The 64379-nt window shown below is 45.1% G+C and overlaps 14 protein-coding genes across 23 annotated transcripts; 7 read left to right on the forward strand and 7 right to left on the reverse strand.

The window, feature by feature from the left end:
• Nucleotides 1-3285: 3285 nt before the first annotated feature.
• On the reverse strand, nucleotides 3286-6530 carry LOC115763855 (protein unc-45 homolog B). 2 transcript variants are annotated; one of them, XM_030706629.1, is made up of 3 exons: nucleotides 6448-6530; nucleotides 5092-6379; nucleotides 3286-5028 (listed from the first exon to the last, which is right to left on the reverse strand). In XM_030706629.1, the coding sequence occupies exons 2-3, from the start codon at nucleotides 6365-6367 to the stop codon at nucleotides 3461-3463; spliced, it is 2844 nt and encodes a 947-aa protein (XP_030562489.1). In that variant the 5' UTR covers nucleotides 6368-6379; nucleotides 6448-6530; the 3' UTR covers nucleotides 3286-3460. The 2 variants fall into 2 exon arrangements, with proteins under 2 accessions (XP_030562489.1, XP_030562490.1); XM_030706630.1 differs by having other exon boundaries at nucleotides 5092-6391; nucleotides 6448-6513.
• Nucleotides 6531-6797: 267 nt separating this feature from the next.
• Nucleotides 6798-7595, forward strand: LOC115763862 (dnaJ homolog subfamily C member 30, mitochondrial). Its single transcript, XM_030706637.1, has one exon. It carries the CDS (start codon nucleotides 6820-6822, stop codon nucleotides 7513-7515), a length of 696 nt encoding a protein of 231 aa, XP_030562497.1. The 5' UTR covers nucleotides 6798-6819; the 3' UTR covers nucleotides 7516-7595.
• LOC115763861 (probable 18S rRNA (guanine-N(7))-methyltransferase) lies at nucleotides 7563-8703 on the reverse strand. Its single transcript, XM_030706635.1, has 4 exons — nucleotides 8576-8703; nucleotides 8482-8519; nucleotides 7858-8423; nucleotides 7563-7800 (listed from the first exon to the last, which is right to left on the reverse strand). Exons 1-4 carry the CDS (start codon nucleotides 8612-8614, stop codon nucleotides 7613-7615), a joined length of 831 nt encoding a protein of 276 aa, XP_030562495.1. The 5' UTR covers nucleotides 8615-8703; the 3' UTR covers nucleotides 7563-7612.
• A 140-nt stretch (nucleotides 8704-8843) lies between these two features.
• Nucleotides 8844-23210, forward strand: LOC115763853 (HEAT repeat-containing protein 5B). Of its 5 annotated transcripts, none has more exons than XM_030706627.1 (8): nucleotides 8844-8965; nucleotides 14573-14983; nucleotides 15043-16695; nucleotides 16759-17032; nucleotides 17161-17193; nucleotides 17874-21675; nucleotides 22303-22317; nucleotides 22603-23210. In XM_030706627.1, the coding sequence occupies exons 2-8, from the start codon at nucleotides 14610-14612 to the stop codon at nucleotides 22929-22931; spliced, it is 6480 nt and encodes a 2159-aa protein (XP_030562487.1). In that variant the 5' UTR covers nucleotides 8844-8965; nucleotides 14573-14609; the 3' UTR covers nucleotides 22932-23210. The 5 variants fall into 5 exon arrangements, with proteins under 5 accessions (XP_030562487.1, XP_030562482.1, XP_030562485.1 ...); XM_030706622.1 differs by lacking the exon at nucleotides 8844-8965 and adding an exon at nucleotides 12665-13004; XM_030706625.1 differs by lacking the exons at nucleotides 8844-8965; nucleotides 17161-17193 and adding an exon at nucleotides 12666-13004.
• On the forward strand, nucleotides 10238-11421 carry LOC115763860. The gene has a single exon (XM_030706634.1). The coding sequence runs from the start codon at nucleotides 10415-10417 to the stop codon at nucleotides 11405-11407; it is 993 nt and encodes a 330-aa protein (XP_030562494.1). The 5' UTR covers nucleotides 10238-10414; the 3' UTR covers nucleotides 11408-11421.
• Nucleotides 23210-25803, reverse strand: LOC115763856 (snRNA-activating protein complex subunit 4). Its single transcript, XM_030706631.1, has 3 exons — nucleotides 25140-25803; nucleotides 24510-25074; nucleotides 23210-24453 (listed from the first exon to the last, which is right to left on the reverse strand). Exons 1-3 carry the CDS (start codon nucleotides 25599-25601, stop codon nucleotides 23231-23233), a joined length of 2250 nt encoding a protein of 749 aa, XP_030562491.1. The 5' UTR covers nucleotides 25602-25803; the 3' UTR covers nucleotides 23210-23230.
• Nucleotides 25804-26043: 240 nt separating this feature from the next.
• On the forward strand, nucleotides 26044-27813 carry LOC115763857 (ubiquitin-associated protein 1). The gene is made up of 2 exons (XM_030706632.1): nucleotides 26044-27521; nucleotides 27672-27813. Exons 1-2 carry the CDS (start codon nucleotides 26169-26171, stop codon nucleotides 27795-27797), a joined length of 1479 nt encoding a protein of 492 aa, XP_030562492.1. The 5' UTR covers nucleotides 26044-26168; the 3' UTR covers nucleotides 27798-27813.
• A 289-nt stretch (nucleotides 27814-28102) lies between these two features.
• LOC115763859 lies at nucleotides 28103-29670 on the reverse strand. The gene is made up of 3 exons (XM_030706633.1): nucleotides 29420-29670; nucleotides 28917-29333; nucleotides 28103-28799 (listed from the first exon to the last, which is right to left on the reverse strand). The coding sequence occupies exons 1-3, from the start codon at nucleotides 29571-29573 to the stop codon at nucleotides 28120-28122; spliced, it is 1251 nt and encodes a 416-aa protein (XP_030562493.1). The 5' UTR covers nucleotides 29574-29670; the 3' UTR covers nucleotides 28103-28119.
• Nucleotides 29671-29786: 116 nt separating this feature from the next.
• LOC115763863 (acylphosphatase-1) lies at nucleotides 29787-30917 on the forward strand. 2 transcript variants are annotated; one of them, XM_030706638.1, is made up of 4 exons: nucleotides 29787-29998; nucleotides 30061-30077; nucleotides 30136-30245; nucleotides 30306-30917. In XM_030706638.1, exons 1-4 carry the CDS (start codon nucleotides 29827-29829, stop codon nucleotides 30427-30429), a joined length of 423 nt encoding a protein of 140 aa, XP_030562498.1. In that variant the 5' UTR covers nucleotides 29787-29826; the 3' UTR covers nucleotides 30430-30917. The 2 variants fall into 2 exon arrangements, with proteins under 2 accessions (XP_030562498.1, XP_030562499.1); XM_030706639.1 differs by having other exon boundaries at nucleotides 30136-30249; nucleotides 30306-30388.
• A 132-nt stretch (nucleotides 30918-31049) lies between these two features.
• Nucleotides 31050-36746, forward strand: LOC115763854 (dipeptidyl peptidase 9). 2 transcript variants are annotated; one of them, XR_004017960.1, is made up of 9 exons: nucleotides 31050-32313; nucleotides 32382-32613; nucleotides 32684-33240; nucleotides 33302-33917; nucleotides 34063-34374; nucleotides 34440-34662; nucleotides 35639-35831; nucleotides 35894-36277; nucleotides 36378-36746. XR_004017960.1 is itself a non-coding variant. In XM_030706628.1 (8 exons), exons 1-8 carry the CDS (start codon nucleotides 31262-31264, stop codon nucleotides 36093-36095), a joined length of 3387 nt encoding a protein of 1128 aa, XP_030562488.1. In that variant the 5' UTR covers nucleotides 31050-31261; the 3' UTR covers nucleotides 36096-36746. The 2 variants fall into 2 exon arrangements, 1 of the variants encoding a protein (XP_030562488.1); XM_030706628.1 differs by having other exon boundaries at nucleotides 35894-36746.
• A 149-nt stretch (nucleotides 36747-36895) lies between these two features.
• On the reverse strand, nucleotides 36896-46017 carry LOC115763733 (major heat shock 70 kDa protein Ba). Of its 3 annotated transcripts, none has more exons than XM_030706432.1 (2): nucleotides 43569-46011; nucleotides 36896-37110 (listed from the first exon to the last, which is right to left on the reverse strand). In XM_030706432.1, the coding sequence occupies exons 1-2, from the start codon at nucleotides 45445-45447 to the stop codon at nucleotides 37028-37030; spliced, it is 1962 nt and encodes a 653-aa protein (XP_030562292.1). In that variant the 5' UTR covers nucleotides 45448-46011; the 3' UTR covers nucleotides 36896-37027. The 3 variants fall into 3 exon arrangements, with proteins under 3 accessions (XP_030562292.1, XP_030562291.1, XP_030562290.1); XM_030706431.1 differs by lacking the exon at nucleotides 43569-46011 and adding an exon at nucleotides 39455-39527 and having other exon boundaries at nucleotides 36897-39369; XM_030706430.1 differs by lacking the exon at nucleotides 36896-37110 and having other exon boundaries at nucleotides 43391-45859; nucleotides 45945-46017.
• A 3699-nt stretch (nucleotides 46018-49716) lies between these two features.
• Nucleotides 49717-52356, reverse strand: LOC115763707 (major heat shock 70 kDa protein Ba). Its single transcript, XM_030706398.1, has 2 exons — nucleotides 52284-52356; nucleotides 49717-52198 (listed from the first exon to the last, which is right to left on the reverse strand). The coding sequence occupies exon 2, from the start codon at nucleotides 51784-51786 to the stop codon at nucleotides 49861-49863; it is 1926 nt and encodes a 641-aa protein (XP_030562258.1). The 5' UTR covers nucleotides 51787-52198; nucleotides 52284-52356; the 3' UTR covers nucleotides 49717-49860.
• A 3699-nt stretch (nucleotides 52357-56055) lies between these two features.
• LOC115763708 (major heat shock 70 kDa protein Ba-like) lies at nucleotides 56056-58549 on the reverse strand. Its single transcript, XM_030706400.1, has one exon. The coding sequence runs from the start codon at nucleotides 58123-58125 to the stop codon at nucleotides 56200-56202; it is 1926 nt and encodes a 641-aa protein (XP_030562260.1). The 5' UTR covers nucleotides 58126-58549; the 3' UTR covers nucleotides 56056-56199.
• A 316-nt stretch (nucleotides 58550-58865) lies between these two features.
• On the forward strand, nucleotides 58866-61508 carry LOC115763909 (major heat shock 70 kDa protein Ba). Its single transcript, XM_030706715.1, has 2 exons — nucleotides 58866-58940; nucleotides 59026-61508. The coding sequence occupies exon 2, from the start codon at nucleotides 59439-59441 to the stop codon at nucleotides 61362-61364; it is 1926 nt and encodes a 641-aa protein (XP_030562575.1). The 5' UTR covers nucleotides 58866-58940; nucleotides 59026-59438; the 3' UTR covers nucleotides 61365-61508.
• Nucleotides 61509-64379: the final 2871 nt, after the last annotated feature.

Consider the following 64379-nt stretch of genomic DNA (forward strand, 5'->3'; position numbering starts at 1 on the left):
TGCTTTTCCAGCGCTCACATGGGCTGAAAGTGCAAGTGGTCCGGTCCAATCGATCGCCGCCGGAACTCTCAATTGATATAAGATCGTTATGGAACTGGGCGCTGATATTACCAGCACATCTTCATGGGTTTCACTCTTCTTCATTTGCGTTCACCGTCCATGCTAATTATCGGGGAATGCGACCGGTTGACACCCAGTCGCCGACGAGAATGCATAGTAGCATGGGTGCACTGACACCTGACCGAGAGATGGACAGCACGCAAGAGATGTGGCCAAAGATCTAAATAGTATCTGTAAGCACAAGAAAAGAGATCTGTATAATTAATATAGTGTATGTTTGTCAGTTTAGTTACAATTGCATTTTTGAAAGATCTTTAAAAATAGGTTTCATACACGCATTTCCACCAACTTTCCACAGTTGCGGGTGGAATTTTCAATATCGCTTAAACACGAATCTATTAAGGCTTTATTTAAGCTTTCGAAAGTTTGAGTTTGAAATCGATCGAAAGAAACTATTTTTCATCATTGCGACGTGGATTTTGCGAAACGTGTGAATTATAGTTGAAATTTATTTTCACAAGGATCCGAAACTTCACCCGCATATTCTCTAACCCTCGATTTTCACCTTGGAGGCGTGATATTTGCGAGAGGCGTGGAATCTCCTAAGTGAATTTGAATAAAGATCATTGAAAATATGCTCATCTTTTTCTACTCAACGTCCGCGTCATTTCCACACACGCGGGCGGAAATTGAACTTTATTTAATATGGCTGAGTTAAGTCTAGAATCTGATGCTCTGCAATTTAGTGCTTTTCCGACCCAACCCATATCTATTGTATCTCACATAGCCTAGATATGACAGTCTGTCCATCAAAGTACGTACTCTTTGTGATTTACTTAAACGGGTTGCGGTTTCTTTGCTGCACTTTCATTTGCATTGTGCGGCACGCTTAGAGGAGCATATCAAGCGTTCATCAGTTGTCACATGGCGGGCCAGGGCTCAGAGCCAAACAAAAGGTCCAATTGGGTTAATGCGACACCTGTCTGCCAATCTCTTTTAATACCCTGCACCCATTGCATATGTTTATAATGGCTTTATTGATTTTGTGCAAATTTATGTAACAGGCGAAAGACCTTGTAGTGTATGAGTATATATGTATTATTGCTCTAGCTATGTCTGTACGTCTGTTCGGCTCAGAGACTATAATTCCAGGAGACTGAAATATAAAAATTAAATTAAGTTCTTGTCAAAATACCGATTGCTTTTCCCATTTCCCATGGACTCGAGCAGATTATACAAATTTATGGAGATATATTCTTGAGCTTTGGTATTTACACACTCATTGATGAAACTTTTATGCCCTGAAAATGTCATAAAGATCGAGCTACAAAAACCGCAGTTAAGGAAGGACTCTAGTTGCAGGGTATCGCCTAGTCATTCATTCAGCACTAGAGCCATCAACTTGCTTGACACGGACTCATCCCATTGACAGGCGCTGTGTGGCCAAGTGCCAAGTCATATTTGGACCTATATATATATATATATACAATGGCTAAGTGCCGTTAAGCTCAAGTTGAGTTAACAACTTAATGCCCAGATTGGGGATTTGGGATTGGGATTGGGAATGCAGCTAGAACTACAGCTATTTTCTTTTGAAAAGCAAAATGAATGAACGCTACATTAAGTTACTTAATAATATTTCATTGAAATTGAGCAATTTTGAAAAGAACCACAGACAAAAGTACTGAATGTGCCTGTTGGCTGGAGGATGCAGCTACTGGCGGCAGCCAGTGCAATTATTTCTGCATTAGAACTTCTTCCGAGTCTGGCTAATGTCAGTTTAAGTGTTGGAATGAATACAGTCAGTCAGTCAGATAGTCAGCTAGACTGTCAGCCAGACAGTCAGCTGCAATGTGGGAAAATATCTGAAGAGCTCTTAACTCAATTCAAACTGAACTCACATGGATCGCTATTGCTCCAAGACTTAAAGCCATTAACAATGCATGAAATGCGCCCCAAGTCCTTAAGTGCATTTAATATATGTACGTTGGCGGCGTGGTGGGGCTTTTGGGGATATTAAATCAAATTAAAACAGCCGCCTGCCCCAAAATGGCAGCCCACGCAGCGCCAGTTGCTCAATGGAGCCAAAAAAAACAAAACCAAAATGTGTGCAGCAAGTGCTCGGCAGCTTGTGGGGGGTTCCCCCCAGTATTTATAAAGTGCCTGACCAAAAATTGTGTCCAACCAAATTGTGATTAACATTTATGGCAAGTAAATTAAATATGAATTTCAAGTATGCACGAAACAAAACTACATTTTGATCATGTAGAAACAATAATAATATTAAGATATAACTATTACTGGCAGTGTATGCTATATTGTGTGTTTGGAATCACAAGAATCTATATTTTTCGATCCCAGCTTTTATAGTCTCTGAGATCGTTGGGACTGTCAACGTATAGAAATAAACTAAACCTTTTTTCTTAGTTTTAGCAATTCGTTTAAACTTGCCTGAGCTTGGAAAGCGTTCTAGATAAATATAAATTATTAGAAATTACTTTAAATATTTAATATTTCTATTTATCTTTATTTAATATTTTATACATTTTTGAATATATTATAAATTCGTAGAGAATTATATTATTATAATAATTTTATATTTATTTAAAATGTTTCTAAAATCAAATAATTGTTGTTTCTTACTCGAACCGGTTCAAATTTTTTTAAATTTTAATTAGAAAGTCGTTTAGACTTGTCCCAGCTTCAAAAGAGGTCCTACTTGAAAATATATATAAATTATAAGAAATTACTTTAAATATTTTATATTTCTATTTTATGATTAATTATTATTTTATATTTAAATAAAATGTTTTTATATTCTAATATTTGTAGTTCTAAACTCGAACCGATTCAGTACAGAGCCTGTTTGCAGTCCAAAAAAAAACCAGTAAGAGATTCTAATCGGGAGCTCTCAACTAGGGGATACCCTGAATTCTCTTATTCCAACACCAAATGCAGCTCGCGCTATGCGCTCGTTTATAGTAAGCAAACTCTACAGCTAACATCTCAAGTCTCTAGCTCTTAGAGGTTCTGATATCCTTGCGTTCATATATACGGACAGATAGGTCAGACGGACATGGCTAGATCGACTCGGATATTGATGCTGATCAAAAACTTTATAGGGTCGGAGATGCTTCCTTCTGCCTGTTACATACATTTACATTTTGCAATATACCCTTTTAACCCATTTTTAATGGGTTCAGGGCATAAAAAGCAGTTCTTTTAAACGAAACATTTTTTTGAATTTATTATAAATTCGTACAGAATTAAAAACACATTAAGCTTAAGTACACTTTAAGAAAGTGATTCGAAAATAAATTAAATGACACAGTGAAAGACTCGCTGTTGAATTGTTAGATGAAATAGTGGATGAAATTTAAAAGCTACTGTAGAAGGCAACTCAATCATCATCGACGATTTCGGTGATTTTGGCACTTTCGGCAAATACGTCTGGGATTTCGGCATCATCGGATCGCTCGATGATGCGTTGGCGTTCGGCAGCCGCCAGGCATTGGGTGGCCACCTCACGCGCCTTGGCACGCGCCTCGTCGGGCAGCTGGCTGAGACCGCTGAGCAGCTCCATGATGTCCGTTTCGAAGAGTTTGGCGGCAATCTCGGCACCCGCATTGATCATGTTGAGTATAATAACAACGCCGCGATGCTGCACGGACGGACTGGGATTGGCAATTAGCGTATGAAGAATATTTAGCCAGCTGGCAATGTTCAGTATCTTGGCACAGCACTTGGTGGAGACGGAGGTGAGCATGGCCAGAGCGCCGGCGCAGGCCATGGCCGTTTCCTCGTCCTCATCCTCGCAGAGCAGTGCCAGAAATTTGACACGGTCGTTCTCGCCCTCAAACATTTTCACCACATCATCGGACATGACCAGATTGCATATGCACTGGGCAGCGGCCCGTGTCAGATACAAATGATCCTCCATTAAATAGAACTCAATCTTGGAGACGCCCTGCTCCTTGATTATGCGCTGACGCACGCTCTCATTCATGCTGGCCAAATTGGTGAGCGCCATCAGTGCCTCAAAGTTCTCCAATGCCGTGAAATCCTGATACAGTAGATTCAACAGCGGCCGTATGACATCAAGCGAACGCTGTCCGCTAAATGCCACCTCCGGATTAATGGTGATGCCGATGCGTGCCAGCGCTTGGCTGGCATGCCGTTTGCCCTTCTCCGTGCCCTCCAGCGCCATGCGCAGAAGTGCCTTAACACCGCCATCCTGCACCACCTTGCCGCGCAGCTCCTGCAGACCGCAGACGGCGTTCAGCACACGGGCAATCAGCTCCTGTGAATTGTGGCTCTCGGTCTTGGCCAGAGCACAGAGCGCTGTGGTAATGCCCTCATTGGCCAGCACGGTTATGCGCTTGTTCACAAAATCCACATCGTCCAGCTCATGCTCCTCGGGTATGTGATGTTTGGCAAACTTGGCCAGCTCCACCATTTCGGGCACCAGCTCCTGCTTCTCGTAGGCATTGCACAGATTCACAAATGTGGTAACAACGCCGTACAGGCACGACTGATCCCCAGCGCGAGCCAAGTCCATGAGCGCGTGTATGGATGCATTGTCCTCGATCAGCTTCTCCTTGCACTCCGCATCGAGCGTGAGATAAGCCAAGCCATCGGCAGCCCAGCGTCGAATGTCCTTGTCCTTGCCCGGTTTTATGAGAAAGCGGCGACAAGCCTCGGCCAGCTTCAAAGCGGCGCCATCGCCAAATGGTCTTATGGCCGCATCCTGTCCGCCATAGCTGCCCAGCTTGCACAGACCGACCAAGGCGCGCACGCGAATGGCATCGTTCTTGGAGTGATACAGTCCCTTAAGTATATCCACGCCCTGTTCGCACAGAGCCTTCGCCTTGTCCTTTTTCGAGGAGGCTGCTATTAGGCATTCGCAGGCCACGCGCTGCTGCAGCAAATCATCCGTGGTAGCCATGGCCAGGATCATTTGCAGAATTCCTAAAAGAAAACAAAAACAGTTAATAAATAAAAATAAGGAGTAGTAAGAAGTAGGATACGCACCTTCCCTGGCCACAATTTGATTGCCCACATCGAGTGGACCATTGAGCAGCGCCGTAATGGCCACGGTCACGCGCACTTTGGACTCCATGTCGGGCGAGAGCAGTTTGTCCTTGACAAACTCATCAATTTGTTCCGTGAAGCGCAGCTTGGCCTCGTCATAGTACATGTTCTCGTAGATTCGGGCCAGACACACCGAGGCAATTGTGCTTGACGAGGCGGTAATATCCATGGCGCTCTCGTATTTGTAGTCCTGTAGCTCGGAACACACCTCCAGCAAGCGACACAGACCGCGTATCTCCACCAAACGCTCTGCCCATTCCAGGGCCGTATAGTGGACATTTCGTGTGAGCAGCTCAATGACTGCATCGCGCGCCTTGCCCGAAATGGTGCGATCCGTAATACTGTAAACCAGGCACGTGAGCAACGTATCAATCTCACGGTTATGCTTTTGACACAGCTCCTTGTTTGGCTTGGCGTCCGGCTTGTTCTTGAGACCGGACAGTGAATTGATGATGGTCTGCAAACAGAACTGTGCGGTACTGACGCAATCCTCGTGCTTCTGGTCGAGCACACGCATAAACCATGGTATGCCCAGTTCTGTTAGCACGCCCTTGGTGCGCTCCACGCTGTTCTCGCACAGCGAGGCCACCACGCGCACCATATTCAAGTAGATCTCCTCGTCCTTCTCCACTTTGGCCAGCGTGGCTATCTTCGTGACACACTGCTCCTTGTACAGCAAATCGGCGCCTGCGGGCTCTTTGGCCAGCACCACCAAATTATTAGCGCCCGACCGCCGCTTCTCGATGGGCGCAGCAAAATCAAAAGCCAACTCTATCATTTGCTTCACCTTAGTTGCGGTTTGTGCATTGCGCGCCGCGTTCTCCTGTACAATCAGATGCAGGCGCTGCAGCATGGGCTGCACAGATTTGTTGCCTGGATCGGCTTTAAACAGCGCCGTAGCATCCTTGTACGCCTCCTCGGGTTTGTTCAATGCCTCGTACGCCTGTGCGCGCCGGAACAACGCTTTGGGATCATTGGGTCCCAGACGCAGCGACTCGTTGCAATCGTCTACAGCCTCCGTATACTTCTCTAGCTTTAAATATGCAGCCGCACGATTCTTATAAAATACGGGCAGTTCCTTATGCTTGGCGCCCAGCTTGATCGCGGCGCTGTACTCCTGCACGGCATCCGTCCATTTGGCGGCTTTGAAAGCCTCATTTCCTTTATCTTTGTGACTGATGGCTTCGGCGGCAGCGGTGGTATCGTCAGTGGTCATTATACAATATTTCTTAATGAAAAACTATTATTTTAGCTATGCACAGTGCAGATGCTTTATAAGCAATGCGAGTGACTCACAATTTTCGGTTGTTTTTTGCTTCTTTTATACCGTTTGGCCTCAAATCAATTGCTGCAGAAACTTCTCGATCACACATACACACACATGTGAAAAATAAGCACGCTGTATTGAAAATTTCAAGCAACCTCTCCAACGTTCTATATATAAATAACGTCCAAAAGGAAAAACCAAAAAAAAAATAGCCGAGCGGCAGCAACAGTTTTCAAATTGCCATTCGCATGTTCGCTGCCAAAACAGCTGTAATCGTGATTTATCGTTAATCGATAAAGCCTATCGAGTGCAGGTGCAAGCAGCTGTGTATTTGTTTGGCTGACCAAAATAATGTGATATAACAAGTAATTACAATTTATTATCGTGCGTCCCTACAAGTCATGCTGTATCATGGCCAACTGCTGTGCCGCCTGCTAACGCGCTGCCTGCACACAACACACGCTCAATGGCAGCTCAACCATTACGATGCCCTGGGCATTGGCAAACGCTCCACACAGAACGAAATCAAGGCGGCTTACTATAAGCTCTCCATGATCTACCATCCGGATCGCAACAAGGGCAGCGAAAGCGCAGCCAAAAAGTTTCGCGAGATCAGCCAGGCCTATGAGGTACTTGGCAATTTTCGGCTGCGACGCCTCTACGACAAAGGCATTGTGCACACAGCCGGTGCCCAATACGCGCAGGATATACCCGATGTGGAAGTGAAAGTCGAAGATGACGCAGAGACCAAATTCTATAAGTCTCGCTTTAAGAAGTCCAAGGTGGCCGATGCTGAAGGACGCACGCCCATCTACGATTTCGATGAATGGAGTAGGGCACACTATGGCAAAAGCTTTGAACGACGCCAGGCGACGCAGGCCAAGCACGAGCGATTGCGTATGCAAAAGGAGCAGAGTAGAGTATCTATTGAAAATGATCTAGTTATGTTTGCCTTTATATTTGCGGGCATAGCCATGTACCTGATGTTTATGGCTGAGACATCATACGATACGCCCAAGCGCAGGGCGGAGGATCGTTACAAGCAAGACCAGGATCAGAAGGCAGTACCAGTTGCCACATCAACTGACGAGGTGTAGCCAAAAAGCAGAGTCTAGTTCACTTTAGTATAGGTTTAAGCTTAACTGTTTAAAATAAATACGCAAATTGTACATTAAACTGTATATTTAAAAATCCTCAGAATCGCCCGCTGCGCTTACGCGCCGTGTACTTGGTGTCTGGACGCGTCTCCAGGCCCTGGCGACGGCGACGCTCCTTTTTAGCCAGTATCCAATCGCGTGATTTCTTGGGCGCCTTGCCGCGTGCATCGCGGCAAGCATCGCGCTTCTTAATGTAGTTAATGCGGCGCTCCTCCTCCGGCGAGCCTGACAATAAAATTACAAATGAAACAAATGATTCATTCTGATGGAATATCGATTTACCTAAAGCTTTCGGCAGTTCCGCTGAGCCGCCCGTCATCAGCACCAAATAGTATTTCTTGGCCTTAGCCGAGTTTGGATAATCAACCACTAGGCCGCCATAGAAGCCCGCCTTCATGGCCTGCGCCGTCACCATTTCAATTTGATCCGAATTCTCGGGATAAAACTGAAAGACAGCGCGTGCCGTACGCGTCAGGCAGGAGAATAATGTGCTAAAGAATTTCAATAGGCGCTTGTGTGGATTGTGATAAGATTTGTCCGCATTGCAAAGCCACTGCAGCGCCGATATAGATATGGCGCCATCGAAGGTGCCTGGCCTAAAGGGCATGCCCTCGCCCATGTCACCCAATATAACATCGCCGGCTACCTCGCGCTCGACGGCAATATCCAGCATAGATTTAGATATATCAATGCCAATCCAGATGTGTTCACTATCCTCGAGCACGCTGCCCGAGAGTCCAGAGCCACAGCCTATGTCTAAAATAAGACGTGGCTCGTCGTCATCCGGCAGCGCCAGCAGCTCCAGAGCACGTTCTGCCATTTCCACCTGAATTTCAATAATGCGTGTGCTAATAAGGAAACAAATAAACAAATGACGTGCAGACAAACAAAGCGCCGAAAACTCACTTTGTGGAATACTTCTTGGCTTCATCGTCATTGTAGAACTGTAAAACAGAGTAGAAGTAATTTTAAATGTTGATTTTGTAAACGTTTGACTTACGATCTCTGGCGGTGCCGAGTGCTCTGGTCTGCGTGCCATTATTTTTGTTTTAGCTTGTTTTCTAATATATCTATCTGATCGTAATAGAAATAAATTAAAATCAAACTATCAAACAAAACCAAACACTGCAACACGTGCAATCAAATGTTATCGATATGCATATAGTTCAAAACAGCTGTTCGCTTTCGATATGTCGTGCCTACTATCGTTGTGCCTAGCAACGACTCATAGGCCCAGTTATCGATTTGACGCATACACAAACACATATCAACGCGTAGTGGTATCTTCATAAAATTCAGTGAAAAATCAACTTATTTGTTTCAAATAAAAGCAATAAACATGTGATAGTGGCCATTTAAGTGTACTAAAGTTCACGCAAACTGTTCAGCGGTAAGTTTGCAATACGATTCGCTAATTAATTAAGTGCAATGCAAACATTTGTGCATGCACGCAACGTGTGTATGCGTGTGTTGCGACTGCGGGTGTGGGTGCTGCGCTGTCATTTGAGACTGCGACAACACGACACGACAGCATTAATTATAGGTTTTTTATAAACACACGAGTGTTAAGAACCATATAACAGTAGTGTGCTAAAATACTCTGCTTAATTATATATAATTCGTTATCAGCTTGTTTAACCGTTATGTTCTGCCGGGTTATTGACTGATGTTGGCCTGTTTACCTTGTCCCAGTATAAGTTGTTGTTGTTGCTTGAGAAAGCGAAAACACAGCCTAGACAAGACAAAAACATCAACAGGAGAGTGCGACGGCCGCCTCAACAGGTTTGCGCTGTCTCGCTCTCACTCTCTCTCTCTCTCGCCCTCTTTTTGCCAGCCAACAGCTGCTTATGCTGCAGCTCCTGCTCTCGATTAAATTGATCGATAACGGATGCGCATTTGTCAATTGCTTCACAACCATGCAGTTCAGTTCAAACTGCACTTTGAAGTAGTGTGAATCTCGTGATTAACCAAAAAAAAATATATATATATATATATATATATATATATATATATATATGGATATTCAGGTTTATATGTTTGCGGCTTATGAATATTTAACAGCTGCCTTCGCCCATGCCAAAACTGGTTTATGGCGCACACTCAAAAATCTTTCACTCTTTCCAAGAACAAAGCGTGAGGACAACGACGATTACCAAAAAAAAAATACATATTTTTGACGCAACACAAATGCGGTCGCTGGCCTCTGTTTAACAAGTTTGCCACACAAAAAAAAAGTATTAAAATACATAGTAAACGACAGCAAGATACCCTGTAAATGTCTACTTCGAAGATATATCCAAAGAGTTGCAATATAATTTTTAAGATTTTCGTTCAAAAAATTCCCAAATTTTCCAGTTTCCAAATTTTCTACTGCCATATAATTTTTATGTGACGGCAGCAAATTCCTTAGCAACAAAGGATTAAGAAAACGCCCAAGAAAACTGTCCATTAGAATAGTTTCATTGTGTTGTTCAGTTCATCAGAAAAAGGCTGTTCTATTCAAACTGTAGCTTCTGGATTATTTCCCCACCTTTGGATATATATATTTTGATATGATCATAAATAGCGTCCTAAATATATCGAAAGCCTTTGTATTTTACGTTATTACGTCTACAAGAATCTTGCATCAAACTCGTTTTGGTCATTTATTTGGCAACAGGGTATTAGAAAAAAAAAACTTAAACTGAGCATCCAATTCGTGAAACCAGCTTTAGTTCTCTTGAAGATTCTTGCTGTCGTTTGCCAACTTTCAGTTACCAAACTGTCTCTCTGCCGCGCAAATCGCTTGAAAAACCCCTGACTAAAAAACTCAAATAAAGCATAAAAAACTTTCGTAAAAATGCGCCGTTATTTTTCGGGAAAATGTCTGCGGCTAGAGCTTGGGCTGCTGCTGCTGCTTGGTCTGCTGTCGCCCGGCCAGCCGGCGAATCTGCTGAACAGCTATCTGCCCGCTTCCATGCAGGCACTGGCCTATTACATCGATCTGCTGCAATACGAGCCGCTGTCCAGCACCACGGCTGAGCCGCCGTTCAGTGCTGAGGGTCAGCAGGATGCGAGCACCAGCCCGCTGCCGCCGACCAGCCCAAAGCCAGCTACTGCTGCTGCGGCTGCTAGACCCAGCAGCACAACGCGACGTCCCATGGGCAGCACCACCGGCTGGTGGCAGCCGCCCAGCTGGTGGGAGATGCCGCAACGGACCTCAACCACGGCAAAACCGACAGCAGCGCCAACGCCGCAACATGGACCAGCGCTGTATGCACCAGCTGGAGGCAGGCGGTCACCTGCGCCGCTGGAGGGTCAGGCGCTGTTCGATGAGATTCACGATGATGCGGACTTTGATAGGCTGCCGCTCTCGTTGATCCGTGATATACAGACGGAGACGCTGCACGATGACTTCACCAACGATGTGGAATCCTTGGATAACTTCTTGCGTCTATATGATGATAATTATGGGCGTGCCGCTTTTGATTTTGAGTCGGCCATGGATCGCTGGAGTAGCACATCGACGGCGGGCAAGAAACGTGTGCCGCCCACCAAGCCGTATGTGGACTTTCTGCTTGTCTACGATCTGCTCAAGCGTGATGCCAAAGCGGCGAATTTGAGCAAATACGAGGGCTACTCGGAGGAGTTGCTACAGCAGCTGTTCGAGCTGTCGAATGCCTCGTCCACGCGGCAGTTGCACACCCTGTTCCAGCGCATGCTGGACCGTGGCGATATACAGCGCAGCGATGTGGTGGCCCGTGTGCAGGGCATTCTTAAAGATCTGGGCAATCCGAATAGCCCCACGTCCAAGGCACTCGTTCACATACCCAGCATGCAGTTTTTGCCCTAGTTCTTAAGTGTTTTTGTACATTCATCGAGCACATAATAAATTCTTAATTCATAATATATTCATTTAAAATCGAGCATTTGACACATTGACACAGTTTGGACAGCCCGCCCACCAACTTCAATATGTTCTCGAGTGTATGTAAGTTATCGATAACGACTGACCAATTTGTTGCACGAACGTCGGCTGCCAACAGCTGTGACGACGTCATCAATAAATCTTTCCCACACTCACACACTCGCGCATGTACACAAGCCACTCTAAAAGAGAAGCACGTAGGCGCGCTCTTCGCTCTCTTGTTTTCTCTTATTTTTGTTAGCAGTCCGCGCGTCGCCCATGCCCTGAACTAGTCGCAATTAAAAGGTTACGCACGCTTATGGCGTCTTAAATTTCTGAACATGAATTGACAAATGTCAAACATAAAGCAGTCTGGATTTATATTATTTAACATAATACTAAATGTATGATAGTACTCAAGACTACTAAATATATATTCCATTAAAAAATTCGCCAAGAATTTATATAAAGTAAAATTCAATATTCAAAGCCCCCTGAATTTAAAGCGTTGCAACTTCCCTGTTAGTGTTTACTTGTACCAACAAATTTGTAACAATAAACAAGAGGTTCTAGTCGGGAGCTCCTGACTAAGGGATACTCTAGCTCTTATTATTTACCAAAATTGCCCAAAAAACAGGAATCGATATCGATTTTTATCGGTTGCTTAGAAACGGAGTAAGTTATCGATTATCGGAAACAAACTCGATCTGCCCAGGAGTTAGGAGCATCTAAATCTAATTTCAAGTCTCTAGCTCTTATAGGTTCTGAGATCCTTGCGTTCATACATACGGACAGACGGACGGACATGGCGAGATCGACTCTGCTATTGGTGCTGATTAAGAATATATATGTATATACTTTATGGTGTCGGAGATGCTTCCTTCGGCCTGTTACATACATTTGGATTATGCACAAATACAATATACCCTTATACCCATTTTTAATGGGTTCAGGGTATTAAAAACGGCATTTTATTCTATAAATATATTCGCCAAGATCTATAAAAATTTTAGAAAATGCATATTCAAAATAACGCATGTGACGTCACACACTTGTTCTCACCACATAACATTTCGCAAATATGTCTCTATCTCTCTCTCTCGCTGTGATGCCTAAGCGGCGTTGGCTATGCCGCTCTCTGCTGCCGCTGTTTGGCTCCAGTTGCTGTTTGTATTTGGAGCGCGAAGCAAGTACCGTTGCGTTGTTGTTTCCAATTAATTTGCATTAAGTATTCAAATAAATTTGCAATTATCTTACAGTCAATAAAAGACAACCAATTATCATTAACCACTTGCAATCTGTGTAGTAAAGAAAAAAAAGCAAGTTAAAATAAATGCATGCACAAGTTTTGTACTCAAATAGTTGTGGCATGAACAAAATTTATCGATCTGTGTGAAAGTTGCAAGCGGTGACGGCGCCGCTGCTGAAAATAATTGGCCAAAAGAAAGTTTTTTTAAATCAAAGTTGTAAATTGCACAATGGAAAACTTAAACTTTGCACGCACGCCGCAGTTTCTGCGCAAAGTCATCAACGAGGCGCGCAGGTAAATAAATTTGCCCGCAACCGACAACAATAAAAACAAAACCCACCACCAACAACAATAACACACACACAAGTCTGCAGTCTGTACGGGACATGCTGAAACGGGATAAATTTGGGGTGGGCTGTGTGTGTGGGGAGTTTGTAATTGTCTGTGCTGCAGTTCTAAGTTTTTTTTCTTCTCAGTATTTATTTTTTCCTGCTGCACCTTACAGGTTTTACTTGTTTCCTTTTACGCTCAACTGACGCCAGCCGCATGACCTCAAACCTTGTGGCGGCACTTACAGTTGCAAGGCGTCTTATGTAACTCGAGCCTGGCGTCGCCAATTGTTCTGCATGGCTTTGATTTCTGATTTTTTTGCGAACAAAAGCAGTCCTTAAACCGTTAGCCCCATTGTGTTGCAACTTCAAGCAGCAGCGGCAGCAGCCATATCTATAGCCATAACCATTGCCACACAACCGGCGAGCACATAATTTTGTGCAGAACAAGACAAAGGGGTTGCCGTTTCATGTCTTTGTTTAGGGCCGACACCCTCTTTAGAATTTGGCTCCTCTTGACTTTTCACATTTACACTGCATATGTGTGAGTTTGAGTAGGATGTGCGCTATGTATGTCAACGGTTGCTTTTATCGCCCAAGGCGATAGCGCACACTTATCCATTCATTGTTGTGTACATACATATGTATATACATATATTGCTATAGTTGTGATTGTATGCGTTTCTCTACAGCTTCCCTTTATGTGTTCGTATAATATAATATTTAACAAGAGTCATCGCATTTATTTAGCTTAAGTGATGCATAACATATTCAATTGTCGACTAGTCCGCCAGTGTGACCTTCTTCTTAGATTTTTTTATATGACAGTTGGCAAGCCCAAGGTCAATGGCAATCGAAGGCTGCAATTTATGGATAAGCAGCCAATGAAAATTGATCGCACAGATTTCAAAATTTTTGAGTGAGTGGGAAGTTTATATGAGCAATATTGTGATTGCAACTTCTAAATGTCATTGACTGCGAATGAGTTTAGTATTGTATTTTGAGTTTATCACAAATATGTTGGACGATAATGTACAAAATCACAAACACATAACTACATAGAATAATGTAAAATATTATTATAGATCTTCAAAAAATGTTAAAAACCGCTGCGTTCAATTTTGGTCTTCTATTTTATTCTCAATGTAGTGGATGAAACGCGATTATAATTAACACACACAAGATATAAGAAAATCAAAATAAAACGTAGCTAAATTTCACAAGGAATATTTCGTGATCTCATGTTATCGTGAACTTAGCATACATAAGCTGGCTACTGACAAAATATTAGATTTCTAGCTCTATCGATGTGAATCGATGAGAAACTATCGATATCGATATAAGTCACAATATATTTGTCAGTCACTGTTACGCCAATGTTGCTTAACTCTTGTTGAATTTGAGAAGCACGCATTTGAAATGAGATCAACGGCTGCTAATCATCATCATTTCCACACCATGTGTGCACACTCACAATTTTATATGCGTCTATGTGTATTTTAATTAATTAAAAACATTCCATTCGCATTGCAGATCATTTATACACAGTGACGACACCGCAGCAGCCGGCATGCCATCAGAAGACTCGACATCGGCACGCGACGAAATGGAGCTCGCCCACAATTTGACGCTCAACGAGGAGGCAGTGAAGCAGTTGCCGGAACATAAGCGCGCAGTTTTTGAGCTGGAATGGTTACGTTATCTGGAGAAGTCGCTGCCACACATGCCCAAGCATGAGATCAAGACGGGACAGAAGAAGCTTGTCCAACAGCTCTTGGAGCGCATACAGGGCGCACCGGGTCCGCCCATGCGCAAGTTGATAGCCAGCGCACTCGCGACACTCTTCTCTGTGGGCGATACCTTTATGCTTTTTGATACGGTCAACGCTTGTAACGATATACTGAAGAACAAGGATGATTCCCCCAGCTATTTGCCCACAAAGCTGTAAGTAGCTGTGATAAATATTCAATCCCAAGCCGGTCATCCAATTGTTTCAATTGCAGTGCCGCGATTTGCGTGCTGGGGTCCATGTACGAGAAGCTCGGACGCATGATGGGTCGCACCTACGAGGACACCGTGCAAATCCTTATACGTACGTTGCGCAACGCCGAATCGCAGGCACGGATCGAAATCATGCACACGCTGGAGAAGGTCAGCGCTGGTATGGGCACCGCCATTGCCAATGTGCACAAGGATATCTACAAGGCGGCCAAGCATTGCCTGTTGGATCGCGTAATGGCGGTGCGCGTGGCCGCCGCCCGTTGCATACTCAAGATGATCTACAGTGCATCGTTTCTGTACCAGACGGAACTGGAGAACCTGGGCACATTGTGCTTTCGCGCCTTTGACGGCAGCAACTACGAGGTGCGCTGCGCCGTTGCCCAGCTGCTGGGCACACTGCTCGCCTACACACAGCAGCTGGCCGAGCTGGCGGCGAGTAACAAGAAGTCCGCTCAAGCCCAGGCTGCGGCCGCCGCACTGCAAGCAGCTAAAGGTGGCGCCTTGCGTCTGGTCTCCCTTGACGAGGCACTGGGCATACTTATGTCTGGCTTTTTACGTGGTGGCGCCTCCTTTCTGAAGGGCACCGGCGAGATAATCAAGGGCAGCTCCGGCGTCAATCGTGAGGTGCGCGTTGGCGTAACCCACGCCTATGTGGTATTCGTGCAGTTCATGGGCAGCGTTTGGCTGGAGCGACAGCTGGGCACATTCCTTGCCCATGTGCTGGATTTGGTGGCTAATCCGAAGGTGGCTTGTTCGCATGTGGATGCCGTCTATTCGCGCAAGTGCATCAACTTTATACTGCGCTCCACCATTGGCAAGATGCTGGGTGAGAAGGCGCAAAGCGCCGCCTGCAAGGAGCTCATCCATTTGGTGGCCAAACAAATGAACTCAATTGACTTTAATCCGGAGAATGCCAAGGACTCGAACCAGGAGACACTGTTCAGTCAGCACCTGCTGGTATGCGCCCTGCAGGAGCTTAGCTCTCTGTTTATTGGACTGGGCACAACGGCCCAGAATTTGCTAACAGATCAATCCCTAAACGCCATCGATGCCACTTGCGCGGTGCTTGTGCATCCGTGTGCCGCGGCGCGTCTGGCCGCCTCCTGGTGTCTGCGCAGCTTCTGCATTGCGGTGCCCAGCCAAATAACGCCGCTCATCGATCGCTTTATCGATGCCATTGAGCAGATGCGCTCCTCACCGGAGGCCGTTGCGGGCTATAGCTGCGCATTGGCGGCCATTTTGGGTAGCGCTCGCCACTCGCCCCTGGGCATACCGCACACCAAGGGCAAGGTGGTGTTCAATTGTGCCGAGGAGCTGTTACGCTCCGCTTCCCAGAATAGCCGCATGTCGCTGCATCGCACCCAGGCCGGCTGGCTGTTAATTGGCGCCATCATGACGCTTGGATCGCCGGTGGTCAAGGGTCTGTTGCCACGCATGCTTCTGCTTTGGCGCAACTCCTTTCCGCGCTCCAACAAGGAGCTCGAATCGGAGAAGGCGCGCGGCGATGCTTTCACCTGGCAGGTGACTCTTGAGGGACGCGCCGGTGCCCTCTCGGTTATGCATAGTTTTCTGCTCAATTGCCCGGATCTGGTCAGCGAGGACATTACGCGGCGTCTGCTCACGCCCATCGAAAGCGCACTCGCCATGTTGGTCAAGTGAGTCAACTGTTATTCTTACTCAATCTCAATGTTATGTGTTTTTTTATTTTTCACTGCCAGCTTGGCCACTGTACTCAAGAGTTATGGCACCCAACTGAAGGCACCTGCCGCCATGGTGCGTTTGCGTCTCTTTGAGACGCTGACCCTGCTGCCGCCCACTGCTCTGGAGGCTTCCTATACGCATCTGTTGCGCATGCTCGTCTCGGAATTTACCTTGTCGGATAATGCGGCCAATACGACGAATTCTCTACTGCGTACGCTTTGCCATGGTGATGATTCCATTATTTTGGGCACTTGGCTTCAGGAGACCAACCATCGCACCATCGAGGATCAGGTATGCTGCGAACCCAATACTTTAATAAGCTAGGGTTAGGCTAGGGTAATTTCCAATAGCTTTCTAAATGTGTAACCGAATCTATCTTCTACCTCCCCCACTCTGTATATGCAAAATCGTTTAACCAGATGGAGCCCAATCGCAAAGTCGATGGCGAGCATGTAAGTGTTGGCCCTGTGCCCCTGAACAGATGACGATTTAGGTTTGCATGCTGAATAACTCGTTACTTTACCCTCTCGCTGCTAAACAAGCGAGTAGATCTACAATTCGTTGTTCTGCTATTATTTTTCGTTACCATTTCCTACAAATATTAACATGTTGTTTGCTATTGATTTCATTGGCTTACTGGCTACATTATACCTTACTTGTTCGATTTAAATCAGATAAATAGATGATCGTTGATAATTTCAATCATTAGCGAGTAGCTGTTTTCATGTGGAACCTCTATACTTTTTACTCGTTACTTTTTAACCTACTCGTTGTGGTTTAAATTTTACTCGTTACTTTTGATCTTAGATTTAAAGCAGATATATGAAAGACGGCTGTTTATTTCTGTTTTTTTATTGTATTAGCAAGTAGTTTTTTTTACATTGTTAACAGACTACCAGCGAGCATGTGTTTTACTCATTACTATTCAGCGATTTATCTGCTAGTTGTTTGTTATTCGTTACTCTTATTTAACTTTTTACTCGTTGTCTGCTTTTACTTATTACAAAGGCAGCCCTAATTCGACTCTTGACTTCTTATTCGTTACTTTAATTATTTAATTTGTACTCGTTAGTTTCTTATATTTCATTATAGCTTTTAAAATTTACTAACTTGTATTCCACTCTCCGTTCAGCTTCAGCCGAATAGCGCTGCGGGCTCCGGCGCCCTGGAGCACGATCCCTGCTGCCTGTATCGGCCCAACTGGTCGGCCCAGTACGGCAGCAATGCCAGCTCAAACGCGAGCACTTCAAGCAACAACAACAACATACAGCTGATTAACAAGGCGCAACAATGCCCGGGACCTTTGCCCCTGGGTGTGGCCGTGATTGACATGTCCGTGACGTTGTACGGCACCATTTTCCCCAAGGTGGCCAACAAGCATCGGTTGCAAATGCTCGACCATTTCGCCGAGTGCATAAAGCAGGCGAAGAGCAATCGCCAGGAGGCAATCCAAATGAATATATTTACCGCGCTGCTCTACGCGCTGAAGCATCTGACGGATAGCAAGACGACCATTGGCCAGGAGGATGTCAAGAAGAGCGCTACCAGCCTGATAGTCGCTTCGCTGACCAGCACCAATTCAACGATACGCTGCGCCGCCGGCGAAGCACTCGGCCGTTTGGCCCAGGTCGTTGCCGATTCCCACTTTACGGCCGAGCTGGCACAGAACAGTTTCGACAAGCTGAAGTCGGCCCGGGATGTGGTAACACGCACCGGACACTCGCATGCCCTGGGCTGTTTGCATCGCTATGTGGGCGGCATGAGCAGCTCACAGCATCTTAACACTAGTGTCTCGATATTGCTTGCTCTTGGCCAGGACAGCGCCTCGCCGGTGGTGCAGGTCTGGTCGCTCTATGCGCTGGCCCAGATTGCTGATTCCGGCGGTCCCATGTTCCGCGGCTACGTGGAGGCCACGTTGACGCTCTCGCTGAAGCTACTGCTGAGCGTGCCGCATGCCCATGTGGATGTGCATCAGTGTGTGGGCCGTGTGGTCAACGCACTGATCACCACCGTCGGACCGGAACTGCAAGGCAACAACATAGCCGTTATTGCCATGCGCAGCTCTTTTCTATGCGCTGCGGCACTGCTGCAAGCGCACGCCGATCCTCTGGTGCAAGCCGAGGCCATTGGCTGCCTACAGCAGCTGCATCTGTTTGCCTGCAAATCTCTGCAGCTGGATACACTCGTCCCGACCCTTGTCAAAATGCTGGCCAGTAATTATTTTATTTTACGCAAAGCGGCCGTCGCCTGTCTGCGTCAGCTGGCGCATCGCGAGGCGCGTGAGGTATGCGAATTGGCGCTGGCCATAACGCCGGAGCAGTGTCCGGATTTGGTTATAACGGAGTATGGGCTGCCCGGACTGCTCTATTCCATGCTGGACACGGAAACAGACGCGGAGATGCTTAAGAACATACACGATACGCTGACTTCTATGCTGCAAATGCTGGCAGCCGATAATCTGAGCAACTGGCTCAGTCTCTGCAAGAAGGTGCTGACCGTCGCCGTGGAGACTGGCTCCCCCAGCGAGGAGCAAACTGGAGCACTGGCTGGCGGCTCTGGGGATGCCGGCTGCAAATCCGGCACAGGCGAGTCCACGCAAACCGACGACGATGACGATGAGGAAGAGGAGTATGCCGACGATGTAACCGAATATCGTGCCGAGGAGAACACCTCCACGCATCCGGCCGTCCAGCCGCGTTGGCCCACCCGTGTCTTTGCTGCCCAATGTGTGCGCCGCATCATCGCCAGCTGCGAGGCGGCCAATGCGTTACATTTCGATCTGTTGCAGGCTAAGGAGCAGCAGCTCATCAAGTCGCGCAGCGGCGATTATCTCATTCTGCATCTGGCGGAGCTAATACGCATGTCCTTTATGGCCGCCACTTCGGACTCGGATCAGCTGCGGCTGGAGGGTTTGCGCACGCTGCAAGAGATCATAGATCGATTTGCCAATGTGCCGGAGCCCGAGTTTCCGGGTCATTTGCTGCTCGAACAGTATCAGGCACAGGTGGGCGCTGCCCTACGACCGGCTTTTGCGCCCGACACGCCCTCCCATGTGACTGCCGCCGCCTGTGAGGTGTGCTCCGCCTGGATTGGCTCCGGTGTGGCGCGCGACATTAGCGACTTACGGCGAGTCCATCAGCTGCTGGTCAGCTCGCTGAACAAGCTCTATACGAAGACGAACTGCAGCACTCAGCTGTATAACGAGTCGATGGCAACGCTGGAAAAGCTCAGCATACTCAAGGCCTGGGCGGAGGTCTACATTGTGGCCATGCTGGGCAACGGCAAGGCGCCCGCTTCGCTGCTGACCATTTCGCCAGCGGGCGCGGCCACAGAACTGGTCACCGGCCTTGAATTGGATACGGATAATCGAGGCGAGAGCCTGTTGGGTCTGGTGCAGCCGGAGCTGCATAATCTATCCAATCACTGGCTGGCCGCCATGAAGGATCATGCGCTGCTGCTGCTGCCTGTCGAGTTTCAATCGCAATTGCCCCGCGATGGCGGCTCCTTCTACACCACAGACACCATCAACTCGTCCAAGCCGCACTACATGACCAGCTGGCCGCCCATACTATATGCAGCTGCGCTCTGGCTGCGCGACGAAGGCTTCGCCAAGCATGTGGACACTCAAAGCCAAGTGGAACCGTGCACCACGCAGCCCGAGTCCGCGCACGAGTCGAATAATAATAATAATCACATCACCCATGGCTCGCTTTCGGCAGATCGCTTCCACATGATCTTCGGCATTTGCATGGAGGCGCTGTGCAGCATGCGCAGCTCGGATAAGCCCCGGAACATTGTTAGCTGCCTGCGGGCGCTGCATAGCATCTTTGATTCGGATTGGGCGCGCCGGCAGCTGATCAAGGATCGTGCCTTGACCATTGAGCTATGTCACGTTCTGCATCGCCAGATACTCACACGCGATGAGCTGCTCGTCCAGCTGCTCTGCGTGGAGATACTCAAGCAAACCATACAGGCGGCACGCGAAGATTTAGAAAGAAGACGCGACACCCAACACCAACAACAGTCCGCAGACAATGCCAATGAAAATCAGAATGAAGGCGAAAAACTGGAACTGGACCTGGGCGAGGGTAGCGTCATGCAGCCGGGCAGCTCGCATGTGTATGCCGTGCTGGAGGTCTGTCTGTGTCTCTTCGTGCGTCAAATACCTAGCCTGAATCCCAGCAAGCAGAGCAGCCTACAGCTGGACTATGCGTATGCCCGGAATGCCGCCTCCTTCTTCTCAGTGCTTGGCGATGACAATGGCCGCCTGGTCGCCAGCGGGCTGCAGTGCGTCGAACAGCTGCTGGAGCTGTGCACGCCCAGTGGCGCCCTGACCATACTGCCCACCATACTCTACATGACGACGAGCATTATGCGGGAGATAGCCAACAAGTCGGCCATCGACAGCAGCATACTGGCCAACACCTGTGCCGTGCAGGCGGCACTTAAGTGTCTGCGCTCTGTCTGTGTGCATCGCTGGGCACACCAGGCTGCCACCCAGGAGGATTGGCAGCAGTTGCTCCAAAGCGCTCTGGCCACCATTATTGACATGACCAAGACCGCTGGCGATAATGAGGAGCGCAAGGTGGACGAGGTCACCATGTTGCTGGCGATTGCTGTATTCATACTGCATACGCCCGCCTCCGTGGTAGCGACGCCCTCGCTGCAATATCCGTGCATCAATCACTTCCGGCAGTGCCTGCAATCGGAGCACTTATCTGTGAAACTGAAATGCATCGAGACGACGCGTTCCATTTTCACACAGGCGGACCTAAAGACGGCCACTCCCTACATCCATGCGCTGGCGCCGCGCATCATTGAATCCCTTTATGCCGACTCAAGCAAGACGCCGGCCAGCGAACTGGAGCTACAGGTGACCCTCGAGAGCATTGTGACCGTGGAACAGCTTATTGAGCTAGCAGAGCCGCAACATCGTAAGTGGCAATTATATACAGTTATTCGAAATGTCAGGTCTGTTCCGAATTGGTCTACAAACGGTTTTAGGTTAGGTTGACGGTTCCACTCCAGAAAGTAGGAAGAAAAATCGTTTTAGTAGCCCATTCAAAGCATTTTTGAAAACTATTTACATTTAAGAATGTCGGAGATAAGCTAACAAATTAGGAAAGTTAAGAAGAATGTTTCTTTCCAGATGTTCATAAATAGGTTAAAAATATTCAGCCCAACTAGCTGAAATTCAAAACTGGTTCCTCCGAGTTTCAAAAAACTACAAAATAATTTAAAAAAATATTTATTTAAGCAGGTCATCATCATAAGGTTTCATTTTAAATGTATAGTAATTATATATACATATATTATATGAAATTAACATTGTTCAATATTCGGGACAGACCTGTAAAAAGCGCAACTAGTGCGTTCCTCTATTCAGCTACACACACAGTCCGTTCCCAAATATTGTATAGAGCTACCAAACATGGCGTCGTCAAATAGTACCATTTTTTTATTATTATATTCTGCTCTTTTTCTCTACGTCTCTTCTCTTTCAATTGCTTAACTCATTCATTACACACACATAATTAAAAAAATATATTGTATATCGTTAGGAAACTTGCTACAAGGTAAATAGATGCGCCCATTCACCTGTTTCTTGTTTGCACTCTCGTTGCTTGAGCACCTAAATATGCATTTGTTAAATATATTAAAGCGTTGTAGTTCATAGCTGTAGCTGCCAATTTGCATAATTGCGCTTTAAATGTCGTTGCACACTGCATGCAATTACTGTTGCTGTTATCGATATCGATAACAAACACGCAACAGCGTTTACACACCCTAATACAACGTTAATTGTCTTGTCTGCAAATTTTGAACCTACTTATGTCTGTATTTCTTTGCACATTTCACAGATATACAAATGCTAACGCTACTGGTGCCGGTGCTCATTGGGTACCTGGCCGAGCCAAGCAAGTTGCGCACATTGCCCAAATACCAGCGCCAGCTGCATGAGCAATCCCTTAACTGGCTGCTCAAAATCGGACCCAAATACCCGCAAGAGTTCAAGGCGTTGATGTGCCAAAAGCCGGAGCTGCGCCAGAAACTGGAGGCAGCCATTCGTAACCAGCAGCAGTCAATTAATCTCGCCCAGAAGGCCAGCGAGGCGCAGCGCAGCGGTTTGCTGGCCAAGCCGCAGAAGCCGACGATCAAGCTGAAAACGGACTTTAGCAACTTCCAATAAATAAATAAACACCATCACACACACATGTGTATATATATATTACGTATATATATATATATATATAATGCTGCTAATAGCGTGATTTATTAGAAATTGCTTTTATTGCTATAAACGTAAGAAGTACCTAAAGACCCTAATCTAAAATACGTACGTATATAAATTATAAGGGATACTCCCATACACGATTATCGGTTTTGTTGGGAATGCAACATATTGTTAGTTATTATTATGATATATATACACAAGAACGATATAAGTTATAAAAGCTATTTAAAAAGATGTTAATATTTTTGTCTTATCTAATCGAAATTCAGCTCTTGTTTAACGTTCAGCTCATCTTTAAACACAGTTTTCAAACGCTGCCTCGACAGCTTTATGCCATCCAATTCCTCAATCTGTCTGCGCGCCAATTCCTGAATGCTCACGCCGCTCAAATCTTTGTCTGGCTGCGGCGCCGGCGGCGGTGGCGGCACTGAGCTCTTTGAGCAGCTATAATTTATAATTGGACGCGGCATTGACGTTAATGCCGCTGGCAGCTGCTCAAACGATGGCGGCTCCAGGCGACTGAGAAGCGTTGTGTAATAAAAGAGAGTGCGTAAACGTTGCCGAAACAGCTGCACCGCCGGCTGAGATTCGTCATAGCTGATGGCTGGCTTCAGGTCGGTCGCAATCTTGGCATGATTGCGACAATGCACGGATAGGATGCATATGGCACGAAAGCCCATCATTGTGGACCAGTTAGGTGGCAGCAGCATCAATGGTTGCCCAGCCGATTGACTTGCCTCCAATGCCGGCAATTGACGAAACATTTTGCTATAGCATCGATTCATCTGCTTGGTCAGTGCAATGCTCTGGACGAACAGGACAGCATCCGCTGGTGGCTTAAAGCGCAGCGCATTGGCCACCACAAACAGATTACGTTCGTTGCGTGGCAACGGCATTGGCGCCTGCGGCGCATCCAGTTGCAGATTATAGGAATACTTAAAGTACTCGTAGACGTGTAAATCCATGCCGTGCAATGGCACCAAACAATTGCCATTGACGTTCGAGTCCAGTTTGGGTTTCTTTGGCTTTGGCTTCTGGGTGGGATTGATGAGGAGTGAATCTGGATCCGCTTGCCATTCCTGCAAACGTTGTGCCCAATTCTCGGCGGTTACTTGAGTCTTTTTGTGGGTTTTTCGACGTGGTATGTCAGCCACCGTCGCCTGCGGATTCTGCTCGAGAAACCGCTTGATGACCAGAAAGCGTGTGCGGCAGCTGGTGCGCGTATGATTGCCCAAATGGCTGGCGCACTTAACCCACTGTGAGGTGCCGTGCTCGGTAACGAAGCTCATCAATTTGGTGTCATCCTCCATGGACCAAGGATCCGTTTTATTGCGCTGTGCCAACACGTTGTTATAGCGTGTGCGCAGTTGGGCCAGCGAACGATTGGGAAACAGTGTCCGCGGAAAGCAATTAAATTTGCCATTGTATTCCTCAACGGCTGCGAATAGCATCAGATCCTCACTGGGCGTAAAGGGCGCTGGAAAGGATGTAAATATGAATTGGATGAACTTGCAATTGTGTTTGTGAGCGTACCGTGACTGATGCTGGGATGCAGCACATACATATAGCGTCCAATTAATGTGGATCGTGATCTACCCGGAAAATGTTCAACCACCTGGGACCAGTCGGTCAATCCGTTCACCGTATTCTGTGCGACAACGGCGCGCAAACGTGCATTATCCTCATGCCCCCATCGGAGAGCATTCGTTGGTTCCATATGAAAGCGCAGAGTTGTCTGCATGCGCACAAAGCACTGATAGTCGGAACGTTGATGCACTGCAGCCGCGATGGCTTGCCAGTTTTGCAGTTTATGGGCTTTGGCCGCCGAAAGCAGAGCATTGTCCTCCTCGGTCGTCCATTCGTCGCGTTTAAGCTGTGGCTGCAAGTAAACCAACCACATGGCCTCACAGCTGTATGACGAGTGACGATGCTCTAGATCCAGTGTACTAATCTGATTCCAATCAATGCTGAAGCTGCTATCGGCGGCATCTAACAAACTGGCTACCGTTTGTACGTGTAGATCGATGCCCCTGCGTTTGCGCTCGTGGCTGGACGCGGCTTTTGCTGCCTTGGTCTGGTAATTAGCATGGTCCACCAGCTGTTAGTTGGGGAAATGGGAAATACTTAAACTTTCTGCCAACTCCAAGAAGCGCATTTACTTACCTGCTGCTTAATACCCATGACCACGTTTTTCTTGTCCAGCACCGTCCAGACGTGCTTGGAGCGCATATCGAAATCGGTGGGAAACATTTCGCTGCCGCAACGGCTCTCATAGTCCTCATTGTTGGGACAACTCCGTCCGTCCACATCCCGAAAATATAGATTGCCCTTGAACCGAAACGTTCCGCCGCGCAGAACTGCGCCGCTCTGGCCAACGCTTTCGCCGCCGTTCGCTGAGCGCGGTTTCTGACGGCGTATTAGTATCTGCTCGTTGCGTTTGTAGCGAGCACGTACTAGCTCCAAAAGTTCCAGCATACGTCGGCGCACCTGCTCCAGCTGCCGCTGCAGCTCCTGGTTCAGTCTCAAGGCATTTGTATCGCATGGCTCGGCGCCGGCTGCCAGCAGCGTTTTGATTTCCTGCAGCAGTTGTTGGTGGCTCAGCTTTAAGTTATCGGCATCGCACATTTTGCTGCTGATCAAGCAAAATTATTCATTGACCTCGCATATGCAAAATGCCTTCAAGAATTTTGCAAATGCCTTTTCCACAAAAATAACAAAACGAAACGCGTTTGTCGAAATTTAGGCACTATCCAAGCGATTTATTTACTTATCGCCTTTGGTATCGAAGTAGTTGACTTTTGCAATGTGATTTATCGACAGTTACCGTCATTCTTTAGGCTACGATTGTTTTCCCCCGTTTTAGCAGTATCTTGCAGTTTTATCAAAAGCTAAACTAATTTCATAGTCAATAAATCTCAAGTTTATTATTCAAAATCTCCTTATATTACGGTTCTCCTAACGGAAATAGTCGATAGGCTTGATCAGTGTGCACACATATTTTAAACGGACAATATGTCCCAACAAAGAAGCTTTTATCGATTGCTGCTTGCTGAATATCGTTTTGCAAAAACAAAAGAGAAGTGAGAACAGCAAAATCAACTAAAACACGGATAGTCACAAATAAAAAGTGCGTAGGTTATAATTAATAAAATTCACCGTGTATGCGCATATGTCTAGTGCTGGCCAAATAATATGGATGATGTCCCCGTCAAAATAGTCGAACGATATAAACCACCACCGTTAGTTTACCAATTGCCCCCGACTATTGCGAACCGTTTGGCCCAATATAGACGCAACTACTATGCGGAAGAGCAGGCATATCACTATGACTACCAACTGGAGCGCAGTGTGCTCAGCAAATGCCAGCACTGGCGTCGCATGCGTCATCAGCAGCATCAGGCGCGTCAGATGCGCCAGGAGCAGCGCAAACAGGAACGCCAGCGTGCGGTGGAGGCAAAGCAAAAGGAGATGCTCGGAGCTGTTGAATATCCTAGTGCAGCAGAGTTGTCCTCCGACAGCGACGATGATGAGCAGTTAGCTGTGGAATCGCCAACAACAACAAAGGCAGCAGCAGCAGCAGTAACAGAAACACCATCAATTAACGCCGCTGCGTCACGTGAACAACTCGAACCAAAGTCAATAAACTCGTGCAATTTCCATAATATACTGCAACCCACGATTCTAAGTGGCGCTGCAGCAGCGCCACCAGTGGTTACACACCATAAACGGAACAGTTCACTAAACTATGCAGATTTCGAGTATAATATGAACTCTACACCATTCGATAACATTGAGATGAAAACTATTAACGACTTGGACATACTGGCACAGGTGCTGCACCAGACGCAGTTGACGCAAGCGGCCCAGGCAACAAGTGAGCCGGAGCCGTCGCCGGAGCCAGAGAGGGAGACAGAGAACAAAGAGGAGCAGTCGCAGCAGCCGGCACTGGAGCTGGCTGTTACTACGCTGGCGGAAACCAAAGCGACGCTTAACAGCGTCAACTTTCTAGTACACTGTGATGATGCCCAAGACATTCCAGCCACGTACCCAACACCCCTATATAACACTCCAACTCAGCAGCAGCAGCACGTTTATCCGCACATGGTCTACAATCAGCACTATTATCCTCAGCTTTCCAGCCAGCAGCAGCAGCAGCTTTACCCAAATCATAATTACTTGCAGCATAGCTATGCCCATGGCTATGGCTCGCCCACCCAATTGCCTCCGCTGCCGCCAACTAGTTTTCTGTCAGCGAACACGCAGGACGCTGACGCCAAGTCCCGGAGCGTGCCCGACATACTGCGCGAACTGAAAACGGAGCTGCAACAGGCGGAAAAGCGTCGCACCCGCCTGCACAGCCACAATGAGAACGAATCGCAGACGTTAGCATTGACCCTGCCACAGCAGCATCAGCCGAGCAATGCCAACATATTCCAGGAGCTGGCTGTGCCAGCACAGAAACTGGCGCAGCGCATTAGCAGCATGGGCTTTCCGCTGGAGCGTGTGGCCAAGGTGGTTAGACTGTGTGGCGTCGATGACAAGAAGGTGCGTGAGTACGCTTTGACAATATATATATATTTAGCTATTTGTCTTGACTGATTTATTGATTGACTGTTCCAAAGAAAGTTTTGCCCAGTCCGGGCAAAGTGAACTAATACTTCATTGTATTGCGAAATGCAATTTTCTCTCCATTAGATAATCGAGCATCTCATTCCACTGGGCGAGCTAATGGATCTCGGATTTGAAGAAACGAAAATCTCGGCGGCGCTTTTGAAATTTAATAACAATAAGGACAAAGCGCTGGACTATTTAATTAAGTAGTGCAATTCAATAATGATATGTCGGCCGCCCCGGCGCTCCAAGCTGCTAGAGAGGCGCATATCCAATACAAGCGCCCCACGTTACATGCAACGATATTTCTGTTTATTTCTATAAGTACTTGGAGCTTATTGTGTTTGCATATGCTGAGGTACGCAACTACAAAACATAATGCTAAATCGCTTACATGTACATAAGTATATATAGTATTTATACATATATACATATATATATATATATATGAATATATTTATATGACGACAGCCGCCGCCGCAGCAGCATAATAAATACATGTGCTTAGTGCTAAGCTGCTTCCGCATCGCGTTCAGTTCATGCCCAACATTAGCAGATTAATGGCATGCTCCACATTGCCATCGGCCAGCGTCAAGTAGTTAACGTTTTGGGTGTGATTTATAAAGCCCATGGCTGCCATGGTGCGCAGCTGCTCGGTGAAGCGATGCCGGCGATAGCAACGTGGCAGAACATCGCTATCATCGTCAGCAACCGCATCGTCATCATCATCCTCTGGATCATCCACAACAGCCGCCTCACTGGCCGCTGCACTCGTTACCGTTGACTCCACTTCCATGCTCTCCACAGCTGGCTGTTGCTGCAGCGACTGAAAAGCGCGCGCCAGCTCATTGCGCAACAGCTCCGAAGAGATGGCCGCGGCAGCAGCAGCTCCACCACCTCCAGGGGCAGCTCCACCCAAGCTAGTGGCGGCAGACGACGTGCTGGAGCGTGGTCGCTCATCGCTGAGAGCCTCGTCCACATTGCGCTGCGCTATGTTTGATAGCGAGTTAAAGGAGCTCATGTCGACGCGCGCCAATGCATTGGCCAGCTGCTGGCGACTTATTTGCCGTATATTGGCCAGCTCATCCCGTCTATTGGCAGCCATGTTGGCAGCTGCAGTGCTGCTGCTACCCCCACTGCTGCTGCTGCCGGCGCCTAAAGAGTTCTCCTCCTCCGACGAGGTCGTTGACTCCGAGGCAGCCTGCTCTTGAACTGCAAGCAGAGATCATGAGATCATTGATGAACAAAGGCAAAGCAATTAGGAGTACGCTAGGCTGACGTATTTGCCCACCCAGCTCCAATTTAATCTTCACAACGAATAAGACTTACACTGCGTGGCGGAACTATTGCGTGCCAGTTCCTTGCGTATGGTATCGACTATAAATGAAGCTGCCTCGCATATTATAGGATAGTCCCGCACCAGATTCTGAACCACCTCCGGCTCATGCAGCATATTGAAAAGCACCGAGTCGCGTATCAGAGCCTGTGCGCCCAAATTGCGTCGGAATTCCGGATACTCGGCCAAGATCTTTTGCAATATGTTAAAACGAGACGTGACGCTGATTTGTAGGTGCGAGGTTAACGAAAAGAGCTCCTGTATGTGCTTGGTATTAATGTCACTGGGAGCTGGCGGCTCGTATGGAGTATATCCCTTCATTTTGCGAAAACAATGGACGATTGCATTCGGTTTCATAGTGCTAGAGAGCTTAGAGTCGTCGCTGAGCACCTTGCCCAGATAGCATATATCTGTATAGGTGAGCGCACAATGAGTTGACATTATTTCTATACTACGTATAAACAAATATATGTATATACTATATGAAAATACACACCAAGTTCGTCGGCATCGAACTGCAACTGCAGCTGCTGTGCAATGATCTTTTTCAAGTACGCCACATTCTGTTCCATATCAATGTTGTGGACGGGATAAAAGTCGCTTAGTTTGTTTTTAACATGCACGCCAGCGTATACAGTATTCGTAGTCATGCTGTACTTTTTTGTTTTCTGTCTACTTTGTTTTGAAATTAATTTCCAACTGCGTCTCGTTGTGTCTCGCAAACAAAGTGCGTAGCGATTATCGATTAACGATAGCCATATAGATGATTACCAGGCAGGCCAGTGTTGCTCTATTTATTAAACTTGACAATACCCAAGACGTAATCAACTGATTTCAAAGAAGTTTCAAAATTTGTGTTGTTTTTTTTTTTGTTTGTTTTTTTTTTTTTTTTTTTTTTTGATAATGGGTACTCAAAGCGTCCAAACCCAGACGGATAGATCACATTTAAGAAAGCTTTATTGTAAGTCAAAGGAAAGAACAATGGCTCAGCAAACTTCGGTAATTAAAAAGCCCAACGACGTCCAAAAATTAATTATTCAGTGCTGTGAATTTGAAATATTTGGAATTGTGCAAGGTATGTCATGGCTAACGTAGGTAGATTTGATGTAAGAGAATTAAAAAAAATTTTTATTGCAGACGTTTCGTTTCGACATGTAAGGACTACCTCTTCCTTAAAGAAAACTTCATTTTAAGTGTTGATCATTTATTTAGTATACCTTGCGACGGGCTCAAAAACTCGGAGTTCGTGGATGGTGCATGTATACTGAGAACAGCACAGTTAAAGGATTAATTCAGGGTTACCCAAAAAGCTTCGAGGCTATGTATGTATGTGCTCAAATAAAAAAAAAAAACCAAGGGTCGAATTAAAATTTATTTTTCAGGCGTATTTGGTTGAAATATACTGGCAGTCCCACCAGCCGCATCGATAAATGTGTGTTTGGCCCAATCGAGGAGTTGCAAAATTTTACCTACGATGACTTTACCATACATAAAAGTAAGCCCTGATGCCAATGTCCAATAAATAAAGCCGGCTTATCACACATATGTACAGTGTGACCGTTTGATAGTATAAACCGTCTGATGGTGACACTGTTTCGCTAAACTGCAACGCTGCGTGGTACACAATCAGGTAAAACAAACGGCATTGCAGTGGAAATCATTTCACTCACTGTGGCCCGTGACAAACAATAAAAACAACTGATATAAATAAATTTATTTACCTGAACGAAGAAAAATAAAAAGGCATTTAATTAAGTGTGCGCTGAGGCATTAAATGCAGCACATGTGCGAGCTGGGTTCCAGTTGAAACACGCGCAAGACTTTCACTTTTTTGCAAAGAGACGAATAAAAAATATAGAAAAACAACAACAATTACCAAACGACACTTCGTCTCACGAGAGAGCGCAGCAGCACCTAAGAGGAAAATGAAAATCCGAGCGGACAGACAGAAGCAAAGCTAGACAGACCCACTGGAAACGAAGCGACATAAATATTTTGTTAAAAATAGTAAATAATTGCGTATAAACAAATGAAATGCAGCTGCAGCAGCGATAACAACAATAACAAAACGAATCGCATGGCTGTGTGAGTGAGCGATTGGGCATGTGTGTGCGTGTGTGTGTGTGTAAGTGTATGCAAAGGGAAAAGAAATTAACCAAATAGCTGACTGTCTATTTGTCTGTCTGTCTTCTTTGTCTGTGTTTGTGTGTGTGTGTGTGTGTGTGTGTATGTGTATGTGTGCGTACGTGGAGTACTAATTTGGGTCAATTTGAAATTGTGAGTGAAAACGAAAACTGCGTTGCATTTGCGCGCTAAAAGAGTAAGCAGAATAAGCAACATGGACAGCAGAACACAAACGACACAACAACAACAGCAGCAGCAACAGCAACAAACATCGCGAAGTTCACCGCTCGCTGTTAATCTAGGCGGTCCAAACGCCAACAGCTCCACAGAAGCCAGCGCACCACCAACCACGGACAATAGCGGGGCAGCGGGAGGCAGCAACAGCAAACGCAGTAGCAAAAACAAAAACAATAATGGACATCAGCGCAGCCATAGCATAACTAACGCAGCGGCCACATCGTTTGTTAATCTGTTCGATGGATTCACCTCGCGTGTTTCGACAGCTGTGAGCGTCACCAGCAGCATCAACAGCACCGCCATGGACCGCAGTCACAGTGCAGCTAGCACGCCCAGCTCTACGCATTCCGGCATTGGCGTGGGTGGCGGCATTGGTGCCGGTTCGATAGCTAGTCTTACGAGCATGGGCTCGCTGGGTACCACAGCTAATGCATTTTACTCCTCAATAGGCAGCGCTATCAATTCCCTAACATCGCCCATAACGGCCGCAGCGGCGGCGGCAACAGCCACCACCACGGAGGTGGTGGTAGCCGCTGCATCGGCCATAACAAATCATTTGAGTTCACCTACCGGCGGCAGTACACCGCCGCACTTGCTGGGGAACAATGATGAGGACTGCGATGATAACGATGAGGAGGAGGATGAGGATGATGCTGTCGATAATGATGGGCATATGGCGGCGCCAACACCATCCAAATCATGGGCCGAAATCAAATGTTTTGTGCAGGAGATACGCAAAGAGCTGTCCAATCTGTCCACGATGGTGCCCACCAATGTGCAGTTCCGTCATCTGTCCGATGGCCGTGCCCGCTGCTATTTCTTGAGCACACCTCCGCACACGTGGGAAACAACGCTGCTCTTCGCGGACATCAATTTGCGACAGCACGACGAACAGCAGCTGCACCACCAGCAGCAGCAGCTCGGTGGCGGCGACATTGAAGCAGTCAATGTTGGCAGTCCTACCGGCGGCGTTGCATCACCCACAATTAACCTGCCAACGTTTCATTTTGGTGCACCGCCCAAGCCCAGGTGAGATTAGCCGCTTGTCTAGCTGTCATCAATTAGTAATTTCTTCCTTTGATTTCTTGAAACAACAGGCTGACTTGGCAGTCACTGCTCCAGCAACCCATACCCAGCACTCATGTGAGCGTGACCGCTGTCAGCGGCAATGGCAACGCCTGTCCATATGCCCGGGAGTTTCAGTTGCTGCAGGAACGCAAGCGCTTGCCTACCTGGGGCATTACTTCCTACGAGTTGCACAAGCCCAGCGGCAAGCTGGTCTTTCCCTGCTTTAACGATCTGTATCAGTGCTTGGACACGGGCTACAATGTGAGCTTAGAACATTCTGCCAGCCTGTGCATCAATCAAATTCTAATTAATTTGCATTCTTTTGGCACAGTCTGGTCTGCTATTTCCCACGCAGCTGCGCACGTGCCCCGAGTGGACTGCATTGGATCCGCAAATCTGCCCTCAGAACTCGGATCTGATTGCGCACATCAGTGACTGTGATATCTGGGTAACGCACACGCTAAGCGGCCATGAGAAGCGTTTAACGTACACGAGAAGCGGTCGTCGCACGTTTGCGGATGATGCCCTGAGTGCGGGCGTACCATCGTATGTAATGCAGGAGGAGTTCAGTCGTTACCAGGGCTACTGGTGGCAGCCGCACTCGGATGATGGCATCTATCGCATTGTCTACGAGGAGGTGGATGAAACTGATGTGTCCCTATACACATTCCCCTCATCGACGGCTGTGCCGGGCGAGGTGGATGAGTATCGATTTCCACGTAGCGGCACGCCCAATGCAAAATCCAAGCTAAAGCTTGTACAATTTGTGCTCAACGAGGCGTTGCTGATTAGCGAGATTAGCATCAAGGATTTACCCTATTCTTTGTCGGCTGTATTCCCCTGGCTGGAGTACATTGTACGCGTCGGCTGGACACCGGACGCCAACTAGTAAGCTCCCAAATTTAGTTTTCACTTTCCATGCTTAAATACTCCCTTTTTCAATTCTCAGTGTTTGGCTGCAGGGCCTCAACCGCAAGCAGCAGCGTTTGGACGTCATGCTCATCCCGCTGGACAACTTTTGCGAGTCGTACAGCAGTCAGGTGTCCACGCCCACAGATTCTATTGGGGATCATAGCTGGCGTAGCCCATATAATCGCACAATAACCCCGCTGCAAGTTATCTATACGGAGCAATCGGAAAGCTGGATTAATGTGCATGATATGCTATATTTTCTGGAGCTAAACGATATGACTGTCACCTATCTCTGGGCCTCAGAAGAGACGGGCTTCAGGCATTTATATCTAGTCACGTCCAGTTTGCTGCTGACTCATGTCAATGGCTGTCAAACGGATGCGGTTGCCGCACTGGCAGCTGCTCAACATCCCAGTTTTGTAGAGGCGGCAGCACTTCAGCCGCGCATTGTGAACAAGGTGGCGCTGACGAGCGGTGAGTGGGAGGTGCTGGCACGCAATCTGTGGGTGGACAAGGCCAATCAACTGGTCTACTTTGTGGGACTGCGCGATACGCCTCTGGAGAAGCATCTCTATGTGGTCAGTCTGCAGCGACCCGAGCACATACGCCTGCTAACCGAGCCAGGCTATTCCTATTTGGTGGAGTTTGATGATGTAAGTAATAGAATCTGCTCGGTTTTCAAAACTTGCATAGGATAAGTAATCTCGTATGATATATTTGAAAGGAAGAATCGGCTTCAGGCTGGTTAGGCTAGTTTATAGCTGCCCGTATTTCACAAAGAATTTCACTTTATTGCAGCAATGTCAACTGATGCTGCTCGTCTATTGCAATATTCAACGCCTGCCCAGCTGCAAGGTGATGCGTGTAACGCAAACCTGTCAGAATGGCGGCGTCAATGGCATACAGATCTCGTTGGTTGGGTTTCTGCATGAGGGCGGCAAACCGGAGCCTCAATATTGCCCGCAAATCTTTCGGCCACAGCTGCCAACGGGTGAAGTAGTCTATGCCATGGTCTTTAAGCCACACAACTTCCAGCTGGGCGTCAAGTATCCAACGGTGCTTAATGTTTACGGCGGACCCGAGGTGCAAACCGTGAACAATACCTTCAAGGTAAGTGCTGTGCCTTTTAGCTCATCCCATAAAAACTAAACTTGTTTTTTTCTATAACTAAACAGGGCAAACATCAGCTGCGCATGCACATGCTGGCTGCTCAGGGCTATTGTGTGATCTGCATTGATTCGCGCGGCAGCAGGCATCGGGGCATACAGTTCGAGAGTCACATACGCGGTCGCATGGGTCAGGTAGAGCTGACCGATCAGGTGGATGCGCTGCGCATACTCTCCGATCAGCTGGGCTATATTGATATGGAACGCGTTGCCATACATGGCTGGTCCTATGGTGCGTCCCTTTTTTATACCCTGAACCGATTAAAAATGGGTACAAGGGTATATTGTATTTTGTAACAGGCAGAAGGAAGCATCTCCGACCCCATAAAATATATATATATTCTTGATCAGCATCAATAGCCGAGTCGATCTAGCCACGTCCGTCTGTCTGTCTGTCCGTCTGTCCGTATGTATGATCGCAAGGATCTCAGAACCCGTAGAGCTAGAGAGTTGAAATTTCAGATGTACATAGGTGCTCCTAGTGCCTGCGCAGATCGAGTTTGTTTCCGATAATCGATAACTTACTCCGTTTCCAAGCAATCGATAAAAATCGATATCGATATCCTGTTTTTTGGGCAATTTTGGTAAATAATAAGAGCTAGAGTCACCAAACTTGACATATATCTTCTAAAATAGAATATATATATGCATTTGATGTTGGAAGAAGAGGCTTCAGGGTATCCACTAGTTGGGAGCTCCCAACTAGAACCTCTTACTTGTTTTTTTTTTTAATACATTTATAAAACTCCTCGTCCTGACTGACTGACTGGCGATCAACGTACAGTCTAAACCGTAAGAGATAGAAAGATAGATGCAATGGATTCCCGCATGTGTGTAAAAAATTCGCGGAAAACGACAGTAAAATATTATTTGCTTACAACTCGATTAGCTTAAAACTCATTTGTAAGGATCTTTGCGCAATTTCGTTTAAGGCGTAAGTTACACAATACGCAATATGTAGTCCTTCTTGGTGGAAATGGCAGTCAGACGTTTCGTAAATTCGCGAGCTTGTACCAAATATTATTTTTCGGTGTCAAGTCACAACAAACTAAAATAGGCGAAAAACTTTTAATTTTTATTTCCTAATTTGGTGGGCCTCGAACTCAACTATCTGGTTTAAATGTAACGGGAGTCGTGGAGTTCAGTTGGTATAGTTAGGGTAATGCCCGTTGCTATTATATCAATTCCTAAATGCTATTTTCCTGCAGGTGGCTATTTGAGCTTGATGGGGTTGGTGCAGTTTCCGGAAATATTCAAGGTGGCCATTGCGGGCGCACCCGTGACAAATTGGGAATACTATGATACGGGTTATACGGAACGTTATATGGATCTGCCCAAGTCTAATGAGGCGGGCTACTCGGCTGGTTCGGTGCTCAACTATGTGCATGCGTTTCCCGATGAGTGAGTGTGGCAAATTAATTGTAATCAATATGCGTAATTAATCAACCCTTCGCTTTCCCTAGGGATAATCGATTGCTGCTCATTCATGGCCTGATCGATGAGAATGTGCACTTTAATCACACCTCACGACTGATCAGCGCTTTGAATAAGGCAAACAAGCCGTATGCGTTGCATTTGTTTCCGGAGGAGCGGCATTCGTTGCGCAATTTGGAATCGAATAAGAACTACGAAACGAAATTATTATCATTCTTGCAAAACTTATGAGATTCATCAACCAGACACTAATATCCCCTATTCTAATTACCTGCTGTATCGTAGTTGTTGTTTAGTTCTTTTTTTTTTTTTATTACAAAGTCAACGTCAATATTTAAACAATTTGCAATATATTTCATACGAAACAACATCAACTTTTGCCCTGCCTCTGTTCAATGCTACTTCTACTCATTGTAAGTACTTTTAATTCACTATTTCTATTCATTTATCATCTATATCTTTATTATTATAATGTTTAACATACACACTTGCTTTAAATTGTACATTTTTTAGATGAAAAAATGAAAAAACTGCTTGTAAGTTTGTCGTCGTCTCTTTTTAAATGCCCCTCCACTTCCCAAGAAGTTTCCTCTTCCTCAGAAAAAGCACCCACAAACTCTCTGATCATGCAAGCCATCACTTAATGATAGTTTCTTTATATATATATATATATATATATATAATTGTATATCTCCTAATAATCAATAAACAACTTGCAATATGTGTATATTTTAAATGAGTTCAAATAGAATGAAAAACATCAAAAAAATAAATCATAAATCTTTGGCTGAAACACATTCTTTTAAAACTGTGCTTGTTTTTCATTTAAACGATAATAGTATCAATTGCTATATTTTGTTCAACAAATAAAAAGAATACGTTAGTCTTAAAGTACGACAATTTTATATATGTATATCCCAATATCCCTTCCCATAACTGATAGTTAGCCTTTTCCAGAAAAGGAAATACAAAGACAACTGAGTTTTTTTTTTAAACAATAAATTAATTTTTTATTCTATAATTTGTTGCTAACTTAGGAATAGTTTAACAATTAATTCTCTTAACTAGCGAGTGTTTGGCATGAGATATCTCAACCAAAAATCTTTATCAGTCGGAGGAACATAAAGCTAAAACTAAATACTAGAATGCTGAGGGAATGCAATTTAATCGACTTCCTCCACGGTGGGTCCTTGGTAGCCACCAGCACCACCAAAGCCGCCCGCCTGCTGACCACAGTTGGCGTTTCCTTGAGGCTGTCCCTGCTGATGGAGCTTGGTCATGATGGGGGAGCAGTGCTGAGTAAGCTCCTTCAGTTTGTACTCGAACTCCTCCTTGTCGGCTGTGGTGTTGGCGTCGAGCCACTTGACGATCTCGCTGCACTTGTCCAGCACGGAGGACTTATCGCTTTCACTCAGCTTGTCGGGACTGGCCTGCTCGACGGCCTGCTTGACGCCAAAGACGTAGCTCTCGAGGCTGTTGCGAGCCGTGATGCGCTCTCGGTGCTTCTCATCCTCGTCCGCGTAGCGCTCGGCCTCGTTCACCATGCGGTCGATCTCTGCCTGCGAGAGGCGGCCCTTGTCGTTCTTGATGGTAATGTTCTTGGCCTTGCCGGTGCTCATCTCCTTGGCCGTCACGTTCAGGATACCATTGGCGTCCATGTCGAAGGTGACCTCGATCTGTGGCACGCCGCGCGGTGCCGGCGGTATGCCAGACAAATCGAACGTGCCCAGCGAATTGTTGTGCTGCGTGAGGGCGCGCTCGCCCTCGTACACCTGAATGGAGACGCCCGGCTGGTTGTCAGAGTACGTTGAGAAGGTCTTCGTCTGCTTGCACGGGATCCGGGAGTTGCGTTCAATCAGCTTGGTCATGACGCCGCCGGCCGTCTCGATGCCCAACGAAAGGGGCGCAACGTCCACCAGGAGCACGTCCTGGATCTTGCCGCTCTGGTCGCCGCTAAGTATGGCTGCTTGGACTGCGGCGCCATAGGCCACCGCCTCGTCGGGATTGATGGACAGGTTGAGGCTCTTGCCGCCGAAGAACTGCTGAAGCAGGCTCTGCACCTTGGGAATGCGTGTCGAGCCACCGACGAGCACAATATCGTGGATCTGCTGCTTGTCCATCTTGGCATCGTTGAGCGCCTTCTCCACTGGCGCCAGTGTGTTGCGGAACAGATCGGCGCACAGCTCCTCGAACCGGGCACGGCTCACCTTCGTGTAGAAGTCGTGGCCCTCGAACAGCGCGTCCACCTCAATGGTAGCCTCTGTGCTCGACGAGAGCGTGCGCTTGGCTCGCTCCGCCGCAGTGCGCAGGCGGCGCAGGGCGCGAGGATTGGAGCGCAGATCCTTCTTGTACTTGCGCTTGAACTCCTCCGCCAGATGGGTTACCAGTCTGTTGTCAAAGTCCTCGCCGCCCAAATGTGTGTCTCCAGCCGTTGACCGCACCTCGAACAGTGAGCCCTCGTCGATGGTTAGAATGGAGACATCAAAAGTGCCGCCGCCCAGATCGAAGATCAAAACATTGCGTTCGCCCTTCAGATTCTTGTCCAGGCCATAGGCCAGAGCCGCAGCGGTCGGCTCGTTAATGATCCTAAGCACGTTCAGTCCGGCTATGTGGCCGGCATCTTTGGTAGCCTGGCGCTGCGAGTCGTTGAAATAGGCGGGCACTGTGATGACCGCGTCTGTGATGCTCTGGCCCAGGTACGCCTCCGCCGTCTCCTTCATCTTCACCAGCACCATCGAGCTAATCTCCTCGGGCGCAAAACGCTTCTGCTCCCCCTTAAACTCGACGCCAATCTTAGGCTTGCCTCCGTCGCTGACCACCTTGAAGGGCCAGTGCTTGATGTCCTCCGCTATCTTCGGATCATCGTACCTGCGACCAATCAGACGCTTCGCATCGAATACTGTGTTCTTGGGGTTCATCGCTACCTGGTTCTTGGCCGCGTCGCCAATGAGACGCTCCGAATCTGTGAAAGCCACATAGCTGGGTGTCGTCCTATTGCCCTGGTCATTGGCAATTATCTCCACCTTGCCATGCTGATAGACACCCACGCACGAGTACGTGGTGCCCAAATCAATACCAATGGCTGGCATTCTCTGTTCTGTGTGTTCTCCTTGATTCTTCGCTCGATATGAATCGGTTTTACTTGGTTTTCTTGTACAAATCACTTCCTTCTTGTTGCTCTTTATTAATTGGTTCAAACGTTACTTTTCACTCGAATTTAATTTATTCTTCAGTTAAAATTCTTTAAAATTGTTTAGTTTGTGTTTTTAGCTTGTTCAGCTAGTCGCTTGTTTTGGTTTGTGATGTTATCACGTCGCTTGCTTGAATTCAATTGTGGCGAAGAGAAAATTTCAGCCGTATTTATACCTCGGCGCTCTCTTTTCGAAATTTCTCGACGCTCTCTTCTCGAAACGCGTCGAACGACGCGTACATTCGATGCGTTTGCTTATGTGTTAGAGGGAGAGGGAACTGTTCGAAATGTTTCGATTTTTCTAGAGCCAACCTTCTTTTGTTATTGTATTGTCGATAGAGGGAGAGGGAAAGAGAGTAACGGTTGTGCGACTTGACCTGCGGCAACAATTGGTATTTACCTTTTCCATTCTAGAAAATTCACACGAACTTAAAGATTGTTGGCAACTGTTTTGTTATATTTAACAAAATGCTATTAAGATCGATATATGAATTTTATTTATATGCGAATGCGAATGCTGACTTGATTGGCTATTTTTGGAACCGAATAAATATGTTTGAATCAAAAAACTCGTTCTGTGCACGTGAATGCTAATCTAGTTCTCATTTAAATTTTGTTGCTGCTTTAACGACGTGTAAATCAACAAATTAATACACTATAGCAAATAAACCGAACTGGGCTCCCTACTTTTGCTATGTCATCTGTGTATTTAGTTTTCTAGAAAGCGTGTTCTGACTGAATGATCGGGGATTAACGTACGACCCGTGAACCTTAAATTTTCAATATAGCTAGATGGGGTTTTCGGAATTTCCACCCACAAGTGGGGAAAATAAGCGGAAACGGTTGTGTGAAACTAAATGTTTATCACCCGATTGACCTCAAATTGATTTTCAAAGATAATTATAACGAGAAAGAAAGGCTATCTTCGGCACAGCGAAGATCTAATACCCTTGCAGACCCAACCTTTTCATAAAGCTAATAGTGCTTTGCCCGTATCTAAGAAGCACAGGGAAAATAGTTAATGTCGAGTTTGGTCAAAATATTTTGATAAACCAAAAAGGTTTCTAGTCAAAAACCTAGTTTTCGACCGATCGTTCCTATGGCTGATATATGATAAAGTAGTCCGATGTAAATAAGATTTTGCAAACATGAAGGGAGCATAGTGAAATCTTTAAATGCCGTGTTTAATCAAAATATCTTGAATGAATAAAAAGTTTTCCATACAGCAAATTCATTTTCGACCAATCTTTCCTATGGCAGCTGTATGATATAGTGGTCCGATCGTAATATGATTTTGCCTATATATGAGGAGTATAGTAAAACTAATAAATGCCGAGTTTGGTCAAGAATCTTGATAAACAAAATATTTTTTCATACAACAACTTAATTTTTGACCGATCGTTCCTATGGCAGCTTTATGATATAGTGGTTCGATCTTAATAGGATTTTGCACATATATGAGGAGCATAGTAAAACTAATAAATGCGGAGTTTGGTTAAGATATCTTGATAAACAAAATATTTTTTTATACAAAAACTAAATTTTCTACTGATCGTTCCTATAGCAGCTCTATGATATAGTTATCCGATCCAGCTGGTTTTTACATATATGCAACAAAAAGAGGGACTTCTGCAAAGTTTCATTAAGATAGCTTTAAAACTGAGAGACTAGTTCGCATAGAAACAGACAGACTGGCAGACGGACATGGCTATATCGACTCGGCTGTTGATGCTGATAAAGATATATACTTTATGGGGTCGGTGATGTCTCCTATGCGTTACACATTTCACGACAAAATTATAATATCCTCTGCATGGGTATACAAATTAATTAAAGACGTGTTTTACACTTTTCGCAAATCCTAAATTTTCTGCAGAAAATCGTGGTGGGAGAACGAAAGTTTCAATGACTTGACTTGAAAGTAGAAACATTTCCGTAAAATGTTGTGTATAATAATTTTTGTATACCATTTGTCAACCTCAAATTGATTTTCAAATATCTTTGTGAAAATTCCGGTTCAAGATCATTGTCAAATACTTTTTCAAAAATGCACGCTTGGTTGGTTAATGGGGGTCAAAGATTTTACGTGCCTAAGCCAGTTTATCGGATTCAATTCAATTTTTTAGACTCTTCTTTATACACAATAATGAAAAAGATTTTAAACTATTATGGGGTTATAAATTGAATGAAAGACTGATTCAAAATTTGAAATATTTATATTATTTTTTATTTATATGCAAATTATAAAACGAGAAGGAACGGATATCTTCGCCACGCCGAAGATTAAATACCCTTATGGACATTTGCCTTACCGTCTTGCAGGTATTTAAAAAGACTGAAGCTCGCAAATTATGATTTTCCTGGAAAACAGAATATTCGCCATACAAAATTTAACCGATTCTTCCTATACAGCTACATAATATACTTGCTGCGATCTTGATAAGATTTGGCATATATAAGCAGCATACTTCAAAAGTAAATGTCGCGGTTCGTCAAAATATCATGATAAACCAAAAAGTTGTACTCACAAAAACCTTCTTTTCGATTAATCGTTCCTATGGGAGCTGTATGATATTTATTTATTTGTTTATTAATGGTCGACGAAAAATATAATTATTCAAAAAATAAATTATGAAAAATAAAGGCTAAAAGCCTAATGAGAATACGAAATTTTCTATGACCCTCTTGACAGTTATTTTGACAGTGACGCTATTAGAGCCTACATCTATGAAGAAGGATGTTAGTAGAGAAAAAAGTGTTCAGTAAAAATTAAAAATAATCTTAATTTACTATATTGTGTAAGAAAATAGAATAAATAGAAAAACGGAAAGAAAGAAGTTAAATAATAATAATTTTATACCCTGAAATATGGGTATAAGGGTATATTGTATATGTGCAAAATCCAAATGTGTGTAACAGGCAGAAGGAAGCATCTCCTACCCCATAAAGTATATATATTCTTGATCAGCATCAATAGCCGAGTCGATCTAGCCATGTCTGCCCGTCCGTCTGTCTGTCCGTCCGTCCGTCCGTCCGTATGTATGAACGCAAGGATCTCAGAACCTATAAGAGCTAGAGACTTAAAATTTTAGATGTAGGTGCTTCTAGTTCCCGCGCAGATCGAGTTTGTTTCCGATAATCGATAACTTACTCCGTTTCCAAGCAATCGGTAAAAATCGATATCGATATCCTGTTTTGGGCAATTTTGGTAAATAATAATAATAATAATAAGTCACCAAACTTGACATATAGCTTCTAAAATAGAATATATACATGCATTTGATGTTGGAAGAAGAGGGTACAGGGTATCCCCTAGTAGGGAGCTCCCGACTAGAACCTCTTACTTGTTTATTAATTTATTTGGTGTTGGAATTAGAGGATTCAGGGGTTTTCCTTAGTCGGGAGCTCCCGACTAGAACCTCTTACTTGTTTAATGTATTTGGTGTTGGAATAAGAGGGTTCAGGGTATTCCGCAGGTGGGAGCTCCCGACTAGAACCTCTTACTTGTTTAAACTGAAATACTAGTTCACATAGAAACACACAGACGGATAGATGATGGACAGACGGAGAGATGGTCATGGGTATATCAACTCGGCCATGGGGTCGAAGATGTCTCCTTCTATGCGTGACACATTTCATGACAAAAGGGAATTGTGATATATGATATATGATATATGATATATGTATATATTATTTGGTGATTTAGCCCTGTTCAAGACCGATATGTCGTTTCTATAGCTTAAAAAAATTGTAAATGGATACAATTCTTATTGGGATATTCTTTTAATAATGAGATGGAAGCATCTCTGGGCCCACAAAGTATGCTTTATCAGGACGACACGCAGAGCCGATATAGCCATCCATGTCCGTCTGTCTGTCTGGCCTAATGAGAGCGTCGATATTGGACAATATAAAATCAACTTGACTTGACTGTACGCAAACCGAGAGTTCATTTCTGTTCAGTATTTCCTCCCATTCTCATAGCATCGATCTAGATTCTTGGCATATCGTTAAAAGGCCTAAACACATCATATCATTATACCCCAAATTCAGAAAACACTCATAAAAAGCGTAGCCAAAGGGATAAACCTAAATCCTCGCAAAATGACAGGGTATGCCAAGGTAGCTAGGGGCTGGGTATAGAGTATCTCCTAGTCGGGTTCTTCCACTTATATCAATAATATTTCGGGAATTTCCATGCGGACTAGCCCGTCGATTCAAGTTTTACCTCCCCAAATATTATATAGCGAGTCCTTTTCAGCAAGGACAAATCAAAGACAACTGAGTTTTTTTTTTAAACAATAAATTAATTTTTTATTCTATAATTTGTTGCTAACTTAGGAATAGTTTAACAATTAATTCTCTTAACTAGCGAGTGTTTGGCATGAGATATCTCAACCAAAAATCTTTATCAGTCGGAGGAACATAAAGCTAAAACTAAATACTAGAATGCTGAGGGAATGCAATTTAATCGACTTCCTCCACGGTGGGTCCTTGGTAGCCACCAGCACCACCAAAGCCGCCCGCCTGCTGACCACAGTTGGCGTTTCCTTGAGGCTGTCCCTGCTGATGGAGCTTGGTCATGATGGGGGAGCAGTGCTGAGTAAGCTCCTTCAGTTTGTACTCGAACTCCTCCTTGTCGGCTGTGGTGTTGGCGTCGAGCCACTTGACGATCTCGCTGCACTTGTCCAGCACGGAGGACTTATCGCTTTCACTCAGCTTGTCGGGACTGGCCTGCTCGACGGCCTGCTTGACGCCAAAGACGTAGCTCTCGAGGCTGTTGCGAGCCGTGATGCGCTCTCGGTGCTTCTCATCCTCGTCCGCGTAGCGCTCGGCCTCGTTCACCATGCGGTCGATCTCTGCCTGCGAGAGGCGGCCCTTGTCGTTCTTGATGGTAATGTTCTTGGCCTTGCCGGTGCTCATCTCCTTGGCCGTCACGTTCAGGATACCATTGGCGTCCATGTCGAAGGTGACCTCGATCTGTGGCACGCCGCGCGGTGCCGGCGGTATGCCAGACAAATCGAACGTGCCCAGCGAATTGTTGTGCTGCGTGAGGGCGCGCTCGCCCTCGTACACCTGAATGGAGACGCCCGGCTGGTTGTCAGAGTACGTTGAGAAGGTCTTCGTCTGCTTGCACGGGATCCGGGAGTTGCGTTCAATCAGCTTGGTCATGACGCCGCCGGCCGTCTCGATGCCCAACGAAAGGGGCGCAACGTCCACCAGGAGCACGTCCTGGATCTTGCCGCTCTGGTCGCCGCTAAGTATGGCTGCTTGGACTGCGGCGCCATAGGCCACCGCCTCGTCGGGATTGATGGACAGGTTGAGGCTCTTGCCGCCGAAGAACTGCTGAAGCAGGCTCTGCACCTTGGGAATGCGTGTCGAGCCACCGACGAGCACAATATCGTGGATCTGCTGCTTGTCCATCTTGGCATCGTTGAGCGCCTTCTCCACTGGCGCCAGTGTGTTGCGGAACAGATCGGCGCACAGCTCCTCGAACCGGGCACGGCTCACCTTCGTGTAGAAGTCGTGGCCCTCGAACAGCGCGTCCACCTCAATGGTAGCCTCTGTGCTCGACGAGAGCGTGCGCTTGGCTCGCTCCGCCGCAGTGCGCAGGCGGCGCAGGGCGCGAGGATTGGAGCGCAGATCCTTCTTGTACTTGCGCTTGAACTCCTCCGCCAGATGGGTTACCAGTCTGTTGTCAAAGTCCTCGCCGCCCAAATGTGTGTCTCCAGCCGTTGACCGCACCTCGAACAGTGAGCCCTCGTCGATGGTTAGAATGGAGACATCAAAAGTGCCGCCGCCCAGATCGAAGATCAAAACATTGCGTTCGCCCTTCAGATTCTTGTCCAGGCCATAGGCCAGAGCCGCAGCGGTCGGCTCGTTAATGATCCTAAGCACGTTCAGTCCGGCTATGTGGCCGGCATCTTTGGTAGCCTGGCGCTGCGAGTCGTTGAAATAGGCGGGCACTGTGATGACCGCGTCTGTGATGCTCTGGCCCAGGTACGCCTCCGCCGTCTCCTTCATCTTCACCAGCACCATCGAGCTAATCTCCTCGGGCGCAAAACGCTTCTGCTCCCCCTTAAACTCGACGCCAATCTTAGGCTTGCCTCCGTCGCTGACCACCTTGAAGGGCCAGTGCTTGATGTCCTCCGCTATCTTCGGATCATCGTACCTGCGACCAATCAGACGCTTCGCATCGAATACTGTGTTCTTGGGGTTCATCGCTACCTGGTTCTTGGCCGCGTCGCCAATGAGACGCTCCGAATCTGTGAAAGCCACATAGCTGGGTGTCGTCCTATTGCCCTGGTCATTGGCAATTATCTCCACCTTGCCATGCTGATAGACACCCACGCACGAGTACGTGGTGCCCAAATCAATACCAATGGCTGGCATTCTCTGTTCTGTGTGTTCTCCTTGATTCTTCGCTCGATATGAATCGGTTTTACTTGGTTTTCTTGTACAAATCACTTCCTTCTTGTTGCTTTTAATTTGTTCAAACGTTACTTTTCACTCGAATTTTATTTATTCTTCAGTTAAAATTCTTTAAAATGGTTTAGTTTGTGTTTTTAGCTTGTTCAGCTAGTCGCTTGTTTTGGTTTGTGATGTTATCACGTCGCTTGCTTGAATTCAATTGTGGCGAAGAGAAAATTTCAGCCGTATTTATACCTCGGCGCTCTCTTTTCGAAATTTCTCGACGCTCTCTTCTCGAAACGCGTCGAACGACGCGTACATTCGATGCGTTTGCTTATGTGTTAGAGGGAGAGGGAACTGTTCGAAATGTTTCGATTTTTCTAGAGCCAACCTTCTTTTGTTATTGTATTGTCGATAGAGGGAGAGGGAAAGAGAGTAACGGTTGTGCGACTTGACCTGCGGCAACAATTGGTATTTACCTTTTCCATTCTAGAAAATTCACACGAACTTAAAGATTGTTGGCAACTGTTTTGTTATATTTAACAAAATGCTATTAAGATCGATATATGAATTTTATTTATATGCGAATGCGAATGCTGACTTGATTGGCTATTTTTGGAACCGAATAAATATGTTTGAATCAAAAAACTCGTTCTGTGCACGTGAATGCTAATCTAGTTCTCATTTAAATTTTGTTGCTGCTTTAACGACGTGTAAATCAACAAATTAATACACTATAGCAAATAAACCGAACTGGGCTCCCTACTTTTGCTATGTCATCTGTGTATTTAGTTTTCTAGAAAGCGTGTTCTGACTGAATGATCGGGGATTAACGTACGACCCGTGAACCTTAAATTTTCAATATAGCTAGATGGGGTTTTCGGAATTTCCACCCACAAGTGGGGAAAATAAGCGGAAACGGTTGTGTGAAACTAAATGTTTATCACCCGATTGACCTCAAATTGATTTTCAAAGATAATTATAACGAGAAAGAAAGGCTATCTTCGGCACAGCGAAGATCTAATACCCTTGCAGACCCAACCTTTTCATAAAGCTAATAGTGCTTTGCCCGTATCTAAGAAGCACAGGGAAAATAGTTAATGTCGAGTTTGGTCAAAATATTTTGATAAACCAAAAAGGTTTCTAGTCAAAAACCTAGTTTTCGACCGATCGTTCCTATGGCTGATATATGATAAAGTAGTCCGATGTAAATAAGATTTTGCAAACATGAAGGGAGCATAGTGAAATCTTTAAATGCCGTGTTTAATCAAAATATCTTGAATGAATAAAAAGTTTTCCATACAGCAAATTCATTTTCGACCAATCTTTCCTATGGCAGCTGTATGATATAGTGGTCCGATCGTAATATGATTTTGCCTATATATGAGGAGTATAGTAAAACTAATAAATGCCGAGTTTGGTCAAGAATCTTGATAAACAAAATATTTTTTCATACAACAACTTAATTTTTGACCGATCGTTCCTATGGCAGCTTTATGATATAGTGGTTCGATCTTAATAGGATTTTGCACATATATGAGGAGCATAGTAAAACTAATAAATGCGGAGTTTGGTTAAGATATCTTGATAAACAAAATATTTTTTAATACAAAAACTAAATTTTCTACTGATCGTTCCTATAGCAGCTCTATGATATAGTTATCCGATCCAGCTGGTTTTTACATATATGCAACAAAAAGAGGGACTTCTGCAAAGTTTCATTAAGATAGCTTTAAAACTGAGAGACTAGTTCGCATAGAAACAGACAGACTGGCAGACGGACATGGCTATATCGACTCGGCTGTTGATGCTGATAAAGATATATACTTTATGGGGTCGGTGATGTCTCCTATGCGTTACACATTTCACGACAAAATTATAATATCCTCTGCATGGGTATACAAATTAATTAAAGACGTGTTTTACACTTTTCGCAAATCCTAAATTTTCTGCAGAAAATCGTGGTGGGAGAACGAAAGTTTCAATGACTTGACTTGAAAGTAGAAACATTTCCGTAAAATGTTGTGTATAATAATTTTTGTATACCATTTGTCAACCTCAAATTGATTTTCAAATATCTTTGTGAAAATTCCGGTTCAAGATCATTGTCAAATACTTTTTCAAAAATGCACGCTTGGTTGGTTAATGGGGGTCAAAGATTTTACGTGCCTAAGCCAGTTTATCGGATTCAATTCAATTTTTTAGACTCTTCTTTATACACAATAATGAAAAAGATTTTAAACTATTATGACAGTTCACACTTGGGTTATAAATTGAACGAAAGACTGATTCAATATTTGAAATATTTATATTATTTTTTATTTATATGCAAATTATAAAACGAGAAGGAACGGATATCTTCGCCACGCCGAAGATTAAATACCCTTATGGACATTTGCCTTACCGTCTTGCAGGTATTTAAAAAGACTGAAGCTCGCAAATTATGATTTTCCTGGAAAACAGAATATTCGCCATACAAAATTTAACCGATTCTTCCTATACAGCTACATAATATACTTGCTGCGATCTTGATAAGATTTGGCATATATAAGCAGCATACTTCAAAAGTAAATGTCGCGGTTCGTCAAAATATCATGATAAACCAAAAAGTTGTACTCACAAAAACCTTCTTTTCGATGAATCGTTCCTATGGGAGCTGTATGATATTTATTTATTTGTTTATTAATGGTCGACGAAAAATATAATTATTCAAAAAATAAATTATGAAAAATAAAGGCTAAAAGCCTAATGAGAATACGAAATTTTCTATGACCCTCTTGACAGTTATTTTGACAGTGACGCTATTAGAGCCTACATCTATGAAGAAGGATGTTAGTAGAGAAAAAAGTGTTCAGTAAAAATTAAAAATAATCTTAATTTACTATATTGTGTAAGAAAATAGAATAAATAGAAAAACGGAAAGAAAGAAGTTAAATAATAATAATTTTATACCCTGAAATATGGGTATAAGGGTATATTGTATATGTGCAAAATCCAAATGTGTGTAAAAGGCAGAAGGAAGCATCTCCTACCCCATAAAGTATATATATTCTTGATCAGCATCAATAGCCGAGTCGATCTAGCCATGTCTGCCCGTCCGTCTGTCTGTCCGTCCGTCCGTCCGTCCGTATGTATGAACGCAAGGATCTCAGAACCTATAAGAGCTAGAGACTTAAAATTTTAGATGTAGGTGCTTCTAGTTCCCGCGCAGATCGAGTTTGTTTCCGATAATCGATAACTTACTCCGTTTCCAAGCAATCAGTAAAAATCGATATCGATATCCTGTGTTTTGGGCAATTTTGGTAAATAATAATAATAATAATAAGAGCTAGTCACCAAACTTGACATATAGTTTCTAAAATAGAATATATACATGCATATACATGCACATACACATGCATATAATATATACATGCTCCCCTAGTCGGGAGCTCCCGACTAGAACCTCTTACTTGTTTAAACTGAAATACTAGTTCGCATAGAAACACACAGACGGATAGATGATCATGGGTATATCAACTCGGCCATGGGATCGAAGATGTCTCCTTCTATGCGTGACACATTTCATGACAAAAGGGAATTGTGTATATGATATATGATATATGTATATATTATTTGGTGATTTAGCCCTGTTCAAGACAGATATGTCGTTTCTATACCTTCAACAAATTGTAAATTGATACAATTCTTATTGGGATATTCTTTTAATAATGAGATGGAAGCATCTCTGGGCCCACAAAGTATGCTTTATTAGGACGACGACACCCAGAGCCGATATAGCCATCCATGTCCGTCTGTCTGTCTGGCTTAATAAGAGCGTCGATATTGGACAATATAAAATTAACTTGACTTGACTGTACGCAAACCGAGAGTTCATTTCTGTTCAGTATTTCCTCCCATTCTCATAGCATTGATTTATTCTTGGCTTATTGTTAAAAGACCTAAACACATCATATCATTATACCCCAAATTCAGAAAACACTCATAAAAAGCGTAGCCAAAGGGATAAACCTAAATCCTCGCAAAATGACAGGGTATGCCAAGGTAGCTAGGGGCTGGGTATAGAGTATCTCCTAGTCGGGTTCTTCCACTTATATCAATAATATTTCGGGAATTTCCATGCGGACTAGCCCGTCGATTCAAGTTTTACCTCCCCAAATATTATATAGCGAGTCCTTTTCAGCAAGGACAAATCAAAGACAACTCAGTTTTTTTTTTTTTAAACAATAAATTAATGTTTTATTCTATAATTTGTTGCTAACTTAGGAATAGTTTAACAATTAATTCTCTTAACTAGCGAGTGTTTGGCATAAAATGAGATATCTCAACCAAAAATCTTTCAGTCGGAGGAACATAAAGCTAAAACTAAATACTAGAATGCTGGGGGAATGCAATTTAATCGACTTCCTCCACGGTGGGTCCTTGGTAGCCACCAGCACCACCAAAGCCGCCCGCCTGCTGACCGCAGTTGGCGTTTCCTTGAGGCTGTCCCTGCTGATGGAGCTTGGTCATGATGGGGGAGCAGTGCTGAGTAAGCTCCTTCAGTTTGTACTCGAACTCCTCCTTGTCGGCTGTGGTGTTGGCGTCGAGCCACTTGACGATCTCGCTGCACTTGTCCAGCACGGAGGACTTATCGCTTTCACTCAGCTTGTCGGGACTGGCCTGCTCGACGGCCTGCTTGACGCCAAAGACGTAGCTCTCGAGGCTGTTGCGAGCCGTGATGCGCTCTCGGTGCTTCTCATCCTCGTCCGCGTAGCGCTCGGCCTCGTTCACCATGCGGTCGATCTCTGCCTGCGAGAGGCGGCCCTTGTCGTTCTTGATGGTAATGTTCTTGGCCTTGCCGGTGCTCATCTCCTTGGCCGTCACGTTCAGGATACCATTGGCGTCCATGTCGAAGGTGACCTCGATCTGTGGCACGCCGCGCGGTGCCGGCGGTATGCCAGACAAATCGAACGTGCCCAGCGAATTGTTGTGCTGCGTGAGGGCGCGCTCGCCCTCGTACACCTGAATGGAGACGCCCGGCTGGTTGTCAGAGTACGTTGAGAAGGTCTTCGTCTGCTTGCACGGGATCCGGGAGTTGCGTTCAATCAGCTTGGTCATGACGCCGCCGGCCGTCTCGATGCCCAACGAAAGGGGCGCAACGTCCACCAGGAGCACGTCCTGGATCTTGCCGCTCTGGTCGCCGCTAAGTATGGCTGCTTGGACTGCGGCGCCATAGGCCACCGCCTCGTCGGGATTGATGGACAGGTTGAGGCTCTTGCCGCCGAAGAACTGCTGAAGCAGGCTCTGCACCTTGGGAATGCGTGTCGAGCCACCGACGAGCACAATATCGTGGATCTGCTGCTTGTCCATCTTGGCATCGTTGAGCGCCTTCTCCACTGGCGCCAGTGTGTTGCGGAACAGATCGGCGCACAGCTCCTCGAACCGGGCACGGCTCACCTTCGTGTAGAAGTCGTGGCCCTCGAACAGCGCGTCCACCTCAATGGTAGCCTCTGTGCTCGACGAGAGCGTGCGCTTGGCTCGCTCCGCCGCAGTGCGCAGGCGGCGCAGGGCGCGAGGATTGGAGCGCAGATCCTTCTTGTACTTGCGCTTGAACTCCTCCGCCAGATGGGTTACCAGTCTGTTGTCAAAGTCCTCGCCGCCCAAATGTGTGTCTCCAGCCGTTGACCGCACCTCGAACAGTGAGCCCTCGTCGATGGTTAGAATGGAGACATCAAAAGTGCCGCCGCCCAGATCGAAGATCAAAACATTGCGTTCGCCCTTCAGATTCTTGTCCAGGCCATAGGCCAGAGCCGCAGCGGTCGGCTCGTTAATGATCCTAAGCACGTTCAGTCCGGCTATGTGGCCGGCATCTTTGGTAGCCTGGCGCTGCGAGTCGTTGAAATAGGCGGGCACTGTGATGACCGCGTCTGTGATGCTCTGGCCCAGGTACGCCTCCGCCGTCTCCTTCATCTTCACCAGCACCATCGAGCTAATCTCCTCGGGCGCAAAACGCTTCTGCTCCCCCTTAAACTCGACGCCAATCTTAGGCTTGCCTCCGTCGCTGACCACCTTGAAGGGCCAGTGCTTGATGTCCTCCGCTATCTTCGGATCATCGTACCTGCGACCAATCAGACGCTTCGCATCGAATACTGTGTTCTTGGGGTTCATCGCTACCTGGTTCTTGGCCGCGTCGCCAATGAGACGCTCCGAATCTGTGAAAGCCACATAGCTGGGTGTCGTCCTATTGCCCTGGTCATTGGCAATTATCTCCACCTTGCCATGCTGATAGACACCCACGCACGAGTACGTGGTGCCCAAATCAATACCAATGGCTGGCATTCTCTGTTCTGTGTGTTCTCCTTGATTCTTCGCTCGATATGAATCGGTTTTACTTGGTTTTCTTGTACAAATCACTTCCTTCTTGTTGCTTTTAATTTGTTCAAACGTTACTTTTCACTCGAATTTTATTTATTCTTCAGTTAAAATTCTTTAAAATGGTTTAGTTTGTGTTTTTAGCTTGTTCAGCTAGTCGCTTGTTTTGGTTTGTGATGTTATCACGTCGCTTGCTTGAATTCAATTGTGGCGAAGAGAAAATTTCAGCCGTATTTATACCTCGGCGCTCTCTTTTCGAAATTTCTCGACGCTCTCTTCCCGAAACGCGTCGAACGACGCGTACATTCGATGCGTTTGCTTATGTGTTAGAGGGAGAGGGAACTGTTCGAAATGTTTCGATTTTTCTAGAGCCAACCTTCTTTTGTTATTGTATTGTCGATAGAGGGAGAGGGAAAGAGAGTAACGGTTGTGCGACTTGACCTGCGGCAACAATTGGTATTTACCTTTTCCATTCTAGAAAATTCACACGAACTTAAAGATTGTTGGCAACTGTTTTGTTATATTTAACAAAATGCTATTAAGATCGATATATGAATTTTATTTATATGCGAATGCGAATGCTGACTTGATTGGCTATTTTTGGAACCGAATAAATATGTTTGAATCAAAAAACTCGTTCTGTGCACGTGAATGCTAATCTAGTTCTCATTTAAATTTTGTTGCTGCTTTAACGACGTGTAAATCAACAAATTAATACACTATAGCAAATAAACCGAACTGGGCTCCCTACTTTTGCTATGTCATCTGTGTATTTAGTTTTCTAGAAAGCGTGTTCTGACTGAATGATCGGGGATTAACGTACGACCCGTGAACCTTAAATTTTCAATATAGCTAGATGGGGTTTTCGGAATTTCCACCCACAAGTGGGGAAAATAAGCGGAAACGGTTGTGTGAAACTAAATGTTTATCACCCGATTGACCTCAAATTGATTTTCAAAGATAATTATAACGAGAAAGAAAGGCTATCTTCGGCACAGCGAAGATCTAATACCCTTGCAGACCCAACCTTTTCATAAAGCTAATAGTGCTTTGCCCGTATCTAAGAAGCACAGGGAAAATAGTTAATGTCGAGTTTGGTCAAAATATTTTGATAAACCAAAAAGGTTTCTAGTCAAAAACCTAGTTTTCGACCGATCGTTCCTATGGCTGATATATGATAAAGTAGTCCGATGTAAATAAGATTTTGCAAACATGAAGGGAGCATAGTGAAATCTTTAAATGCCGTGTTTAATCAAAATATCTTGAATGAATAAAAAGTTTTCCATACAGCAAATTCATTTTCGACCAATCTTTCCTATGGCAGCTGTATGATATAGTGGTCCGATCGTAATATGATTTTGCCTATATATGAGGAGTATAGTAAAACTAATAAATGCCGAGTTTGGTCAAGAATCTTGATAAACAAAATATTTTTTCATACAACAACTTAATTTTTGACCGATCGTTCCTATGGCAGCTTTATGATATAGTGGTTCGATCTTAATAGGATTTTGCACATATATGAGGAGCATAGTAAAACTAATAAATGCGGAGTTTGGTTAAGATATCTTGATAAACAAAATATTTTTTAATACAAAAACTAAATTTTCTACTGATCGTTCCTATAGCAGCTCTATGATATAGTTATCCGATCCAGCTGGTTTTTACATATATGCAACAAAAAGAGGGACTTCTGCAAAGTTTCATTAAGATAGCTTTAAAACTGAGAGACTAGTTCGCATAGAAACAGACAGACTGGCAGACGGACATGGCTATATCGACTCGGCTGTTGATGCTGATAAAGATATATACTTTATGGGGTCGGTGATGTCTCCTATGCGTTACACATTTCACGACAAAATTATAATATCCTCTGCATGGGTATACAAATTAATTAAAGACGTGTTTTACACTTTTCGCAAATCCTAAATTTTCTGCAGAAAATCGTGGTGGGAGAACGAAAGTTTCAATGACTTGACTTGAAAGTAGAAACATTTCCGTAAAATGTTGTGTATAATAATTTTTGTATACCATTTGTCAACCTCAAATTGATTTTCAAATATCTTTGTGAAAATTCCGGTTCAAGATCATTGTCAAATACTTTTTCAAAAATGCACGCTTGGTTGGTTAATGGGGGTCAAAGATTTTACGTGCCTAAGCCAGTTTATCGGATTCAATTCAATTTTTTAGACTCTTCTTTATACACAATAATGAAAAAGATTTTAAACTATTATGACAGTTCACACTTGGGTTATAAATTGAACGAAAGACTGATTCAATATTTGAAATATTTATATTATTTTTTATTTATATGCAAATTATAAAACGAGAAGGAACGGATATCTTCGCCACGCCGAAGATTAAATACCCTTATGGACATTTGCCTTACCGTCTTGCAGGTATTTAAAAAGACTGAAGCTCGCAAATTATGATTTTCCTGGAAAACAGAATATTCGCCATACAAAATTTAACCGATTCTTCCTATACAGCTACATAATATACTTGCTGCGATCTTGATAAGATTTGGCATATATAAGCAGCATACTTCAAAAGTAAATGTCGCGGTTCGTCAAAATATCATGATAAACCAAAAAGTTGTACTCACAAAAACCTTCTTTTCGATGAATCGTTCCTATGGAAGCTGTATGATATTTATTTATTTATTTATTAATGGTCGACAAAAAATATAATTATTCAAAAAATAAATTATGAAAAATAAAGGCTAAAAGCCTAATGAGAATACGAAATTTTCTATGACCCTCTTGACAGTTATTTTGACAGTGACGCTATTAGAGCCTACATCTATGAAGAAGGATGTTAGTAGAGAAAAAAGTGTTCAGTAAAAATTAAAAATAATCTTAATTTACTATATTGTGTAAGAAAATAGAATAAATAGAAAAACGGAAAGAAAGAAGTTAAATAATAATAATTTTATACCCTGAAATATGGGTATAAGGGTATATTGTATATGTGCAAAATCCAAATGTGTGTAACAGGCAGAAGGAAGCATCTCCTACCCCATAAAGTATATATATTCTTGATCAGCATCAATAGCCGAGTCGATCTAGCCATGTCTGCCCGTCCGTCTGTCTGTCCGTCCGTCCGTCCGTCCGTATGTATGAACGCAAGGATCTCAGAACCTATAAGAGCTAGAGACTTAAAATTTTAGATGTAGGTGCTTCTAGTTCCCGCGCAGATCGAGTTTGTTTCCGATAATCGATAACTTACTCCGTTTCCAAGCAATCAGTAAAAATCGATATCGATATCCTGTGTTTTGGGCAATTTTGGTAAATAATAATAATAATAATAAGAGCTAGTCACCAAACTTGACATATAGTTTCTAAAATAGAATATATACATGCATATACATGCACATACACATGCATATAATATATACATGCTCCCCTAGTCGGGAGCTCCCGACTAGAACCTCTTACTTGTTTAAACTGAAATACTAGTTCGCATAGAAACACACAGACGGATAGATGATCATGGGTATATCAACTCGGCCATGGGATCGAAGATGTCTCCTTCTATGCGTGACACATTTCATGACAAAAGGGAATTGTGTATATGATATATGATATATGTATATATTATTTGGTGATTTAGCCCTGTTCAAGACAGATATGTCGTTTCTATACCTTCAACAAATTGTAAATTGATACAATTCTTATTGGGATATTCTTTTAATAATGAGATGGAAGCATCTCTGGGCCCACAAAGTATGCTTTATTAGGACGACGACACCCAGAGCCGATATAGCCATCCATGTCCGTCTGTCTGTCTGGCTTAATAAGAGCGTCGATATTGGACAATATAAAATCAACTTGACTTGACTGTACGCAAACCGAGAGTTCATTTCTGTTCAGTATTTCCTCCCATTCTCATAGCATTGATTTATTCTTGGCTTATTGTTAAAAGACCTAAACACATCATATCATTATACCCCAAATTCAGAAAACACTCATAAAAAGCGTAGCCAAAGGGATAAACCTAAATCCTCGCAAAATGACAGGGTATGCCAAGGTAGCTAGGGGCTGGGTATAGAGTATCTCCTAGTCGGGTTCTTCCACTTATATCAATAATATTTCGGGAATTTCCATGCGGACTAGCCCGTCGATTCAAGTTTTACCTCCCCAAATATTATATAGCGAGTCCTTTTCAGCAAGGACAAATCAAAGACAACTCAGTTTTTTTTTTTTTAAACAATAAATTAATGTTTTATTCTATAATTTGTTGCTAACTTAGGAATAGTTTAACAATTAATTCTCTTAACTAGCGAGTGTTTGGCATAAAATGAGATATCTCAACCAAAAATCTTTCAGTCGGAGGAACATAAAGCTAAAACTAAATACTAGAATGCTGGGGGAATGCAATTTAATCGACTTCCTCCACGGTGGGTCCTTGGTAGCCACCAGCACCACCAAAGCCGCCCGCCTGCTGACCGCAGTTGGCGTTTCCTTGAGGCTGTCCCTGCTGATGGAGCTTGGTCATGATGGGGGAGCAGTGCTGAGTAAGCTCCTTCAGTTTGTACTCGAACTCCTCCTTGTCGGCTGTGGTGTTGGCGTCGAGCCACTTGACGATCTCGCTGCACTTGTCCAGCACGGAGGACTTATCGCTTTCACTCAGCTTGTCGGGACTGGCCTGCTCGACGGCCTGCTTGACGCCAAAGACGTAGCTCTCGAGGCTGTTGCGAGCCGTGATGCGCTCTCGGTGCTTCTCATCCTCGTCCGCGTAGCGCTCGGCCTCGTTCACCATGCGGTCGATCTCTGCCTGCGAGAGGCGGCCCTTGTCGTTCTTGATGGTAATGTTCTTGGCCTTGCCGGTGCTCATCTCCTTGGCCGTCACGTTCAGGATACCATTGGCGTCCATGTCGAAGGTGACCTCGATCTGTGGCACGCCGCGCGGTGCCGGCGGTATGCCAGACAAATCGAACGTGCCCAGCGAATTGTTGTGCTGCGTGAGGGCGCGCTCGCCCTCGTACACCTGAATGGAGACGCCCGGCTGGTTGTCAGAGTACGTTGAGAAGGTCTTCGTCTGCTTGCACGGGATCCGGGAGTTGCGTTCAATCAGCTTGGTCATGACGCCGCCGGCCGTCTCGATGCCCAACGAAAGGGGCGCAACGTCCACCAGGAGCACGTCCTGGATCTTGCCGCTCTGGTCGCCGCTAAGTATGGCTGCTTGGACTGCGGCGCCATAGGCCACCGCCTCGTCGGGATTGATGGACAGGTTGAGGCTCTTGCCGCCGAAGAACTGCTGAAGCAGGCTCTGCACCTTGGGAATGCGTGTCGAGCCACCGACGAGCACAATATCGTGGATCTGCTGCTTGTCCATCTTGGCATCGTTGAGCGCCTTCTCCACTGGCGCCAGTGTGTTGCGGAACAGATCGGCGCACAGCTCCTCGAACCGGGCACGGCTCACCTTCGTGTAGAAGTCGTGGCCCTCGAACAGCGCGTCCACCTCAATGGTAGCCTCTGTGCTCGACGAGAGCGTGCGCTTGGCTCGCTCCGCCGCAGTGCGCAGGCGGCGCAGGGCGCGAGGATTGGAGCGCAGATCCTTCTTATACTTGCGCTTGAACTCCTCCGCCAGATGGGTTACCAGTCTGTTGTCAAAGTCCTCGCCGCCCAAATGTGTGTCTCCAGCCGTTGACCGCACCTCGAACAGTGAGCCCTCGTCGATGGTTAGAATGGAGACATCAAAAGTGCCGCCGCCCAGATCGAAGATCAAAACATTGCGTTCGCCCTTCAGATTCTTGTCCAGGCCATAGGCCAGAGCCGCAGCGGTCGGCTCGTTAATGATCCTAAGCACGTTCAGTCCGGCTATGTGGCCGGCATCTTTGGTAGCCTGGCGCTGCGAGTCGTTGAAATAGGCGGGCACTGTGATGACCGCGTCTGTGATGCTCTGGCCCAGGTACGCCTCCGCCGTCTCCTTCATCTTCACCAGCACCATCGAGCTAATCTCCTCGGGCGCAAAACGCTTCTGCTCCCCCTTAAACTCGACGCCAATCTTAGGCTTGCCTCCGTCGCTGACCACCTTGAAGGGCCAGTGCTTGATGTCCTCCGCTATCTTCGGATCATCGTACCTGCGACCAATCAGACGCTTCGCATCGAATACTGTGTTCTTGGGGTTCATCGCCACCTGGTTCTTGGCCGCGTTGCCAATGAGACGCTCCGAATCTGTGAAAGCCACATAGCTGGGTGTCGTCCTATTGCCCTGGTCATTGGCAATTATCTCCACCTTGCCATGCTGATAGACACCCACGCACGAGTACGTGGTGCCCAAATCAATACCAATGGCTGGCATTCTCTGTTCTGTGTGTTCTCCTTGATTCTTCGCTCGATATGAATCGGTTTTACTTGGTTTTCTTGTACAAATCACTTCCTTCTTGTTGCTTTTAATTTGTTCAAACGTTACTTTTCACTCGAATTTAATTTATTCTTCAGTTAAAATTCTTTAAAATTGTTAAGTTTGTGTTTTTAGCTTGTTCAGCTAGTCGCTTGTTTTGGTTTGTGATGTTATTACGTCGCTTGCTTGAATTCAATTGTGGCGAAGAGAAAATTTCAGCCGTATTTATACCTCGGCGCTCTCTTTTCGAAATTTCTCGACGCTCTCTTCTCGAAACTCGTCGAACGACGCGTACATTCGATGCGTTTGCTTATGTGTTAGAGGGAGAGGGAACTGTTCGAAATGTTTTGATTTTTCTAGAGGGTTGGGTTTGTTATTGCTTTGTGTGTTGCTTTTTGTGTTACAAAAAATAATAGAAAATGCTTGCTGTGCCAATACTTTTGTATGTGTCTGTATGTAGATGACAGATGGGCAGCATTCGCAGACAGATATGTACATATGTAGTTATATGTATGTATATACATATGTACATGTAGTTGGGAATACAGTGACAACTTTCATGCCTATCCTCTAGGAGAGTATTTACTATTAAGCGTTAGCACATTTATATACTGGCAAATTAAATACAGTATGTCAAGAAATTGTTTTGACAAAGCGAAAATTTCATATTTTCCTTATTGTACATTTATTAATAGAAAATAGTTATATATAACAAAATTATATATTTGGCAACAATCTTTAAGTTCGCGTGAATTTTCTAGAATGGATAAAAGGTAAATACCAATTGTTGCTGTAGGTCAAAACGCACAACCGTTACTCTCTTTCCCTCTCCCTCTATCGACAATACAATAACAAAAGAAGGTTGGCTCTAGAAAAATCGAAACACATTCGAGCTGTTCCCTCTCCCTCTAACACATAAGCAAACGCATCGAATGTACGCGTCGTTCGACGCGTTTCGAGAAGAGAGCGTCGAGAAATTTCGAAAAGAGAGCGCCGAGGTATAAATACGGCTGAAATTTTCTCTTCGCCACAATTGAATTCAAGCAAGCGACGTGATAACATCACAAACCAAAACAAGCGACTAGCTGAACAAGCTAAAAACACAAACTAAACCATTTTAAAGAATTTTAACTGAAGAATAAATAAAATTCGAGTGAAAAGTAACGTTTGAACAAATTAAAAGCAACAAGAAGGAAGTGATTTGTACAAGAAAACCAAGTAAAACCGATTCATATCGAGCGAAGAATCAAGGAGAACACACAGAACAGAGAATGCCAGCCATTGGTATTGATTTGGGCACCACGTACTCGTGCGTGGGTGTCTATCAGCATGGCAAGGTGGAGATAATTGCCAATGACCAGGGCAATAGGACGACACCCAGCTATGTGGCTTTCACAGATTCGGAGCGTCTCATTGGCGACGCGGCCAAGAACCAGGTAGCGATGAACCCCAAGAACACAGTATTCGATGCGAAGCGTCTGATTGGTCGCAGGTACGATGATCCGAAGATAGCGGAGGACATCAAGCACTGGCCCTTCAAGGTGGTCAGCGACGGAGGCAAGCCTAAGATTGGCGTCGAGTTTAAGGGGGAGCAGAAGCGTTTTGCGCCCGAGGAGATTAGCTCGATGGTGCTGGTGAAGATGAAGGAGACGGCGGAGGCGTACCTGGGCCAGAGCATCACAGACGCGGTCATCACAGTGCCCGCCTATTTCAACGACTCGCAGCGCCAGGCTACCAAAGATGCCGGCCACATAGCCGGACTGAACGTGCTTAGGATCATTAACGAGCCGACCGCTGCGGCTCTGGCCTATGGCCTGGACAAGAATCTGAAGGGCGAACGCAATGTTTTGATCTTCGATCTGGGCGGCGGCACTTTTGATGTCTCCATTCTAACCATCGACGAGGGCTCACTGTTCGAGGTGCGGTCAACGGCTGGAGACACACATTTGGGCGGCGAGGACTTTGACAACAGACTGGTAACCCATCTGGCGGAGGAGTTCAAGCGCAAGTACAAGAAGGATCTGCGCTCCAATCCTCGCGCCCTGCGCCGCCTGCGCACTGCGGCGGAGCGAGCCAAGCGCACGCTCTCGTCGAGCACAGAGGCTACCATTGAGGTGGACGCGCTGTTCGAGGGCCACGACTTCTACACGAAGGTGAGCCGTGCCCGGTTCGAGGAGCTGTGCGCCGATCTGTTCCGCAACACACTGGCGCCAGTGGAGAAGGCGCTCAACGATGCCAAGATGGACAAGCAGCAGATCCACGATATTGTGCTCGTCGGTGGCTCGACACGCATTCCCAAGGTGCAGAGCCTGCTTCAGCAGTTCTTCGGCGGCAAGAGCCTCAACCTGTCCATCAATCCCGACGAGGCGGTGGCCTATGGCGCCGCAGTCCAAGCAGCCATACTTAGCGGCGACCAGAGCGGCAAGATCCAGGACGTGCTCCTGGTGGACGTTGCGCCCCTTTCGTTGGGCATCGAGACGGCCGGCGGCGTCATGACCAAGCTGATTGAACGCAACTCCCGGATCCCGTGCAAGCAGACGAAGACCTTCTCAACGTACTCTGACAACCAGCCGGGCGTCTCCATTCAGGTGTACGAGGGCGAGCGCGCCCTCACGCAGCACAACAATTCGCTGGGCACGTTCGATTTGTCTGGCATACCGCCGGCACCGCGCGGCGTGCCACAGATCGAGGTCACCTTCGACATGGACGCCAATGGTATCCTGAACGTGACGGCCAAGGAGATGAGCACCGGCAAGGCCAAGAACATTACCATCAAGAACGACAAGGGCCGCCTCTCGCAGGCAGAGATCGACCGCATGGTGAACGAGGCCGAGCGCTACGCGGACGAGGATGAGAAGCACCGAGAGCGCATCACGGCTCGCAACAGCCTCGAGAGCTACGTCTTTGGCGTCAAGCAGGCCGTCGAGCAGGCCAGTCCCGACAAGCTGAGTGAAAGCGATAAGTCCTCCGTGCTGGACAAGTGCAGCGAGATCGTCAAGTGGCTCGACGCCAACACCACAGCCGACAAGGAGGAGTTCGAGTACAAACTGAAGGAGCTTACTCAGCACTGCTCCCCCATCATGACCAAGCTCCATCAGCAGGGACAGCCTCAAGGAAACGCCAACTGTGGTCAGCAGGCGGGCGGCTTTGGTGGTGCTGGTGGCTACCAAGGACCCACCGTGGAGGAAGTCGATTAAATTGCATTCCCCCAGCATTCTAGTATTTAGTTTTAGCTTTATGTTCCTCCGACTGAAAGATTTTTGGTTGAGATATCTCATTTTATGCCAAACACTCGCTAGTTAAGAGAATTAATTGTTAAACTATTCCTAAGTTAGCAACAAATTATAGAATAAAACATTAATTTATTGTTTTAAAAAAAAAAAACTGAGTTGTCTTTGATTTGTCCTTGCTGAAAAGGACTCGCTATATAATATTTGGGGAGGTAAAACTTGAATCGACGGGCTAGTCCGCATGGAAATTCCCGAAATATTATTGATATAAGTGGAAGAACCCGACTAGGAGATACTCTATACCCAGCCCCTAGCTACCTTGGCATACCCTGTCATTTTGCGAGGATTTAGGTTTATCCCTTTGGCTACGCTTTTTATGAGTGTTTTCTGAATTTGGGGTATAATGATATGATGTGTTTAGGTCTTTTAACAATAAGCCAAGAATAAATCAATGCTATGAGAATGGGAGGAAATACTGAACAGAAATGAACTCTCGGTTTGCGTACAGTCAAGTCAAGTTGATTTTATATTGTCCAATATCGACGCTCTTATTAAGCCAGACAGACAGACGGACATGGATGGCTATATCGGCTCTGGGTGTCGTCGTCCTAATAAAGCATACTTTGTGGGCCCAGAGATGCTTCCATCTCATTATTAAAAGAATATCCCAATAAGAATTGTATCAATTTACAATTTGTTGAAGGTATAGAAACGACATATCTGTCTTGAACAGGGCTAAATCACCAAATAATATATACATATATCATATATCATATACACAATTCCCTTTTGTCATGAAATGTGTCACGCATAGAAGGAGACATCTTCGATCCCATGGCCGAGTTGATATACCCATGATCATCTATCCGTCTGTGTGTTTCTATGCGAACTAGTATTTCAGTTTAAACAAGTAAGAGGTTCTAGTCGGGAGCTCCCGACTAGGGGAGCATGTATATATTATATGCATGTGTATGTGCATGTATATGCATGTATATATTCTATTTTAGAAACTATATGTCAAGTTTGGTGACTAGCTCTTATTATTATTATTATTATTTACCAAAATTGCCCAAAACACAGGATATCGATATCGATTTTTACTGATTGCTTGGAAACGGAGTAAGTTATCGATTATCGGAAACAAACTCGATCTGCGCGGGAACTAGAAGCACCTACATCTAAAATTTTAAGTCTCTAGCTCTTATAGGTTCTGAGATCCTTGCGTTCATACATACGGACGGACGGACGGACGGACAGACAGACGGACGGGCAGACATGGCTAGATCGACTCGGCTATTGATGCTGATCAAGAATATATATACTTTATGGGGTAGGAGATGCTTCCTTCTGCCTGTTACACACATTTGGATTTTGCACATATACAATATACCCTTATACCCATATTTCAGGGTATAAAATTATTATTATTTAACTTCTTTCTTTCCGTTTTTCTATTTATTCTATTTTCTTACACAATATAGTAAATTAAGATTATTTTTAATTTTTACTGAACACTTTTTTCTCTACTAACATCCTTCTTCATAGATGTAGGCTCTAATAGCGTCACTGTCAAAATAACTGTCAAGAGGGTCATAGAAAATTTCGTATTCTCATTAGGCTTTTAGCCTTTATTTTTCATAATTTATTTTTTGAATAATTATATTTTTTGTCGACCATTAATAAATAAATAAATAAATATCATACAGCTTCCATAGGAACGATTCATCGAAAAGAAGGTTTTTGTGAGTACAACTTTTTGGTTTATCATGATATTTTGACGAACCGCGACATTTACTTTTGAAGTATGCTGCTTATATATGCCAAATCTTATCAAGATCGCAGCAAGTATATTATGTAGCTGTATAGGAAGAATCGGTTAAATTTTGTATGGCGAATATTCTGTTTTCCAGGAAAATCATAATTTGCGAGCTTCAGTCTTTTTAAATACCTGCAAGACGGTAAGGCAAATGTCCATAAGGGTATTTAATCTTCGGCGTGGCGAAGATATCCGTTCCTTCTCGTTTTATAATTTGCATATAAATAAAAAATAATATAAATATTTCAAATATTGAATCAGTCTTTCGTTCAATTTATAACCCAAGTGTGAACTGTCATAATAGTTTAAAATCTTTTTCATTATTGTGTATAAAGAAGAGTCTAAAAAATTGAATTGAATCCGATAAACTGGCTTAGGCACGTAAAATCTTTGACCCCCATTAACCAACCAAGCGTGAATTTTTGAAAAAGTATTTGACAATGATCTTGAACCGGAATTTTCACAAAGATATTTGAAAATCAATTTGAGGTTGACAAATGGTATACAAAAATTATTATACACAACATTTTACGGAAATGTTTCTACTTTCGAGTCAAGTCATTGAAACTTTCGTTCTCCCACCACGATTTTCTGCAGAAAATTTAGGATTTGCGAAAAGTGTAAAACACGTCTTTAATTAATTTGTATACCCATGCAGAGGATATTATAATTTTGTCGTGAAATGTGTAACGCATAGGAGACATCACCGACCCCATAAAGTATATATCTTTATCAGCATCAACAGCCGAGTCGATATAGCCATGTCCGTCTGCCAGTCTGTCTGTTTCTATGCGAACTAGTCTCTCAGTTTTAAAGCTATCTTAATGAAACTTTGCAGAAGTCCCTCTTTTTGTTGCACATATGTCAAAACCAGCTGGATCGGATAACTATATCATAGAGCTGCTATAGGAACGATCAGTAGAAAAATAAGTTTTTGTATGAAAAAATATTTTGTTTATGAAGATATCCTAACCAAACTCCGCATTTATTAGTTTTACTATACTCCTCAAATATAGGCAAAATCATATTACGATCGGACCACTATATCATACAGCTGCCATAGGAAAGATCGGTCAAAAATTAAGTTGTTGTATGGAAAAATATTTTGTTTATCAAGATATCTTGACCAAACTCGGCATTTATTAGTTTTACTATACTCCTCATAT

Source organism: Drosophila novamexicana, unplaced genomic scaffold (assembly GCF_003285875.2).
Source record: "Drosophila novamexicana strain 15010-1031.04,08,12 unplaced genomic scaffold, DnovRS2.1 tig00000770-arrow-pilon, whole genome shotgun sequence".
In the NCBI taxonomy this organism is placed as follows: domain Eukaryota; kingdom Metazoa; phylum Arthropoda; class Insecta; order Diptera; family Drosophilidae; genus Drosophila; species Drosophila novamexicana.

Bases quoted from the DNA above. Each gene is read 5' to 3' on its own strand.
- LOC115763708 (XM_030706400.1), bottom strand. From the start codon at position 58,125: ATGCCAGCCATTGGTATTGATTTGGGCACCACGTACTCGTGCGTGGGT.
- LOC115763859 (XM_030706633.1), bottom strand. From the start codon at position 29,573: ATGACTACGAATACTGTATACGCTGGCGTGCATGTTAAAAACAAACTA. The intron at 29,334-29,419 runs GTGTGTATTTTC...TCACCTATACAG, and splicing joins GTTCGATGCCGACGAACTTG to ATATATGCTATCTGGGCAAG. The intron at 28,800-28,916 runs GTAAGTCTTATT...CTCTGCTTGCAG, and splicing joins CAATAGTTCCGCCACGCAGT to TTCAAGAGCAGGCTGCCTCG.
- LOC115763863 (XM_030706638.1), top strand. From the start codon at position 29,827: ATGGGTACTCAAAGCGTCCAAACCCAGACGGATAGATCACATTTAAGA. The intron at 30,246-30,305 runs GTATGTATGTGC...TTTATTTTTCAG, and splicing joins CCAAAAAGCTTCGAGGCTAT to GCGTATTTGGTTGAAATATA.
- LOC115763707 (XM_030706398.1), bottom strand. From the start codon at position 51,786: ATGCCAGCCATTGGTATTGATTTGGGCACCACGTACTCGTGCGTGGGT.
- LOC115763733 (XM_030706432.1), bottom strand. From the start codon at position 45,447: ATGCCAGCCATTGGTATTGATTTGGGCACCACGTACTCGTGCGTGGGT. The intron at 37,111-43,568 runs GTGGTGCTGGTG...GACAGCCTCAAG, and splicing joins TCAGCAGGCGGGCGGCTTTG to GAAACGCCAACTGTGGTCAG.
- LOC115763860 (XM_030706634.1), top strand. From the start codon at position 10,415: ATGCGCCGTTATTTTTCGGGAAAATGTCTGCGGCTAGAGCTTGGGCTG.
- LOC115763861 (XM_030706635.1), bottom strand. From the start codon at position 8,614: ATGGCACGCAGACCAGAGCACTCGGCACCGCCAGAGATC. The intron at 8,520-8,575 runs GTAAGTCAAACG...TCTGTTTTACAG, and splicing joins ACTCGGCACCGCCAGAGATC to TTCTACAATGACGATGAAGC. The intron at 8,424-8,481 runs GTGAGTTTTCGG...TTTCCTTATTAG, and splicing joins GCCAAGAAGTATTCCACAAA to CACACGCATTATTGAAATTC.
- LOC115763854 (XM_030706628.1), top strand. From the start codon at position 31,262: ATGGACAGCAGAACACAAACGACACAACAACAACAGCAGCAGCAACAG. The intron at 32,314-32,381 runs GTGAGATTAGCC...TTGAAACAACAG, and splicing joins GGTGCACCGCCCAAGCCCAG to GCTGACTTGGCAGTCACTGC. The intron at 33,241-33,301 runs GTAAGCTCCCAA...TTCAATTCTCAG, and splicing joins TGGACACCGGACGCCAACTA to TGTTTGGCTGCAGGGCCTCA.
- LOC115763857 (XM_030706632.1), top strand. From the start codon at position 26,169: ATGGATGATGTCCCCGTCAAAATAGTCGAACGATATAAACCACCACCG. The intron at 27,522-27,671 runs GTGCGTGAGTAC...TCTCTCCATTAG, and splicing joins GTGGCGTCGATGACAAGAAG to ATAATCGAGCATCTCATTCC.
- LOC115763862 (XM_030706637.1), top strand. From the start codon at position 6,820: ATGCTGTATCATGGCCAACTGCTGTGCCGCCTGCTAACGCGCTGCCTG.
- LOC115763855 (XM_030706629.1), bottom strand. From the start codon at position 6,367: ATGACCACTGACGATACCACCGCTGCCGCCGAAGCCATCAGTCACAAA. The intron at 5,029-5,091 runs GTGCGTATCCTA...GTTTTCTTTTAG, and splicing joins TCAAATTGTGGCCAGGGAAG to GAATTCTGCAAATGATCCTG.
- LOC115763856 (XM_030706631.1), bottom strand. From the start codon at position 25,601: ATGTGCGATGCCGATAACTTAAAGCTGAGCCACCAACAACTGCTGCAG. The intron at 25,075-25,139 runs GTAAGTAAATGC...CCCAACTAACAG, and splicing joins TCATGGGTATTAAGCAGCAG to CTGGTGGACCATGCTAATTA. The intron at 24,454-24,509 runs GTACGCTCACAA...CATCCTTTCCAG, and splicing joins GCATCCCAGCATCAGTCACG to CGCCCTTTACGCCCAGTGAG.
- LOC115763909 (XM_030706715.1), top strand. From the start codon at position 59,439: ATGCCAGCCATTGGTATTGATTTGGGCACCACGTACTCGTGCGTGGGT.
- LOC115763853 (XM_030706622.1), top strand. From the start codon at position 12,940: ATGGAAAACTTAAACTTTGCACGCACGCCGCAGTTTCTGCGCAAAGTC. The intron at 13,005-14,572 runs GTAAATAAATTT...TTCGCATTGCAG, and splicing joins GTCATCAACGAGGCGCGCAG to ATCATTTATACACAGTGACG. The intron at 14,984-15,042 runs GTAAGTAGCTGT...TTTCAATTGCAG, and splicing joins AGCTATTTGCCCACAAAGCT to TGCCGCGATTTGCGTGCTGG.